The sequence below is a fragment of the Gossypium hirsutum genome, chromosome A11 (genome assembly GCF_007990345.1).
Source record: "Gossypium hirsutum isolate 1008001.06 chromosome A11, Gossypium_hirsutum_v2.1, whole genome shotgun sequence".
Lineage (NCBI taxonomy): Eukaryota > Viridiplantae > Streptophyta > Magnoliopsida > Malvales > Malvaceae > Gossypium > Gossypium hirsutum.
The window spans coordinates 60,909,632-60,981,720 of record NC_053434.1 but is presented as its reverse complement, the minus strand read 5'-3'; the positions used below and the strand labels follow the sequence as shown (position 1 = coordinate 60,981,720).

The window sequence follows — 72,089 nt, the reverse complement described above, 5'->3', positions numbered from 1 at the left end:
AAATTCTTTTTAGAACAATGTAACGGCCCAAATTTCAGTGGTGTTGGAATAAGTGATTTGAGATCACTAAATTCGACAAATGAGTATAAAATATTATTAATTTAATGAAAATAATTTAGATGTGAAGTTAGGAAAATGATTGAAATAGTGAATAGTATTTTATAATAAGAGGTATCGAGACCTCAGAATATTAAATCGAGCCATAAATATTTTTATAAATATTTATAGAGTGTTAGTAAGTTAGTATTAAAGTTTCGTCAAGAAATTTTAAGGTTTCAGTAGTCAATTGGGAAAAAGGACTAAATTGAATAAGTTGTAAAACTGTAGGAAATGATGAAATAGCATAAGTAAAAAATAAGAAGGATTTGAGGCATAAATATGCCTAAAATAAATGCATGAAGAGGCATAGAAGAAGAAAAATCTGAAATTAGGTGTAAACTAAGGGTAAATTGGTAATTTAGTTAAAATTTAATAGTTAAAAATTTGATTAAATTAAAATATCTAGAGTTTTCTTCATTTTCTCCATCCTCTCCAGCAAAAACACCATTGAAGGGTTCTTGTAAGCTGGTTTCTCATATTTTTATTACATGTAAGCTGAATTCTTGATTATTTCTTGTAATTTTTGTGTTTTTTAGACTTTTACAACTAGGTCCACTTATCTAATTCATTAGTTTTTTATTTCATGGATAATTCTGAAAGTTTCCATGAATAAGTGCTGAAAGTTTATGATGATTTTTCATGGAATTGAGGTTTTAATTTTATTATATGATGATTTTATGAAGAGATTTTTATAGAAATCAATTTTTAGGATCTGATTGTGAAAGTTGTTGAAATTAGGGTTTTGTGATAAAATTTTGAGTGTTAAAGGATTTGAAGTAGTTTATAATGTCTTGTTAAAGTGTTATTTGAGAAAAATTAGTTCAATTGATGAATAATTTGAGTAGGGACTAAATTGTAAAAATTGAAAAGTTTGGGGTAATAGTGTAATTTCAAAATTAAAGGGCATAAATTGTGAAGTAGAATAGAATTGAAATATATGCTAATGAAGGAATGATTTATAATTATAGATCAAGAAAATGAAGTGAATCGTGGAGAGAAGAAATTACAAGAATAGTCCCTGAATTTCTACGACTTTTGCAAATTAGCCCAGGTAAGTTCATATAGCAAAGTTCAATGTTTTATTATGAAAATCTTATGATTGCTAAGGTATCTTATTGTAGATGGATACTATCAAATTGTATTAATTACTAAATAATGTTTAACTAAAAGTACAAATTAGTTGGAACAATGGTTTTGAGTGCTTTCATTTTATAACCATGATGAAGTGACGGAAAAGATGTGATATGTGTGCCCGTATAAGACCATAGCTGGGCTATGGCATCGGTGCAATGTGATATGTGTTCCCGTATAAGACCATAACTGGGCTATGGCATCGGTGTGATGTGATAATGTGATTCTGTATAAGACCATATCTGGGATATGATATCGGTATTATATGTGATCCGTGTAAGACCATTGTAAGCACTAAATTTTTGTCCGACTAGATTTTGTGTTTAATTTTCAAAATTTCAAAAAAAAATTTAAAAAATAAAAATTGCATTTTGACCCCTAAACTTTTCTTAAATTTTATTTTGACCCTTAAACTTTCTTTAAATTTCACTTAGACCCTTAAACTTTCATTAAATTGCATTTTAACCCTAAATTTTCTAAAAATTACATTTAGCCCCAGAAGTTTTACTGCATTTGTGATTTGGTCCTTCAGACAGATTACATGATTTGGGGCACTCACTTCCCAGATTTTCAGGCCACAAACATGGGTGGCTGCTCCTTCTTCACCCACTACCTGCAAATAGCATAAAAAACAAGCAAAATGGTAGAAATAAAAGGAGAAAAAAAAACTACACCATAGGGGAGGTTTTTTTGGCTAAAAAAAATAGGAGGATTCCCCCCATTTGATAGGGGTGAAGAGCAAAAAAAAATCCAGCAAAAAAAAGGAAAAAAAAAAGAGGAACACTCAGCAATCTAAGTAAGAAAAAAACTCCAATATCCGGCAAGCAATCAAGCAACCAAGGATTAACCACCATTAACACCACAACCAAGCTCCCAAACCGAAACCCACTTTAAATACTCGAGCCAAACGATTATCAGCCACCCTAAAAACCAAACCTCAACTACCCGTAGCTTGATTTCACACGGCGCATACGATGGCTATTGGTGGCGCACACGTTGGAAGGAGAAAGAGGGGTTCGGCGGCTTGAAGCTTGGATCTCTTCTTTCTTTCTTTGTTTGCTGCTGGAGACTTGTTTGTTTGGGGGGGTTTAGCATTAAAAAAAAGAAATATTTTAGTTAATGGGTTGGTTTATGTAAGGTTTGATGGGTTAAATTTAGTTTGGGTTAATTAGTGGGTTGGGTGATATGTTAAGTTAGTGGGTTGGGTTGGTTGTGTTGGGTTTATTAAGTAGTGACTTGGGCTGGTTTGTATTATTATTATTATTTTTTTAAATTAGTGAGTTGGGTTTAGTTTGGTTTGAAATATTAAGTTAGTTGGGTTGGGATTATTTTGTAATAAGTTGAAATGATTTGAATCTTTTGTCCTTATGTGGATTTTATTTGGGCCATGTAAAAATTTGGTCTTAAAAAAATAAATTTTTAAATAGTCTGGTCAACCCGACTCTGTTTGCGGCAATCTGATCCAGTGACGATCACCAACAAAGACCCATTTCAGCAACCCGAGGAGAAAATAGATTAATTTCAGTAACCAATAATATTGGACTTCGGTATATTCTTACCCTTTTTATTATTATTTACTCATTCCGAATTTAATATATATTTTAGATCACATATTATTACAACATTATTATTAGTTTTCTTTTTATTATTTTAGAAATATTTTTATTTTCTTCTAATTAATTTCAATAAATAAGGCAACGTATCGATTTAACATAAGCTCGTTGATTTCATCGCTATGTTGGGTGAATATCATTGGCTCGTGTTAAAAATGGGACGTCTTTTTAAAAAAAATCGAAAAATTTAAAATTCTCGTGTTTTGAAATAGGATATTTATTTTTGTGATTATTGGTAAGTGATCAAATTTTATTTTTAAAATGCAGATGAGGATATGTAATTTGTCAAAATTCTAGTGTTGTAATCTTTTCGTGTTTCCAAAATTTTTCGTGTTTTTCTAAAAAAAAAATTTAGGTTTCAAAAATTTTCGTGTTTTAAAAATTCTCATTTTTCAATTGGATCATGATTAAATATTAAATTGAATTCGTTCTTTGAAATTACAGACAACGCGTGTTTAACAAGATACCAATTTTGGGCGTCGCAAGGGTGCTAATACCTTCCTCGTGCGTAACCGACTCCCGAACCCTATTTTTCTCTAGATTTTTGCGTAGACCCAAATTTGGCCTTCATTTTTGTTCAAATAAATTTTCTTTTCAAAAAAGATGATTTTTTAGGTGTCCGATCACACCTAGAAAAAAGGATTGGTGGCGATTCCCCTTTTTAATAAAATCGAAAGTCGGTTTTTTAAATTTCCAATAAATCACCTCAATTAGCGACCAATGCAAAATTTTTACGTCGCTACAGCTGGCGACTCCACTGGGGACTAAATTTTTGAGAGTCGAGTCGAATTAAATGCGTGTTGTCAAAATTTTCAAATTTCCTTGTTCAAATTAATATTTAGTTGTGATCCTCAAATTTTGTTTTCAAAAAAAAAATCATGCATTTGAATCATGTTGTAAATATTTTTCTAACTTGTTTTATCTTTTGCTTTTCAGCTCTAAGTTTTTATAGTTTTAGTTCCGTAGTTTTAAAATAAGATGAAAGGTTTGTGAGTTTCTCCCCACACACTGTGCACTTGCATTTTGCGTAACATAAGCTCTCTACTGGGCTTCGTCCGTTTAAGTGAAAGTAAATGCTATGCCTTCGTGAGTTAACTCGTCCCTCCACATAGGCTAGTGAATACTTTCGGGTTACATATGACTTATGCTTTCGTGAGTTAACTTGTCCCTCCGCATAGGCATAAGTAAATGTGATCCCTCAAATTGAACTCGCAAGCCTGTGATAGGCAATGACCGAGGCTTCGTACTAATCTTAGCAGATGACAGTACGGACAATTCGAGTACCTATCTAGAACCAAAACCGCATATACTGAACCGTATGAGCCACTTGACTAGAGCCATGCGGAACCTCCGCCCGTTTAGTAGTCACCAAAATAAGTACACGGGAAAAACACCTCTCACCTTCTGTTTCTTTTACATTTATGCTTGTTATGCAAAGGAATCTGGTCCATTGGACCAAGTAGCTTAATTTGTTAGATTTTCCAAAGTTTTTCTCTATTCATAAGTTTTGTGCTAACCAAGGATGTTTGTCTGTATTTCTATTTTTCATCATACATCGTAGGCATCTTGTTAGGAAGGTGTTGATTAGAGATTGGTTCCAAAAAATAGGTCTCTGATGGATGAGTCAATTACACGAGTGACCGAAACGTTGTGTAATAGACTCTTTTGATTAAGGAAATGCCTAAATAAGGGCTATCTTGAAATTAACACCAAATTTTTGCCTATTCATTCATGACTGACATTCATTTGACATTTATTCATTCATCCATTCATTGCATGTACATGTCCCTTAATCATTCACTGAGGTTGAAATAGTATGATCTGTAGTTGTGACACTACGAGTCTGGAATCACGCCATTCGTATAAGACGTGGCTAAGAGATAGAACTATGGAGGCCGAATTCAATGAGAGAATTGAAATAATGGAAAGGGCCCAAAGAGAATTGCAAGAACAGTTGGCTAAATCACAGCAGGAAACGAGAGATCTGATGGTAAGATCTCGAGAGAAATCACTCGAGCAAAGGGATCAAATGGCCAAAATGATGGAGATGATGTCAGCTTTAGTTAAAGGGAAGGGACTTATGCAAAGCCCTGACGTTATGGAACCTCAGTCGAGAGTTAACCTCGATCAGGATCCGCCCCATCCTCCAGGATTTACTCCACCGCATGCCCATGCAACACAAAGAGGGTACGCTCAATGGGAACCTACAGGCCTGGAGCAACGACCTGCACCACCTGCCAATTTGGGGCAAAGGATATTCGTATCAAACCCGGGAGCTAGTCCTGTTGATCCACTCGTTCCATATTTGGACGATCCAGCAAAAATAGCCAAGTTGAAAATCGATGATCACGAGGCTCAAGAGAAGTATAGGAGCTTAGAGGAAAGACTCAAAGCGATAGAAGGCACTGAAGTCTTCTCCGCACTAGGTGCTAAAGAACTCAGTTTGGTGCCCGATCTAATTCTGCCTCCGAAGTTCAAGGTACCGGATTTTGAAAAGTACGATGGGACAAGATACCCAAAAGCGCATCTCATCATGTTTTGCCGAAAGATGACCGGTTATGTGAACGAAGATAAGCTGCTCATACACTGCTTTCAAGACAGCCTTGTCAGATCAGCTTTTCGATGGTATAATCAGCTTAGGAGAGAAAGGATCAGATCATGGAAGGACCTAGCGTTCGCATTTTGCGAACAGTATAAACACGTGTCTGATATCTTGCCTGGCCGGATGACTTTGCAAATGATGGAGAAAAGGCCTTCAGAAACCTTTAGACAGTATGCGCAAAGGTGGAGAGATATCTCAGCCCAAGTGGAACCTCCACTGACTAAGACTGAGATAACGGTTCTTTTTATCAACACGTTGAAAGCATCACTCTATGAAAAACTAGTGGGAAATGCCACGAAAGACTTTGCGGACATCGTAATATCAGGAGAACTTATTGAGAATGCCATCAAAAATGGAAGAATGGAAGGCCCCGAGAGCTCAAAAGGGCAGCACCTATGAAGAAAAAAAGAGCCAGAAACCCATGTGGTGGGAACAAGAAGCCACTATACTTTTAATTCGTACCCAACTCAACCACCACCTCGATATCACCCACCTCCGAACTTCACATACTTGGGAGTGTTTTGAACAATGGGACAGTGGAAGAGATTCGTGTACTTTTAAAGCTAATCTAGAGCAATATTCGAAACATACTTATTGCCTTAAGACCTAGAGGTGATAAGATTTCTTTTGAGAAATAGGTTTCGGTCCAAGATTTTTATTTCAATGAAATGCATCTTTTTGAGTAAATTTTCTTCTATTTATAGATTCTTTTATTATTTGGACTTTCATTCTTTTATTTTACATTCATGATCATCCTATACAAATAATCATCCTTAGAATCATTTATTCTTTGGAATTTGCCTTTGTATCCACAGTAGGTCCCCAGATATCAATGTCACGAGCGACGCTGTTACTTACTCCCTTTGAAGCAAGATATGTGTCTAGAGGGATCTCAGGACTTCGAAGATGGCAGAGATTGTGTCATCTTCTATTCGTAAAAGATGACAGAATGAGATAAAAGACAGACCCTAGCTTACAAAGGGTCAGCTGACATTGTGAGCTTGGGAAAGAGATGAAGATCGAAACCTAGCTCACCACAGAAATAAGGCAAGACTGTTGAGTTATTTCCAAGAATTCAAGGATGTTTTCGCACGAGCATATTAAGACACACTTAGGAACATCTTGAAAGAGGTCCATAAGGGTGTCTAAAGAACACATGACAATGGTTCTGCAATAGCCAGGCTAATCAATGAGGATCGGATATTGTTGGTCCACCATGGGAAGGGAATGGCATCAGTTATTTCGTCAAGACTCACGTGCTTCTTCCATCTCTTCACAAAATTTTCAATACATGGGGCATAGATGTTCTAGGGATGATCTCGTCAAAAGATTCTAGTCGACATCATCGTCGTGGCTGTCAATTGCTTCACTAAAAAGGTGAATGTTACTTCATATGCCAATATCAAAAATGTTGACAGTCATAAAAAGAAAAAAACACAAAAAAACAAAAAAAGAGAGATCAAATGCCAGAAAGAATCATGTTTTAATGCATAACTGTACAATGTCATATCATAATGCAACAAAGGCTGACAAAAGAAAAATACAAAAATAAAGAAAAGTTATGAAAGGTGACCGAGACTTGTAAGTATTGGCATAAGAAGCTACCTTTTCCTCTTTGTGCTTATTAAAGTTGATCAGGACCTTCACATTGGGCATTAGAGGTGGTTCTGTCCATGGAAACTAAGATTCTTTTTCTTCAAGCTTTGATTGAATCAAGAATTGGATGAAGTAAAATGTTTTTAGTAAACTTGACTGCAGAAAAGGGTTTAAAAGTCAAACGTGTATGATGCTGAGTTATGACGGAAATGGTTCAGCCAAAGGAATTTCATAGTAGGAATTTGGTATTGCAGAAGATCCTTTCTATACAAAAGATTTCAAAGGAAAATGAATGTTTAAGAACTTTATGAGGTAAAAGAGGCTTTCCCCGTAGGAACACTGATCCAATCCTAAATTCAGAGGAGAGGCCAAGGTGAAAACCCGCAAAGGGCGCTTTGTGACCTTCATTCATTCAAAAGCAAAAAGAAAGAAAGAAAAAGAAAGAAAAGAAAATGGAGAGGTCAAGGTGAAAACCTGCAAAAGGCGCCTTGAGACCAAAGGCGTTTTGAGTTGAAAACCTGAAAAAGGCGGCTCAAATTTTGATCAAAGGTGGGGCGTATAGTAGTCTTGCTATACTTGAATTGACAATGAAGAAGTATGCTACATCTTAGGGGATCGACAAAGTACTCTGAATCCCCTAAACACATGTTGAACTCAAAATTGTCTCAAAGAAGTTTGTACAGAGAAGCTCAGGCTGCGATATTTGGGGCACTTAGCTTTCCATTTTACCCATTTCTAAATTTATCTTTGATTATCTTATTCTTTTCAAAATAGGCTTCCAATAAACTTGCATTTACTCTCATTGTTCAACTTGTTTGTTTCGAGCTATGCTCTTAACCAATTTTCTTCTTGTCCATCAGTTCGATCCTTTTCAAGCATTTCGCATTGAAATAATGATTAATGGACTAATCATACTTTTATAAAAGGATTTTTGCACATTACTCTAAAAGCTTTTAAATAGTACAGGAACCTGAAACCAATCGGTTGTTCAAGAGCTTACCAAGTGTAAGGATTGGAAATATTTGAGCTCAAATTGAGTTTATCTCCTCAGATTTTCTGTCAAAAAATATCAGTCGATGGAACAAGTTACAGATCATACACCCTTGAGTTAAAGTAGGATACAGATCCTATAGCCAGGAATTGCAGTGGAATGGTTTAAGGATAGTGCCAACCTTGTATCCCCAAATTACAGTGGAATGAACCCTGAAGTTACGGTGGGGCAAGCTGGTTGAGCAAAACGCGATTATTTCTTCGGATTTTGGGTTGAAATACCAACTGAGCAATAGGGCAGCGTACTACGTCAGTAATAGAGCCCTGATGGGCAATGAGTGATGACGCCTTAAAAAAAGAAAAAGATCGAGATGAAAACCTAAAAAGGGTGTCTTGATAAACAAAAATTAGGATGAAAACCCGAAAGGGCGTCCTAATAAAATAGGTTTGGGCCCAAGGAGTAAAAAGATTCAAGAAGTGAGTCAAGCAGCAAGACTACAGTATTTGAAGCATTTTCAGCAGCTCAAAAATTTATACGCAAGAAGACATACTCAAAAAGATTCTTGATTAGGAAACGTGGAAGAGTTCATGCGTTGAAGATCTAGAGTATTTTGAAATGACATACTCCAAACAAAAGAAATGTTGAGGATTACCCGGATGAGAATTTGATAAGTACAAGAGCCTCAACACAAGGACAAAGTTCAACCAGGGGCAAAAAGAGTGATATCTGAAAAACATAGATTACTCGTGAAGCTAGAGGACGGGTACAGAGCCTGAAGAGAAAGTCAAGAGTCGAAGCAATGAACACAGATCATCAAAAATCATGACGGAAAGGGACATACGACAAACATGCCTAAGGTGCATAGCATAATCATGTAGGCATAAAGGCATTTAAGACAAACATGTGCACACCATGATAACATCATGCATGACATATACAGTTACTCCAGTAGAGCAAGAGTATGTGATGATAGCTGTACTGAATCAAAGGAAAAGACACCTGAGTTCTACCAGATGACAGGTTTTGGTATTTTGATGTTTCAATTTCTGTTTGTCAAAAATCAACTCATATTGCAAGAGGTGAGTTGAGCCTCAGGGCACGCTGAGGTATTTTCAATTTATTTTTCAAAAATCAACTCATATTGCGAGAGGTGAGTTGAGCCTCAAGACACGTTGAGCTATTTTCAATTTCTGTCTTTCAAAAAAAAATTAAAAAAATCAACTCATATTGCGAGAGGTGAGTTGAGCCTCAAGATGCTGAGCTATTTTCAATTTTCGTTTGTCAATTTATTTGTCAAAAATAAACTCATATTGCGAGAGGTGAGTTGAGCCTCAGGACACGCTGGGGTAATTTTAATTTCTGTTTTTCAAAAAAAATCAACTCATATTGCGAGAGGTGAGTTGAGCCTCAAGACACGTTGAGGTATTTTCAATTTCTATCTTTCAAAAAAAATCAACTCATATTGCGAGAGGTGAGTTGAGCCTCAGGACACGCTGAGGTAATTTCAATTTTTGTTTGTCAAAAATCAACTCATATTGTGAGAGGTGAGTTGAGCCTCAAGACACGTTGAGGTGTTTTCAATTTCTGTTTTTCAAACAAATCAACTCATATTGCGAGAGGTGAGTTGAGCCTCAGGGCACGCTGAGGTATTTTCAATTTATTTTTCAAAAATCAACTCATATTGCGAGAGGTGAGTTGAGCCTCAAGACACGTTGAGGTATTTTCAATTTCTGCCTTTCAAAAAAAAATCAAAAAAATCAACTCATATTGCGAGAGGTCAGTTGAGCCTCAAGTCACATTGAGGTATTTTCAATTTATCATCAACAAATCAACTCATATTGCGAGAGGTGAGTTGAGCCTCAAGACACGTTGAGGTATTTTCAATTTCTGTTCAATTTATGTTTTTTAAAAATCAACTCATATTGCGAGAGGTGAGTTGAGCCTTGGGGCACGCTGAGGTATTGTCAATTTTTGTGTTTTAATTTATTTTTCAAAAATCAACTCAGATTGCGAGAGGTGAGTTGAGCCTCAAGTCACATTGAGGTATTTTCAATTTATCATAAAAAAAATCAACTCATATTGCGAGATGTGAGTTGAGCCTCATTTCACACGTTGAGGTGTTTTCAATTTCTGTTTTTCAAAAAAATCAACTCATATTGCGAGAAGTGAGTTGAGCCTCAGGACATGCAGAGGTAATTTCAATTTTTGTTTGTCAAAAACCAACTCATATTGCGAGAGGTGAGTTGAGCCTCAAGACACGTTGAGGTATTTTCAGTTTCTGTTTTTCAAAAAAATCAACTCATATTGCGAGAGGTGAGTTGAGCCTCAGGGCAAGCTGAGGTATTTTCAATTTATTTTTCAAAAATCAACTCATATTGCGAGAGGTGAGTTGAGCCTCAAGACACGTTGAGCTATTTTTAATTTCTGCCTTTCAAAAAAAATCAAAAAAATCAACTCATATTGCGAGAGGTGAGTTGAGCCTCAAGTCACATTGAGGTATTTTCAATTTATAATAAAAAAAATCAACTCATATTGCGAGAGGTGAGTTGAGCCTCGTTTCACACGTTGAGGTGTTTTCAATTTCTGTTTTTCAAAAAAATCAACTCATATTGCGAGAGGTGAGTTGAGCCTCAGGACACGCTGAGGTAATTTCAATTTTTGTTTGTCAAAAATCAACTCATATTGCGAGAGGTAAGTTGAGCCTCAAGACACGTTGAGATATTTTCAATTTCTGTTTTTCAAAAAAATCAACTCATATTGCGAGAGGTGAGTTGAGCCTCAGGGCACGCTGAGGTATTTTCAATTTATTTTTCAAAAATCAACTCATATTGCGAGAGTGAGTTGAGCCTCAAGACACGTTGAGGTATTTTCAATTTCTATCTTTCAAAAAAATCAACTCATATTGCGAGAAGTGAGTTGAACCTCAAGACGCTGAGGTGTTTTCCATTTCTGTTCTTCAATTTCTGTTTTTCAAAAAAATCAACTCATATTGCGAGAGGTGAGTTGAGCCTCGGGGCACACTGAGGTATTTTCAATTTCTGTTTCTCAATTTATGTTTGTCAAAAATCAACTCATACTGCGAAGGTGAGTTGAGCTTCGGCTCACATGCTGAGGTATTTTCAATTTATGTTTTTTTCAATCTATGTTTTTCAAAAATCAACTCATATTGCGAGAGGTGAGTTGAGCCTCAAGGCACGCTGAGGTATTTTCAATTTCTGCTTTACTAATTCTGCTTTTCAAATCAACTCATATTGCGAGAGATGAGTTGAGTCTCGGGCCACACGCTGAGGTCTTTTCAAATTTTGTTTTTAATTTCTGTTTTTTTAATTTCTGTGTTTCAAAAAAAATCAGCTCATATTGCAAGAGGTAAGTTGAGCCTCAGGGCACGTTGAGGTATTTTCAATTTCTACTTTTCAATTTCTGTTTTTCAAAAATCAACTCATATTGTGAGAGGTGAGTTGAGCCTTTTAATTTCTGTTTTTCAAAAATCAACTCATATTGCGAGAGGTGAGTTGAGCCTTTTAGTTTCTGTTTTTCAAAAAAACCAACTCATATTGCGAGAGGTGAGTTGAGCCTTTTAATTTCTGTTTTTCAAAAATCAACTCATATTGCGAGAGGTGAGTTGAGCCTTTTAATTTCTGTTTTTCAAAAACCAACTCATATTGCGAGAGGTGAGTTGAGCCTTTTGCAAATTCTATTTTCAAAAATCAACTCATATTGTGAGAAGTGAGTTGAGCCTTGGCTCACGTGCTGAGCTATTTTCAATTTCTATTTTTAATGTCTAGTTTTAAAGAGTCAATTCATATTGCGAGAAATGAGTTGAGCTCAGGATCACATGTCAAGTAAAGAATAAAGATTGGACAATTGAACAAAATTTAGTGCTTTTAAGTCTTTGCACTATCCTTGCTTCACAATGATGAGCAAAGAGGGGCAGCTGTAAGCACTAAATTTTTGTCCGACTGGAGTTTGTGTTTAATTTTCAAAATTTCAAAAAAAAAATTAAAAATAAAAATTACATTTTGACCCCTAACTTTTCCTAAATTTCATTTTGACCCTTAAACTTTCTTTAAATTTCACTTAGACCCTAAACTTTCATTAAATTGTATTTTAACCCTAAATTTTCTAAAAATTACATTTAGCCCCAGAAGTTTTGTTGCATTTGTGATTGGTCCTTCAGACAGATTACGTGATTTGGGGCACCCACTTCCCAGATTTTCAGGCCAAAAACATGGGTGGCTACTCCTTCTTCACCCACTACCTGCAAATAGCATAAAAAACAAGCAAAATGGTAGAAATAAAAGGAGAAAAAAAAACTACACCATAGGGGAGGTTTTTTTGGCTAAAAAAAAGAGGAGGATTCCCCCCATTTGATAGGGGTGAAGAGCAAAAAAAAATCCAGCAAAAAAAAGAAAAAAAAAAGAGGAACACTCAGCAATCTAAGCAAGAAAAAAACTCCAATATCCGGCAAGCAATCAAGCAACCAAGGATTAACCACCATTAACACCACAACCAAGCTCCCAAACCAAAACCCACTCTAAATACCTGAGCCAGACGATTATCAGCCACCCCAAAAACCAAACCTCAACTACCCGTAGCTTGATTTCACACGGCGCATACGATGGCTGTTGGTGGCGCACACGTTGGAAGGAGAAAGAGGGGTTCAGCGGCTTGAAGCTTGGATCTCTTCTTTCTTTCTTTGTTTGCTACTGGAGACTTGTTTGTTTTGGGGGTTTAGTATTAAAAAAAAGAAATATTTTAGTTAATGGGTTGGTTTATGTAAGGTTTGATGGGTTAAATTTAGTTTGGGTTAATTAGTGGGTTGGGTGATATGTTAAGTTAGTGGGTTGGGTTGGTTGTGTTGGGTGTATTAAGTTAGTGAGTTGGGTTGGTTTGTATTATTATTATTATTTTAAATTAGTGAGTTGGGTTTAGTTTGGTTTGAAATATTAAGTTAGTTGAGTTGGGATTATTTTGTAATAGGTTGAAATGATTTGAATCTTTTGTCCTTATGTGAATTTTATTTGGTCCATGTAAAAATTTGGTCTTAAAAAATTAAATTTTTAAATAGCCGGGTCAACCCGACTTTATTTGCGACAATCTGATCCAGTGACGATCACCAACAAAGACCCATTTCAGCAACCCGAGGAGAAAATAGATTAATTTCAGTAACCCATAATATTGGACTTCGGTATATTCTTACCCTTTTTATTATTATTTACTCATTCTGAATTTAATATATATTTTAGATCAGATATTATTACAACATTATTATTAGTTTTCTTTTTATTATTTTAGAAATATTTTTATTTTCTTCTAATTAATTTCAATAAATAAGGCAACATATCGATTTAACATAAGTTCGTTGATTTCATCGCTATGTTGGGTAAATATCATTGGCTCGTTTTAAAAATGGGATGTCCTTTTTAAAAAAAATCAAAAAATTTAAAAATTCTCGTGTTTTGAAATAGGATATTTATTTTTGTGATTATTGGTAAGTGATCAAATTTTATTTTTAAAATGCAGATGAGGATATGTAATTTGTCAAAATTCTAGTGTTGTAATCTTTTCGTGTTTCCAAAATTTTTCGTGTTTTTTAAAAAAAATTCAGGTTTCAAAAATTTTCGTGTTTTCAAAATTTTCGTGTTTTAAAAATTCTCATTTTTCAATTGGATCATGATTAAATATTAAATTGAATTCGTTTTTTAAAATTAAAGACAACGCGTGTTTAACAAGATACCAATTTTGGGCATCGCGAGGGTGCTAATACCTTCCTCGTGCGTAACCGACTCCCGAACCCTATTTTTCTCTGGATTTTTGCGTAGACCCAAATTTGGCCTTCATTTTTGTTCAAATAAATTTTCTTTTCAAAAAAGATGATTTATTAGGTGTCCGATCACACCTAGAAAAAAGGATCGGTGGCGACTCCCCTTTTTAATAAAATCGAAAGTCAGTTTTTCAAATTTCCAATAAATCACCTCAATTAGCGACCAATGCAAAATTTTTACGTCGCTACAACCATGACAGGGCTATGGCTTTGGTGTATGATATGTGACTATGTGCAAGTCCATGGTTTTATCATGGCAATGTGATTGTGAAGCACTCAATTCCATTATTGCTCCCTAATTTGACAATGGAAGTGAATGAGAAATAGGCCCAAATGAGTTAAATTTGTGAATAGCAACATGGAAATTATTCAAATGAGCTTATTAATGAATTTGTCATTTACATGATGAATTAGTTAACTTAAAAGATATATGTTTGTGTACCATGTTCGGTAAGATTTATATTTTATGCCTATGAGCTTACTAAGCTTTTATAAGCTTACTTGTGTATGTTATTTGTTTTGTAGATTGACTTATATACGAACGGATGATCGGATCTATATCAAGGATCACATTATCCAGATTTAATCCGGTAGATTTTGATGAAAACTTTTTGATTTATATAGCATGCATAGGGGTTGATTTGATAATGTAATTGTAGGAACGATTTAGTATGCAAAGTAAGTTGAATGCGATGTTTTGTGTTTGAGAATGAAATATACATGTTTTGGCTTGAAATGATTGATTGGTTGGATTCTATTACTGTATAATTGTGTTTAAGTGCAGGAAATGGGAGAAAGGGTGAGAAAAGTGGTCTAAAACGGCCTATTTTCGTCCACACGGGTAGACACACGGGCGTGTGTCTAGGCCGTGTGTAACACACGGTAAGCCCACGAGCGTGTGATATGACCGTGTATCCCCTGCATCCTTAAATATGAAGTCAGGATAGTACACGGCCAAAGACACATGTGTCTTGGTTGTGTGAAGGACACGGGTTTCAAGCACGGTTGTGTGTCAAAATCGTGTAAAAATGGCTTAAAAATGGTGAAAAATCAATGTACCACACAACCTAGCTACATGGGCATGTGCCCAGGCTGTGTGCCCCTTTGATACCTATGAAATTGCAAGTCAGAATTCCACACGGGCTAGCCACACGGCCATGGGATCCCTACGGGCTGGCCACACGGCCATGTCCCAGGCCACACGGGCGTGTGCCCCTATCTTCAAGGAAATATTTCTAAAGTTGCCAATTTAGTCCCGAACCACTTCCAAAACTTATATTGGGCCCCGTAGGCCCATATGAGGGACTTTAAGTTGAAATTTGAAAAGAATTGATTTGAAATGCATATTTATAACTCGGTTTTGTATTAATGTTACTGTATAAATTTGATAATGCCTCGTAACCCTATTTTGGTGACAGATACGGATTAGGGGTGTTACAAACAAGGTCAATAAGATTACTCGTCTGAGCTAAATCTCATCTGAAACAAATGCAAGACCTCATCCATTTCGAGAAAGCACATATATTCATCGGAATTCAATATTCAATCGAGACTTAAACCCATTTCAAACATGTATTAAATTTTCCATTATAGCATTTAAGTAATGCATTTCAATATAAGTCACATTACATACAAACACAACATTCAATTAAACATATTTACATGCTCGATTAAGTTACACGAACTTACTTCGACACTTATTCGCGTAAATAATCTACTAATCCGAAATATTTTCTTTTCCTCGATCTAGCCTCGAATTTGTGTTATCCGGATCTATATAAATGAATTTAATCATCAATTTATCTCATTTCATATTTATTTAGACTCAATTTACGTCCTGGCAAAATTACCATTTTGCCCCTAACTTTTCTATAAATTCCAATTTCATCCCTAGGCTTGGAAAGTGAAACTTGTGCAATTTACTCCCTATTTCAAGCCTAACCAAAATCCCATTACAAAATTTACAGCACATGTATTCGTAAAAATTTAGAATTTTTCATCAAATTTCACAACTTTACATTTTAGTCCCTAAATCATGTTTTCATCAAAATCACTTTGTAAAAGTTGTTTATCTATCAACAACCTTTCATTTTCTACCATAAATTTCAAATTTTAAGCATATACATCCATGACCCATTTTCTATACTTTGATAACTTTTCAAATCAATCCCCCAAATAGATAGATTAGACTATCTCAGTTTTAAAAATATCAAAATTACTAAAAATGGGACAAAAAAAACTTACCCAATTAAGCCTTGAAAGTTTCTTCTCTCTCTCCTAGGGTTTCCATATAATTTTGGGGTTGAAAATGACAAAAATAAGATGATATTTCTTTTATCATCTCTTTAATTAATTAATTATTTCAATTTCCAATTTAGTCCCTACTCTTTTCTAATTTTTCCATGGATGAGTCACCAAAAATCTACATACTTTTCTTTAATGGTCTAATTACCATATAGGGACCTTTAGTTTTGAATTCCATAGCTATTTAATCCTTATAGCTACTAGAATTCAACTTTTTCATTTTATGCGATTTAGTCCTTCTCGTAATTAAACACTTAATCGATAAAATTTTCGTATCAAATTTTTTACACTACATATCTGTCATAATACGGACCAAAAATAAATTTTATTTTTGGTTGGATTTGTGGTCCCGAAACCACTGCTCCGATTTCACTAAAAAATAGGTTGTTATACACTCTCTGTGTTCGTCCATCAATCTTTATTTTTGACAACAAAGGCTTTTTGAGGTCTACACAAATGGCCATATGGGCAAATCGCCCTATTTTAAGCATGGACTGTGTTTCTATTAATTTTGATCATCGAACCAATCACTTGCCTAATAACCTTTAAAATAAAACTTGTGTAGTATCCCTTTAATAACCCAGGTAGCTGAACCCATACAACTTAGGTATCAATCTCATTCTGCTCAGCCAAAAATCGTAGTGACCATGGTCTCACCGTCAAATACTGTCTAAAAATCACCCATAGTCCATTGGTTAGGATGTCATTATAGTCATCCTCATCATTGAAACAATTAGATAATAGTCATTCTCAAGATCCATAATTTGGAAGGATTTCGTAGTCTTCCATGGTAGAGTGACTTTATTCAACAGAGCATTGAAATTAATTCTCCGACCTAAGAGCTTGACAATGACTGTCTTCGCCATTCTCCTTGTAATAAATTCCTAAGGCTCTATCAAAGAAAGATTCAACTAACATTTTAAAATTTATATTTGAAAACAGATTCCCAAAAATGCATTGTTTATTTGCAAAGCTTAAATACTCATTTAGCCTTTGCAATTGTCACTTTCTTTTAAATTGGTACTTACAATTTTTTTTTTGTCTAAAGTTGGTACCCAAATTTTCGTTCTATCAAAGCTTTCAATACTTTTTTGTAACAATGTTAAGTTTGGGGCACGTGGCGTATTGGTATTAAGCCACATGTCAATGATGACATTATAATAATGTCATAATTTGATTTTTTTAATAAAATAAAAAAACTAAAAATATATATTAAAAATTATAAATATTTTATAAATAAAAATATATTATTTTAAAAAAATTACAAAAACTGAATCCACTTATCAATTTTTCTATCTTGTTATCTTTTCTTTTCTTTTAAATCTGACTTCCATTAAAACAAAATTAATCCCAAATTAATTCATTGCAAGTCGTTGACCGGAAAATTTCTTGTTGCATTCGAAAATCTAACAAATCTTAAATGCATGGCAGTTTCATTCATTACTTCCCATATCTAAGTTTGATTTATGTTGAAAAAATCCATTTGCCATGAAGCACTTTGTGACTAGATGAAGACAACCTTTTTTTATTTTGTTTAATTGCATGCTTTTATTCATTAATATAATAAGACTGATGATTCCTTAAATAATTTGTAAGGAAATAATGGTTTTAAACAATTATTTTTCTACCACCAAATTTTGGTGTTTTACTTACAAAGGTAACTTACCACATGTCTAATATTTGAATACAATTATGCCACACGCGAATTATTTTTATAACTGCAACCTTATATTACTTTAATATATATGATTATAAATATTTAAAATAAAAACTTAATTTCATTTTTTTATCACAAAATTTCGTTGATCAATGTAATTTAATGATGGTGTTTACTGTATAAAAATATTTTTCATAATTACAACCTCATATTACTTTATTATATATCAGAAAAGGCTATTATTTTTTAAAATAACGGAAATATGTCACTTTTGTTAAAATTGACAAATGAGTCGATTTTATTAAAATGCGATCAACTGGTGATGTTTTCAAGAGAAACTAGAAGTGATTTTTCACATCAGTACTAAAATTGGCAACACTATTGTTTTTAAATTTTTGATGCCACCTATTAATGTGAAAATAAAACTTACAAAAAACGTTGTCTAGGAATAAGCTGTAAACATATTCATGAGTCTATATTTCACAATTTAATGAAGCAATTCCATATTATCTAGGAACAATAAGAAAATAAGGGAAATGAGACTTTGGGTCTATATAAAGGCCTATTTTATAAGTTTTATTTTCACATTAATAGGTAGCACCGAAAATTAAAAAAAAATTGGTGTTGTCATTTTTAGTTCTAATTTGGCAAAAACGCTTCTAGATTATTGGTTAGAGAGGAAAAGCGCTTTTCGCTAAACATATTTTTCTGAATTTTTAAAAAAAAAAAAGACACCAACTAGACGCATTTTAATAAAATTCTATTTCTATTATTTTAAAAAAAATGAGATTTTTTATAATTCAGTCATATTTATTCTACACTTAAAGAAAACATTTTTATTAAACTTAAATCCTGATGATTGGAACAATTAATGATCATTAAATAAATGTAAATTTTCTATCAATGTATGACATACAAAATTCCTAAGCTGGAAACCATGCAATGGAGTTAAATTAGTGGGATCGATAATTGTCCTTTTCAATATCATTTTAATTGCTAATAAGTCGATGTGTCTCACACCTTGCTTTATGAGGGCAAAACAAAAAGAGAATACTACAAAATAATCCATATTTCCAGGACCCTTGTTGTAGGAGACATGAATTCAAAAAGCTACTCTTGCATCAAAGGTGGGTTTTAAGAGTTTGGATTCTTTTGTGAAACCAACCCTCTCACCATACACCTTTTGCATCATTTCAGGATTAGTTTAGTTCACGTTGTTATTATAGAATCATATGGTATATGATTATTTTATTTATTTAGGATTGTTGCATCTAATTACTGATAAATATTACAAGTAGTGGTTAAATACATGACACTTTTAATGGAAGAATTTAGATTCAAACACTATATACAAATATTACTGAGAGTGACAATTATAACCCAAAAAAGATTAATCATTATATAATTCATAAAAAAAATATTTATTTGCATATAAAAAACTCTTTTTATGACCAATGAGATTTTGGCTTATTGGTTAAGGTCCAAGTTAAGAGTCCCTAAGTATCAAATGTAATTGTAATGGATGGATCTTCGTTCCACCATATGCATATGTCATGTGTGAATTCAAAATTATTCTTTGTTTTATTTTTTTTATTGATTTGATTATATATTATAATCGATTGGGTATATATATATTTATATTTATATTTATATTTTAAGGTAAATATATTATATTACATTAAAAAAATATATGCACTCTCATTGAGAATTATAGAGGTCTTAGGAATGTGGGTATTTTATGGTGATGAGTGCTTTATTATTACGACTTTAACAAGACAACAGAGTTTGGCTATGCTTTGTTTGTATATACCTAGAGAGCTTTCTCTATCTGTAGTAAATCACTCCTTTTTACCTTGTAAGCAGGGCTACAAACACCTCTAGTGTTTAGGGTAGTCTAGTGGCAGCCTATATAAAACACCATCTGAGTTATCAGAGACCAGCAAATTACTAAATAAGATCTTTTCATAAATTTGAACACAGAAGGAGATGGTTTACTTGTCCATGTGTTTGCAGACTTGCAGTGACCAAAAAAAAGTAGGCCTAGAGAAAGAATCTAATGTCTGAATGTGACATTACCAGTTAGCCTTTAGACAAATGACATCTCAATGAAGAAGAAACAGAGAGAGAGAAGAGATATAATATAAAAGCAAAGTTAAAAGAGAGTAATGAGGTTAGGAAGTTGCAGGCGGATTGGTTAATTGAAGGGAGGGGGGCAAACTTTATTGGGGAGAAGAGAGACCTCTCTCTGTGTCTCCATATCTCTCTTAAATCACAGTACTTACACACCCTCTAAAAGGAAAATGAGCCAATCACCTTTTAGTCCCTTTAGCAATACAATATTCCACAAAAATATTAACGTGCGATAGAATCTTCGAATCTGAGTAAATAAATTTTAAATTAATCAAGTTGATTAGTTTAATTTTATTATTTTAACTCGATTTTAAAAAAAAATTCTAATCAAGTCGAGTAAAGTTAAATTTGAGTCGAGTTAAATCGAATGAAATTGTGTGAGTTAAACTAAAAAAAATTTAAACATGTCAAATTAAAATCTTGTTAAATATAACTAATTTCATATTAGAGCACATAAATTTAAAACCATATAAATTTTAAAACTCTTTGAAAGCAAAATTAGGAAAAAAAATATTTTAGTATGATAAACTTTAATCATTAATTTATTTATTTAGATCCTAAAAATTATTATTCTAGAAAATTTTTTAAAATTTTTTTTGTATATACTTTAGATTTTTTAATTTTTTAATTTTTTTTAAAATACAAGTTTTAGAATTTTTATAAATATTTTAATTTTTTATAATTTTTGTTGAGAGAGTCTAATTTTTTCATTTTCAAAATTGACAAGGACTAAGAGTATATTTATTTTAATCTGTTATTTAAATTATTTTAATCCAAATAACTTGAAATAACTGGATTCGATTAATTTAAATTTTTTAAAATTTTTTAAAAGTCCATTCGAATTTTGCATAACCTAATGCTGAGAGCTCCGGTCACTCTCAGATTGGTCGCTAGCCATGGCATTACGTGCTTTATCTGTGACCCTTTGCTTTGCATTTGCATGCTAGACATTTTTCAGTGATCCCATATGGATTTTGATTAGATTTATCTTTTGGACTCCCCAGAATTACCATAAATAATCTCCTCATATCTTGTTTCTTTCATGGTTTTTAATTGGTTTCAACTCTAATATTCTCATGGTTTATCTCTTCCTCTTTTCGCAACAATGAAAACGACCACCACTCCCTGCTTTCCTGGGAAAGTAAAGCTTCTCTAACACCCACAACATAAATAAATAAATAAATGCTTTCTTCTAGGAAAATTAGAGGGTCAGCTAAGAGATAAGCACTATAACTTTGTCGTACAGGATGCAAAAGAGTAATTGTGGTTTATTAATGATTAATTTAAAATACAATCAAAATACTCTACCCCTGGTTTTATTTTTGTTTTTTTAATTCACTGTAAGCAACATATTGTTTTGCTTTGCGGCTGTTAATGAAAAAACATGCTTTCTTAAATAGAGTTTAATTTTAAGTTGACAGTTTCAGAAAAGTAGAAGTGTGATTTCAAAACCTGACAACTCTTTCTTTTGTTTGGGGTTCTTTATAAATGGCATGCCAAGTGATCAGACCGCTTTTTCCTTTTCTTTTTCTTTACAAGATTGTTGATGTTGCATTTGTTGAAATATGTGGAGTTGTGTGAAGCTGTTGATAAGTGTAACCCAGTCATCTTAGATTCCAAACGGATAACATCAATCACTCGGCCATTGTTTAAAGAAACCAGTACTTTATCTATTTTTTACTAATTCACTTCATCTTCTGCTAACAAGCTCCCACCTGGTTCCTGCTAATTTTAGATGCTATCAATATTTTTATTTACACTAGTTCTACAAATTACAGTTCCTTCCAAGCTGACTTGTTGGTCATAGCATTTCTCTATAACATGAGATGCTTCTTGGTATGCATGTAGTGTTCCAGATTACTTAAAACTGGAGATACTGAAAAACATGCAATTATGCAAAGGTTGTGGAGTTAATCATGAAAGGTTAACAGGATTATTGGGTTGCTTTACTGTTGGAATATCTTAAAGAACGTAACTTGAAGGTTTAAAACACAAGTTACTAACCTGAGAATAATCGAGTGTTATATTACAGCTAATGTTTTGATTTGAATCAAAGTCTTTGTAGGACAATCTATTAGAATGATTAAAAGTAATGCATGCTTGAAGTATAGTATACCTATTAGTTTTAAATACGAAAATTCTTTAAAAAAATAGTAAATCAAGATTGTAATATAGTGAAGGTGAGTGCTCCTAGAAAAAAACCAAGACATAATTAATTATTCAAACTCTAGAAGATATTCAAGTATCTGAATGTGAAGAATGATGAAAATAAAAATAAAAAAATCTCAATAAGTTATGTCAATACAATAAAATATGGAAATGTAGAAAATAGAAAGTAGTCGCAACAGTTTTGCATACAATGTTATTGTTGAGATAATGAAAGAAAATGAGAATATTGAATAAATTTATCAAAAAAATATAGACATGGAATATATTGGCCGAAAATAAAAATATGCAATTCAAGTAGGATTACAATTGTGAAGTTTGTGGATCAATAGTCCAAGCATCTAAAGGTGTAAAGCTAGTGAGGTACAAATTATGAAAAGGTAGAATATTTTTTTGTGGTGGATACAATAACCTTTGCTATATTATTAAGTTTGGTAGTTTATGAAACCTTTGACGTGTGTCTTATTATTGTTGTTACAATTTTTATGTGAACCACTATATAGTGGAAGTTTATATTAAAATCCTTGAAGGATTTAGAATGTTGGAAGCATATAGAAATTCTCAAGAAATTATTCGATATGTTTGAATAAAAATTTATATGAATTAAATTGATTTGAACATATGTGGTAAATTTGACTTAGTGAATAATAGTTGAAAGAATATTATAAAATGATCCAACATGCTCAATATATAAAAGGATCATGATCAAAATTTGCTCTAATTGTTGTTGGAACTCCAAAAAAAAATCAAAATATATTTTCCCAAAAGTCTTCCTCACTCATGACTACCAAAGAATAATGATATAAATGTTTAGCGAATTTGCTCAAGTGATCATTTGAAAAGCTAGCATGCAATACGTAGAATTTGAGGTATCATGTGATGTTGTCATGATGGGGAGTAAATATGCATTTTCACTTAACTAAGGTTTGTCCCACTGAGTTTTTCTGATAAGGTTTTTAATGAGACGCCATGTTATACGTGTTATGATAAGTGTACTATTTTTTCTTCACTGAGATTTATTTTTTTCCACAGGATTTTTATTTTAGTAAGATTTTATCGAAGCTTATCATCTACCAATGAACGTCTAAAGGGAAGTGTTATAAATATTTTATTATTAAATAGATGTCCATCAAGATAAGTTTAATGTAGTTTAGAACTATAATAGTCATTAGAAGTAGAGTATTTTTTTCATTTATACTTCCTATGTCTATAAATATAGACTTTGGAGAAATATTATAAATATCCCTATTGACCAATAAAAATTTGTTCTCTTTTGCTCTCTTATTTCTTATTCTTTACTCTCTTTTTTATTTATTTCATAACAATGCGAAAACTACTAAAAAATATCAATAAATTCAAAATAATACATTAAAAAAAACTAATATTAATACATACCAATACCAAAATAAAAACGATACATACTAACTGCCTTATTCTAGGCCTCTACACTAATATTTATAAGGAATTTATGGGTGCCACCGTTGAGCGAGCCAGAGATCGCCAAAGCTAATGGATAACATGATGTTGGCAAGATGATTTCTGAGTCTTAAAACTCTACTACCAAAAATCGTTATTTTTTCTACTATGAGATTAATTAAGGTCAATTTTACTATTAGATGTTATACTTGGTATAAGTTATAGATTTAGGGTTTATATTTTAATTTGATTATTTTTAGTTTTTGTACTTTTAAATATTTAAAATCTTAATCTTCATTAAATGGTAACTATTTAATTCATTATGTTATTTTTAAAAATTTGATGTATCAAATATATTATCGCATATGTAAAGTTATGTTAACTAATTATTTTCACATATTACTTATAAAAAACTTTAGTTAATAGATTTAATATTTATCATTTATATTTGATTGAAATTTTAGAATTAAAAATCTAACTCTAATTAAAATTGACCGATTTAAAAATATATATAAATTAAAATTGATGAAATTAAAGTAAGTATAGTAAATCTATAACTTACATAGAAGATTTGACTATTAATCAATCACGCGATGTCCCCGTTGAGAGGGCAAAATGGTCCATATAGGGTGAGAAGTAGGGGGGGTGGAGTTGATCGAGACATTAAGAGGTAGGTAATTAAGAAGCCAAATACTTCCTAATGTAATAATGAAAAGGTTAATGTGATGAGAAGCCAATTAGAAGCAGACAAAGAAAAGAAAAGAAAAGAAAGGGGCTTCCTTTCCTTCCTGGTTGCTACCCAAAAGCCAAAATGGGGTCAATTCAATTTATGACAAATTACTTGGTCACAGACAGTGAAAGGAAAAGCAAAATCTGGTGATCGCAGCTCAACACCAGAGGGCATCATCATCTTTGTTTAGTCAGTCCATGCAAATTGCAAAATGCCAATCCACTATTTCTACTAAAACTTTTAACTTAATTTGGTCTCTCTTAGTGCTTTTGTTTTTTTTTTTTTGGGTGGATTTTCTCATCATTGCTACAATCAATAAAGATGGGAGATGGGGCATCTCTCCATCTCCAAACAAAATACTCTCCCACTCTCTTTTCAAACCAAATCATTCTCTCTGGAAATTCTGTCTCCATTAACTTCACTATTCCCATGCAATTTTTTATTTCATGCAAAATTATGTCTATAATATTATACCATGAAATTATTCAGGGCATGTCAAATCAGTATGAATAGAATTCCTTTTTTTAAATTTTATCTAATGAAAATAACACTTTAAAAATTTCCACCAAAAAAACTTTTGTTTTTATTTTTTAATCCCTTAACAAGTATTTATCTTATTAAATATTTATTTAATATCATCAATTTAATCGGTGGGAAGTCTCACTGATTTGATCGATAAGGCCAACCAAACTCCTTAAATAAATCCATTTTTTTCTTTGAAAACCTTACCAAGCTTTTAGCATGATTCATGAATTCATTGTGAAACAAATGTCCTGGCACCGGTGCCGCCGACCACCACACTTACTAGTACCACTCTACCTACTACAGTTTTCATATTTTAAGAGGAATTAGGACCCTCTTAGAAAATTATAAAAATACACTAATAAAAACTTATCCTAACTATAAAGTGTTGCGTGATAGCTGTTGACCTTCATCCCTTAATTATATGGTTGGGGGTTCAATTTTTGCTTATAGAAATTGAACATATTTTATGACCAATCGTTTACCCCTTCAAATAACACTTACAACAAAGAGATTATGTTAAGTATGACTCATGTTTTAGTCAAAATTGAGAAATAATCTTCTAATTAAACTCTGTTTATTTGTTTCAATCAAACATTGATTAGTTTAGATTATTTTATTATTATTTGACTTATGAATTTAGCCTATAAATAGGTTCTTTTACAACCTTAGAAAAGACACCCATTAGATATTATAACTCATAACACATTTACAGAATTTTGTGTTTACGTTTTGAAGGTTCTTTATTTTAGGGTTTTCGGGGTTTAGTTTTTATCTCCATTTTTTGTACTCTTCATTCTTTTGTCATTATAGTAAAATTATCTTTGTCCGTGATTTTTTATCCTCTTGGGAGGAGTTTTTCCACATTAAATTTGTGTGTTCAATTTCTCAATTTATTCCGCTATTTTTTTACTTGTTGCTTAATCGGGTCGATCCTAACAAGTGGTATCAGAGCTAGTTTAATTTTCATAGATTAGTCCATTCAGATATGGCAGCAACAAGGTTTGAAATTGATAAATTCAATGGTAAGACAAATTTCAGTTTGTGGCAAGTTCGGATGATGGCAATTCTAGTTCAAACCGGCTTGAAAAATGTTGTTACCGGGAAAAAGCTTGAGAATCTAAATCAAACAGAATGGGATGAGCTTGATAAAAAGGCCTTGTCTGCAATCCAGTTGTGCCTCACGAATATGGTAATGCAGGAGGTATTGATGGAGAAAACCTCATCCGCCTTGTGGAAAAAGTCAGAAACTCTTTATGCAACTAAGTCTCTGGCTAACCGTTTAGTGTTGAAACAACATCTATTTACGTTTCGCATGAATGAAGGTGAGCTTCTTAGAGATCACATCAGTCAATTCATTACTCTTTTAAAAGATTTAAAGAATGTTGAGGTTCATATTGACAATGAAGATCAGGCTATGCTATTATTGTGCTCTTTACCCTCTTCATACAAGTTGTCGAAACCATTTTTTTGAAAAAATTGGTCGACTTTGATTTTGAAAATGAAAAGGAAAGACGGGAGTCGCCGCCAATCTTTTTTGTTTAGGTTTGATCGGATCACCTCGTAATTTGATTATTTTAATAAAATGTTTTGTTTTATTAAAACAGTGATTTTGGTCTACGAAATTTGAAAAAATGAGTTCGGGAGTCGGTTACGTACGAGGAAGAGATAGCACCCTCATAACGCCCAAAATTGGTACCTAATTGATTAATTGATGTCTTAATGTCGAAATTTGAAAAAAAATCGAAAAGAATTAAAAATACGATCCTCTCTTTTTTTATGTTGATTTTTGTACGAAGAGTTTGCTTGAGTAAATCGAAACGAATGTTAAAAACCTTCTTGTCCCGAAGTAATAAAATGTCACATCCAACACGTTAAGACACAACATTTTAAAACCTTTAGAATGAACTTGTCTTTTCCAAAACTCATGCGTTTTAATTTTAAAAGGTTATTCGGTCTTTTGAATCAAACGAGACAAATCGAAATCCAGTACGTTAGAGCACGATCTCTCGAATTTTCAAAACACAGAATATTGTCTTTATTAAAGAATTCTTTTTTTATGAATTTTGGTGAAACTTGGTGAAATATTTAAAAACGATGTATGTGTAGTTTTATCCGAGTATGGTTAAAGTGTAAAAATCTCATATTGGACAAACGATAATGCGACATAAATTCAACAAATTAGTAAAGCATGGAAATAATGATAATAAAACATAACAACAATACGCATAATTTAACAACATTAATAATAAATAATAATAATGATGAAAATAATAATAATGATACAAATACAAAATAATAATAATAATAATAATAATAACGACGTGAGTAAATACGAAAAGGAAATATATAATGTAATATAAAATTAATATGATGATAATAATAGTGATAATACAATAATAATAAAGTGGAAGACAATAGTGATAATACATTAATAAGAATAATAATAATATACTAATAATAACAATAATAGAAAATAATAATAATAATAATAAAATAAAGAATAATGACAACAATAATATAAATAGTAATAGAAAAATAATAATAGAAATAGTAACAATAATAATAAATAATAAAAGTAATAGTAATAATAATAAATAATAATAATAATATTAGTAATATTAAAGAATAACATAGTAAGGACAAGAACAAAAAGAATGGTGATAATAATACTACTACTAAAAATAATAATGATAGTAATAGTAATAAAAGTAAATAATAATAATAATAATTAGTGATAATAATCAAAATAAAATTAACTGATTTAATAACAAAGTAACTAAATAACTAAAAAAGGACTAAATTGGACTTAAAATAGGAGTTAAGGGGTAAATTCGAAACAAAAAGGGGGGGACCGGATTGCAACATGCGCACAACGTGGAGGGACGAAAATAGGAATTATCCCTTCCCTTCAAAACGGTGTCGTTCAGATGCAGGCTAAAATGAAATTGAGATAAAACACGGGATATAAATTAAAATTATAAAAAACTTGATTGCATACTGGCTAAAAAGCAAAGAGACTAAAGGGATAAATATCCCAAAATAGCAAAACGTACGGATCCCCCCTGGAGCGGGTCGGGTCTCACGCGGGCATGCCAAAAAACAACGCCATTTTGGCGTTGGTACCCTTGGTGCAAAACAGCACCGTTTTGTGCCTTTATAAAAACCCATTTTTTCTTAAAAATCATTCTGTTACCCTTTTCTTAAAAAAAAGCTTCCAAAACCCTTTCCCCTCTTCTCTGCTAGGGTTTCAATCTAAGCTTGGGGCACCGTCATCGGCCTGTCGTGGCTCCGCCGTTGTCGACCGCCATGTACGACAGTCGAAGCTCGAAAAGAAGCCCATTTTTCGGTCGATCGAAGAATAGGTAAAATAATCCCTTTTTTGTTATATATTTTGATATATATATATGTATATAAAATAGTTTCAGGAAAAATAAGAAGAAGAAAATAAAAACGAAATAAAGAGATACCCTTTTTTTAACTTGATTGTTTTTGTTCGATTTCTCTCTATTTTTGTATATTTTTTGTATTTGAATGCTTCTTGATTTTGCTTGAATCTCTGCTCCTTTATTTTATATTTAAAAGTCTCATTTTTTTGTATTGATTGTCTCCATTAAAGTTACATCCATTAGGGCTTTTATAGCCGAATACATATTTGCTTTTCTACTGTTGATTACTGTTCTTGTACATGGTCTCTGTCTTCTTTCTTTTCCTTCTTTGCAGATGGTGTGGAGGTCAGTGGGGTGGTTAAGAAGTGTCAGACGGCACATGGCAAAGGCAGACCTAGGTGTGGCGCACCTAGGGTTTTCCTTTGTTTTCTGAGTTGAAAATGTTGTGGGCTTAGGGTTTTGGTTTTAGGTTTGGGCTTAGTTGGGTTTAAGTTATTTGGGTTAGGTTTAGATTGGGTTTGTTGGGCTTCTAAACTTTGTAAATGGACTTTGGAAAATTTGTATATAATTTTGGTTATTATTTATTAGTCTTTAGGTTACTATGGGCCGGGCAAATTTGGCCCATTACACAAGTCTTTTAGGGAGACCCTGATTTATGGTAGAGACAAACTCTCGTTCGAAAATGTGAAGGGTCATTTGTTGAGTAGAGAAAAACTCGACAATGAATTTGGTTTAGATAGCAAGGCAGATAAACAAGCTTTCATTTTGGTAGCATCAAAGAAACGAGACAAAAGGTGTCGTTATTGTAAAAAGCTAAGTCACGCTAAAGCAGATTGTTATAAACTGCGAAATAAAAAAGCTACTGAGAGTAACAAGGAAGATGTAACTGGTGCTAATTTGGCGATGAAAGCGATGATGATTTCTTATTAGTGTCAACGAGTGATAACTCTAAGCTCACGTCCGAGTAGAACCTAGATTCGGGATGTTCTTTCACATGTGTCCCAATAGAGAATGGTTTTCGACATACAGTTTGCTTAAAGGTGGAGTTGTGCGCATGGGAAACGATTTATCTAGTAAGGTAATTGGCATTGGTACTGTTAAAATTAGGATACACGATTGGACAATTAGGACACTCTCAGATGTCAGCTATGTACCTGATTTACGAAAGAATCTCATCTCATTGAGTATTTTAGACTTGAAAGGATGCAGAATCCACATCGAGTCAAGCGGCATTAAAGTATCTCGTGGAGCTCTCGTTTTGTTAAAAGGTAAAAGGTCTAGAATTCTTTATATTCTGGAAGGTTCTACAGTGACTAGTGAAACCAGACACTCCTCGTCTGTTACAGAGTCGAAGTCAACTCGTTTAGAGCGGAGGCAACTTGGTCATAGGAGGGAAAAATGTATGGCCATTTTGTTTAAGAGAGGTTCTCTTTTGAATGTAGGTTTTGAAAAGTTAAGGTACTGTGTTCGTGAAAATCAAACCCGGGTTAGTTTTGATTTGGCAGTGTACAAGTCGAAGGCTAGAAGTCTTCCAGTTTCTAAGCACAGATTCGACTCAGTTAATTCCATGCATGGTTCAAGATAGGCTCGTGGCGGGCTTTGGCAAAGATGGCGTTGTGGAAATATGAGTCAAGGTGGAGATTTGTTAAATATGACTCCTATTTTAGTCAAATTTGAGAAATAATCTTCTAGTTAAACTCTGTTTATTTTTTTCAATCAAACACTGATTAGTTTAGATTATTTTATAATTATTTGACCTATGAATTTAGTCAATAAATAGGCTTTACAACTTTAGAAAAGACACCCATTAGATATTAGAACTCATAACACATTTAGAGAATTTTGTGTTTACATTTTGAGGGTTCTTTATTTGGGATTTTCAGGGTTTAGTTTTTATCTTTATCTTTTGTACTCTTAATTCTTATCTTTTGTACTCTTAATTCTTTTGCCATTATAGTTAAATTATCTTTGCCCGTGATTTTTTATCCTCTTTAGAGGGGTTTTTCCACATTAAATTTGTGTGTTCAATTTCTCAATTTATTCCGCTATTTTTTTTACTTGTTGCTTAATCTGGTCGATCCTAACAGATTAATTACAATTGCACATGATGGATACCCTGACTACGACAAAAAAAGAAAAAAAAACAACTTATCCTAACCTATACTCAAAAAATATTATTTTTTAACTTTTATACAATATATTTTAATATTATTTACTATATGTTACAATATTGTTTTTTAACTTCTATATAGTATATTTTAATATTTAGTAGAATATGTGGAAGATTATCTCAACACTCACAAGATTAAGTTTGGTGTATACGTTAAATCATTACACTAATCCATGTCATGCATGTCAAGAAGTAGTACTATAAAATACATGTACAATACCTTGACATTCATGGAAGTCGAGTTTAAGATTAAGAGGTTTGACTATGATATTTATCTGGTTGTTGGCTCAACTCAATTAATTATAGTGAAAGTTAACTCGCATGGCTGTTAACTTCCTATCTATAAATACCTACTCGTTCTTCCTTTCTTCCTACCCGAAGTCTTCCTAAACCCTCCAACTCTTTCAAGTTCTTGATCTCTAAAAAAAGCTTATTATTTTTCACTTATTTTCAGGAAAAAAATGGTGGAACATGTATGTTTAATAATACTGATTTTTGAAAATGGACCAAATTTATTATTTTTCAACTCAATTCTTTCTAATTTAATTTTTTAGAAATATTTTTATAATTTTTGAATTTTAATAATAATTTTTTGTGATTGTTTAATAGTTGGTAGATCAAATTCTTTAGATCTGGCATAATTTACATTTCTCAAAGCTCAATCATTCTACCGTATGTGACATTTACAATGACAAAGTTGAAAAGTATTCTAGATTTGGTTGTCACCTCGATGGAAAGATGAAGGCTAGAAACGTTTTACATTTCATTTTCCATGCGAGGAAACAACCAGTATGCTTGAAAATGTCATTTTAAAATCAACCTTTCACCTTTCACTTAACGAGGAGGTGGAAACCACAACTAGTAGCATCGATCTCGAGTACAAATGCAGTTAATTGTTGGGTGTCATGCCATCAAGGGAGAAACCAAATAATGATTTAGATGGGTACTAAGTGGAGTGCACATGGTTGGACAAACTTGTCAAACCAACCCTTTCAATATACACAATCTTGAAGGAGATGGATTGATACACTAGAGCTTAGATACTTTGAATGGTTGGAGGAATGTTGTTGCCAAAGCATACCATTTTTCTTCCTCTATTCGAAGATATTGAGGTGATCGATTGATTCAGCTTAGGTTCTTCTAATTTGACATATTTGTATAGGGTAATTTGTAGGGTGATTAGTGAATCGATTGGCAAAGTGAACATTTGTTGCTTTCTCTTGCAAACTTAGGCATGAATACACATACTGTGGTTAGTGCTCATCGTTTCCTAACCGTAAGATTTCCCTCTTACTAGAAGGTAATAAATAATATCACATATTTAATTTCTTAGTATGTATTTTAGTACAAATACTTAATCTCTCCTATTACACTTGAATATGGAACAAATTTAGGGGTTGTATGAACCGTATGTGTTATAGGAGGGACTTGACATGGTTGCATCAAGAAATCAATAGATGAGATAGTGAAAAAATATGTTGATGTTGTATTTGCATTCAATGAAATCCAGTGTTCCAATTAATGAATATAAATGTATTTGTATATTTTTGCAATTTTGGTGGATGTCATACCTAGACAGCACAATATTTGCCAACATAACAGAGACTATTCTTGAGTAGTATGCGTCATTCAGAGAGTGAGTGCTCATAAATTGTTTTCACATCGTGGACAACATTGCCCTGATTGGGTGAAATGTAAGTTTGAGTTCATCTAAAAAAAATTCAAGGATCCCCAAAATGATAAAGGGCTTCGGATAATATATATGGAAAGGCAAGATTAATATTGGTCGAGAGATCATCCAAAGTGGGTCTAGCTTTGGGGGCCAGTGAGCTAAGTTAAGCATATTTGGGAAATTATCTTGGGTGGTAATTTTCGAGCCTCTAAGGTATATACATATACAATGGTTTAGGCAAGTCGATCACAAACAATTTTATCCGATGAAAGAGTATCAAGTTGTACGGAAACGATGTGTACCATCAAGTTGTTAATGAGCACATTAGCAAAATCGTTCTTGAGTATCGTAGCCTCCCCACTTGGACTTGGAGCCACCAATGCAATATTTTGTCCATTTTGCCTCTTTGACCTATTAACCTAGTGGGTCTTTGTACCACGTCGACCAAAGGTTTAGTCATGGCGGTATCTTTTTATGACTATTTTTTTACTAAAGTGATGAAAGTAAACTATAATATTAAATGATTTTATTAAAACAATAAATTATATTAATCATATTAATAATGATTAATAATTTATTATATATTATTAAATATAAACATGTATGTTTAATAATATTAAAAAATATAATATTAAGAATCAATATTTTAGATATTTTTAAAATTAAATATAAAAAAACATGTTATTTGTAAAGGCTTTATATGTATATATATATATTGACTTACACTTTTTAAAAGATAAATCAATTTTCATAAGAAAAAAAAAGGCTTATTTTTCATTGACGAATAAGTCATTTTCAATTAGTTAATCTATTTTCTAGTAAAATAAATAAAATAAAATGCATAAAACATTTTCATTACATATGTCACTTTTTTGCTAAACAAAAACATTCTTAATATGTAATGTGATACAGAACATAGATTTAGTATAATTATATACATAAAATTTTGATTGAAATTCGACTGTACTAAAATTGCCAAATCATAGATCCTTATGTTATGTTTTTTTTCTTCTGAATGTTTGTTTTCAATATTTAGAGAAACTTTTTCCTTAGTTTTATAAAATACTTTAATATATTTTCTTTAAATATGATGTTTTAGAAAGTAAACCAAGTAAAATTATTGAAAGAATTAATGATGATAAATGAAAACAAGAGTCATTGTACATATCTCTTCTATATAAATTGACCTTTAAAAATAAGTAAATATAATTAGGCTAAAATGGAGGTATAGAAAAGGTAAGCGGGGAAAAGGAGTTTGAAGGACGGTTGCAAATTAATGCAGCAATTAAAGAGAAAAAGAAAGCATGCAAATGGCCAAAGAAGTCTTTACACCCAAAATTGGCTTATAAAATATTCTCCCACTGTGAGGGTTAACTCAGATCTGAGACAATCAGATAAACAAAAGTGTTAATCCCACAAAAAGCATGTTCTTTTAAGGGCCCCATCATCTCAGGAATTTCAAACTTTTGCCTTACATCTTCCTTTCTACTTTCATCACACCATTAAATTAAACCAAATATTACCATTGTCTTCATCTTCTTTTTCTTTCATGTTCAAATCAATCACGACTTATTTCCTTAAAATCGCTATTTATATTTGTAAAAATACTTACTTCATTAACTCAAATTGTGATTAAAATGATACTTGGAACTATGATCACAGTTTTAATCACGAAGAAAAAAAAAGTGTGAAAATAATTAAAAGAATATCGAGATTATTTATACAGTTCGACCTTAGTCTATGTTTACTAAACCTTACTTAAAGCAATGATCCATTATCTTTCTCATAGTACAACTAATGATTAAGTCCTAACACTAGTCTAATACTCACCAATTTAGCAACTTCATTGTTATACAAAGACTATATTACTCTCCCACTAAGCTTTCCCCTGGGAAGCTTAACTTTGCAACTCAAGAGGCTCTCCTTATTGCTTATAGATATTGTTATACTATATGTCGATAATGGCAGTAGGAATGATCGCAAAATAATAAGAAAGAAAAATAAGAACACACAAATTTGATGTGGAAAGCCCTTATCGAGAAAAATTACGAGCAGAGAAAGAGAAATTTACTAATGTTGAAAAAACACAATATGAGAGGTTTTTGACTACACATTTTAAGGGTTAAACAACCTTGTTATAATCAATATCTAATAGAAGAAGTATAGTTCTATACAAATTCAACTTGTGTAACATGGCCCTCGGTCTTTCGTCCCCATAAATCCCCCTATTTTGCCTTTCTATTTTATTTCTTTAACAAGTTATGGGATTCGAATCACACAACTTTAACAAAAATAATGTACACATACACGTTCCTAACTTGAACAGATTTGTGCTCTATCAAATTCTCAAAGTTTTAGTTTCTTTTTATAACCTAGACAAAACTTAAGTTTATATACTACTTAAGTTTAAACTAAACTTTTGTTTGCATAATAATTAAAATCTAATCACTACTCTATAAAGAAGGCTAAAAATCAGTACAAAGTACTACTTCCATAAGAGTTCCAATTTAATCTAATGCCTTCAAAGATAAAAAATGATTTTACGTGTTTCGCAAATAATCTATTTACAGCAAGAATATCTTCAATTTTAACTCAAGTAATATTCATGTTATGAGTTTTACTCATCTAAATATCTTTGAAATAAATAGCCCAATAATATCGTTTGAACCAAAAATATCACATTGCCTCCAATTTGTCAACAATATTTATGTATTTTTTCCATTAATTCTCTAAAAATTATAGATAAACAAATGAAATGAAAGAACAAGTATTGAATAATTTAAAATTTGAATAATTTAAAACTTAAGATAATATTATTAAGAGGAGTTGGTCACAAATCTCAAGAAATTAATGTTGATAGACAATAAAGATATATTAATGATAAAAAACAAAATTGAAAGGACTGGTCTTGCTATACTTTCATAATAGAGCTTCCCTCCATGTTTCATCACAGTGACCCACTCACTTTTTGTCATGTAAGAGAGGTGTTGAGTGTTGACTACATCCAACGACTAATATAAATCATTAAATAAATAAATAAATAAAAAGGATCTTCTACTGTATCTGCTGCCACGTCAATAATTCTGAAAGTTTTTATTCTGTTAGCCCGACATGGACTTTCGACATTGATGGCCTTGCTTTCTTTAGTCAATTTTTATTTCCTACAACTTATTTCTTTTTATTTATACAAATGATTTTTAATAAATTTAAAATTTATTTTAAATTAATTATACTGTTAATCATTCAAATATGAAAAATTATAAAACAATAGTTCAACTTTTTTTTTATCATCAACTATTAAATTGTAAAGAAAAATATAATTTAGTAATTTTTAAATTTAATATAATAGTAATTTTAACCCTCAAATAGTTATGTTTTATGTCAATTTAGTTTTTGTTCTAAAAAATTTAACCTTTAATATTTATACATTGTGTATTTTTTTTACAAATTTGCCTCTTCGCTCCTCCTAACCCATAAATAGGAAGATAATATGTTTTAACGCACTCGAACCCACATCCTCCTACATTGACAACAATACCTATGTCAATCGAGCTACATTGAGGTTTAATTTTAAAATAATAAAAAAAATGAAAATTGTTATATTAGATTTTTAGTATTTCCATTTTTTTTCATATTTTCAATCAAAATTTGTTGATAATTCTTTTTTCCAGCTTTTAAGGTGAAAAAGGTCAAAAAAAAAAAGAAAGAAAGAAAGAAAGCAAAACTACAAAATAGATCAAATTATATAATGTGTAAATATTAAGGGTTAAAATTTTTTAATATCAAGACTAAATTGACACAATATATAAATGTTGAGTGTTAAAATTATTATTATGCTAATTTCAAAAGCTACTACGTCATCTTCCCATTAGTCATCTAATAACTAGTAATAAAAAAAGATAAAATTTAATAATTAAGTGATTATTTTATAATTTTTCATAATTGATGTATAAAAAAATTATCAATAGTTATTACTACTAGTGTAGTTTAACCTTTAAATTTTAGCATTTGAAGCATTTTCTTTTTATGTAATTTCATTTTTTTTCTCTTCTATTTATCATCATCATCATCATGGTTGTTTAAACTTAAGGATTGTACGCCCAAAAGGTACATGCATTAATTCGTTGAGTTAAAGTTTTGATATGGGCACATAAGGTTGATATTTAAGACTACCCAAAAGAGAAAAGAAAAGAAAAAGCAGGCTAAGACAAGGTGGGGTTGATTTTCTAACCCTTCTTTAAGGCTTGTCATTTTGTATTATGCTTGATTTGATTTCTTTTAGCAAGTGCTTTCTTTTTTTCAATTTTAAAGCAAGCCATTTTTTAAATTTATAATATATTTAGTAAAATATTTGTTAAAAATATATATAAAACTTAAATGAGTTTTTACTTATATAAAATAAAATGTTTAAAATTCATTATAATACACATTCAAATTTTACCATTATTGATTTTAAATAAAAATATAAAAATAATATAATGTAATTTGTATATATAAACTAATTAACTCGTGATATTAATTCAATAAAAAATATTATATATAGTACAAATATAGTCCTCTTTCTTTTAACATTAAAAAAAATAAAAATAAAAACCCTCTTTTTTTTTTAATCTCAAAGTCTATCACAACCTCAATAGTAAATGAGTATTTGGCAGATCTGCTAATAATATTAAAGCAACATGAAATCGATGTCTTAAAATTTGTATAAATTATTTTAAATACAACCATAAAAGGACAAAATAAATAAATAAATAAACAAAGGATTTATGGGACATTGGTTTTTTCACTTCAACCCTATGAATTATGTATGGCAGCTCATTTAAGAAGCTATTTTTGTCATTCATTTTTGGTGTTTATAACCTTGTACACATGCTTCTTACATCTCTTGTAAAGTGATCAAAAAGGCTAGTCCTTTAGGAGACACCATTACTTTCCCATTATGAAGGTTTTTAAATTTTAATGTAATATACTGAGGTGTACCAAATAAAAATACTACTATTGTACTTAGAGCTTAATTTTATGTCATGTAATCGATAAGGTTAAATTGGAATTTTAATATTTGTAAAAAGGAATTTCTGTCCTAAAATTATGGTCTTTTTTGTATTATAAAGACAAGAGATGCTCACTTATTTAGTTTTTCAAGTTAAGTGGTACATGAAATCAGTGTATTTAATGTGTCGATGGATACATCCTTTTCGCCTTTTAAAAATATTGGAATAATAAAAAATAAATAATTTTGATCATAAATCCTATAAGGAAGCTTGAAAGACCAAAAACATACATTCCCTAAACCATCTTTGCTTAATGGGGGAAATAACATTTAATGTTATGTAAGTGGAAGATTCTAACCTTTTAAGACTAATGCTTAATCGCGGCAAGTATTTAAGTAGATATTAAACCGACATGAAAGAAAAGAGACGGTGTTGATATTTTAATTGGAGAACAGGAAACTGTGGTATATCCACATGGAAAAATAAGGATCCATTGGCTCGTAAGTAGCGCTACTACTGCTACAAGCATCTTGTCTTTGGGTGCGGCAGCTTCTGGTTGGGGCTAGTCTTTTCCCAATCTTTCTAAATGAATCTTTGAATTTTCAATGTGTGTTGGGGGAGGGGTCTTTAAAAAGAAAAAGGGTAAGTGGAAGCAAGAAGGAGCGTAGGGTAAAGCAAAAGAAGAGGTCTTTCTCATACACAGATCCCTATGGAATGCAGGAAGGATGCCCAGCATAGCTTGCTAGAACTCATTCTTTTTGTTTAGTTTAAAGGAACTTACTAGCTTTGTTTCTCTTTAGAAATCCTTTTTCTGTGAGAAAGAGAGAGAGTCATGCATAGAAATAGAATTGATTCAGTTGCAGGAGCTTTGGATTTGTTTTAGATAAGTTGCTAGATTTGATCCATCACTTCTGCAGCTAAAAGCCAAAAATCCCTCTTGTTTGTGTGTGTCTGTTTTTTCTTCTTCTTTTTTTCTTTTGCAAAAATGGAGTGAAGCATTGAGATGTTTGGTTTATGATTAGTTCGTTTGTTTCCCAATGATTGAGTTGCCCTGCGCCAAGATAAACTTGCCTAGAATCTTTACTAGGTTTGAAAGAAGCATCATAGTTAATAGATGAAGTCCATGAGCAATGATGATAACAACAACAACAACAATAACTGTAGTAACTGGTTAGGTTTTTCACTATCTTCTCACATGAAAATGGAGGTTAGCAATCAAGGCCATAATAGTAATCACAAAACACTGTTAGCTGCTTCTGGTGTTACAACAGCAGTTCCATCAAGCTTTTTCCCATCTCCACCATCTCATCTTAGTTATGGACTTTATTATGAAGGAGAAAATGGGGGCTTGTATTCTCACTTTCCTGTGATGCCACTAAAGTCTGATGGTTCTCTTTGTTTAATGGAAGCTCTTGGCAGGTCCCAGTCACAAGGTTAGGCTCAAACTTCTACTTGTATATTCTTTTCTTTTGGAGTTTGTTTTATGCTTTGGGGGAAATAGTTGTTTATATTTTTTCTGGACTTTTCTGTCTTTGACTTTTGGTGTGAAGCAATGGTTCCTACTTCAACTCCTAAACTGGAGGATTTCTTTGGGGGTGCAACCATGGGGACCCATCACTATGAAAGCAGTGACAGAGAAACTATGGCTCTTAGCTTAGACAGCATGTATTACCATCAAAATCCCAATCAAGATCACAACTCTCAGAACTGCCTAGACCACCTGCAACACTCCTCGAGGCAGCAGCACCACCAACACCAACTTCAGGTCCAACAATACCAATACTACTCAGGATACAGAAACCAAGAAATGTTGCTAGCAGAAGAAGCTGATCAAGAAACCCATGTTACTGATTGCAATCTTCAGCTCCCAACAATGGCAGATGATGGAAGCGCTGCTATGAAGCACTGGGCTTCAAGAAACTACTCCACTGAGCATTCTGCGATGAATCAGAAGATGATAGGGTGCATGGGTGATAATGGAGCTGACTCTGGCTCTATTGGTGCCATGGCATATGGAGATTTACAGTCTTTGAGCTTGTCCATGAGCCCTGGCTCACAATCAAGCAGTGTTGCTGGTTCACAGCAAATCTCACCTTCTGCAACTGACTATGCAGCAATGGAAACCAAGAAAAGAGGGCCTGAGAAAGTAGATCAGAAGCAAATTGCCCACAGGAAATCCATTGATACTTTCGGGCAAAGAACTTCTCAATATAGAGGCGTTACAAGGTTAAAAGTTTTTCCCTGCATCTTAAATATCTTCTTATTCAACATTCTTCTGTCTTCTATGCTTTCCTACAAAACCCTTTTTCTTTCTTTACATATTAAAGTTTCTATTTGGCTCTTTCTTGTAATCTATTCCTTTAATCCTGTTTTTATTAGTTCTCTAAAGCATTTCCCTTTTATGTTACTTAGACATAGATGGACGGGAAGATATGAAGCTCATCTATGGGACAATAGTTGCAAGAAGGAAGGGCAAAGCAGGAAAGGAAGACAAGGTTAGTGTGGAACAATAATATACCCTCTAATTTTGGTATTTTTTGTTCTTGACCGGACTCATTTTTGTTCTCTTTTTCATGCATGACTTGGGGATTCCGATTCTAATCAAATGATTATTTTCAGTTTATTTGGGTAAGCCCTTCTGGCATTATTAATCATTAATTATTATCTTATGTTTATTCTTGTAATGTGTTGAATAACAAATCATTTCCAAAATCTTTGTTTTAGGGGGTTATGATATGGAAGAGAAAGCTGCAAGAGCTTATGATTTAGCTGCACTCAAGTATTGGGGACCCTCCACTCACATCAACTTCCCAGTAATTAGCTAATTTTCTAGTTACTCTTTTTTTTCTCTTCTTTTTCAAATAGGGAATGTGAACTCTTTTTTGGTACTGAAATGTAATTATGATACTTTGTTTGGTAGTTGGAAAATTACCAAAAAGAACTTGAGGAAATGAAGAACATGACTAGACAGGAGTATGTTGCTCATTTGAGAAGGTAGTTGATCTTTGTCCCCTTCTTCTTTCACTGCAGTGCATGGATCACCATGATCTATGATTTTTTTTAATGATTATAAAATTATACAATATGCAGGAAAAGCAGTGGATTCTCAAGGGGAGCTTCAATGTACAGAGGAGTGACAAGGTCTTCTTATGTACTTCAGTTATAGAAGCTGTTGAGCTTCAGCTCCACATCATTTCAGCTCCTTTTATCTTATTATTTTTTTTTTTCTGTTCTGAAATTTTAAGCAGACATCATCAGCATGGAAGATGGCAAGCTCGGATAGGCAGAGTTGCTGGGAACAAGGACCTTTATCTTGGAACATTTAGTGAGTTTATTTCGGCCATTTTCATTTAATCATATATCATTGAATTTTAGAGTGTGTTTTTATTGACTTTAGAAACGCCAATTCGTTGGCTCTTTCGGCTCTTTTCCTAAAACAAAAAGCAAAAGCAAAGTGAAAAGAATAAGGCTGTTTTGTCCACAATCATGCACGAGAAGAAAGCTGATTATATTTCTAGATTGTCTTCTTTTGTACTATACGTAACAAGGTTAATTCAAGCTTTTTTTTCCCTCCATTTCAGGCACTCAGGAAGAAGCAGCCGAGGCTTATGACATAGCGGCTATCAAATTCCGTGGTGCGAATGCCGTGACAAATTTCGACATAACGAGGTACGATGTGGAACGAATCATGGCAAGCAGCACCCTCCTTGCTGGAGACCTGGCACGGCGAAACAAAGACATAGGACCTGCAAATGAGACTATCAACCACAATCTTTTAGTTCATAATAGCTACGGTGAAACCAACATATCACCAAAGAACAACGGGTCTCAACCAGACTGGAAAATCGTCCTTCACCAGTCCCCTGAACAGCAGATGGAGATGAAACAGGCAAATATGATTGAGAACTATAAGAGACAGGATTTCTCATTGGCCCCAGACAATCTGGTTGGGACGGACACAATCAACTCAGGCCAGAGGGAAGTGGATGATTCGAACAAAATGGGGACTCACTTTTCCAATGCTTCTTCACTGTTGACTAGTTTGAGCAGCTCAACACAAGGTAGCAGCGGCAGCCTAGATAGAAATAGCCTACCATTGCCGTTTGCCATGCCTGCTCCACCGACCAAGTTGTTCACTAGTTCAACAAACTCTCTGAATTCTTGGATTCCTTCAGCTCAGCTAAGGCCTGCACTCGCTGTGCCAACTGTGCCAGTATTTACTGCCTGGACAGATGCTTAGATTAGACGTTTTGGTATAGTAGCCATTTTTTTTTTGCATGAAAAAAAATCAGGAAAAAAAGGCTGTTTGTTCTTTTGTGAGTTTTTTTCCCTTGGTGAAAGCAATTAAGAACTTAATGGAGAGGTTTATGTGATAACTGTTGTGAAAAAAGAACAAAGTTTTAAACTTAAATCATATCCTCTTTAACCTTTCTTAGTATCTTGAAATGAAAATTGATTGAAGGAAAATACTTTAAAGACAATATGATTGAAGTCTATGAAATGATTTTTGCAATATTGGGGGGTGAACTGATGACCATATAGTCATAATTAGATTCACCTTTTACTGGTCTTCTTTAAGTACAAAAACAGCTCAGTATTTGTCCCAATAATGCAAAGCTGGTCTTCAGCTTTGGGGCCTTTGACCATAATATCTCTCATCTCAAAACACCCTTAAGTTCTCCATATCCATAACACCATCATTGCCAGTACCCCTTTTTTTTGTAAATCTCAGCTTTCTCCAAAGGCAAAAGAAGAAAAAGAAGGGTCCAAGGGAAATGGATTCCCCGCCCTTGTATGATTCAAGGGCACATAATTATTTCAAATTTTATCTGTTATTTTGGTGGAAAGTGAATGAATTAACCTTTTTTAATGGTCTTCCTTTAGAATCCCACTAACTGTAAGGCCTAATGATGCAGGGGAAGAAGGGAGGGTGTTTTTTAAAAGACATTCCATGTCCAATTGTGGGTTTCCCATGACCAGTCTAAGGTTAGGTTGAATCAATCATGGTTTTTTTTTTTTTTTTGGTTTGCAACTCGTGGGATATGATTTCTTCCCTTCATGCACATGTGCATAATCAAAGCACTTCCATGCAAAGACAATAATGATATATTTCTAATCAAAAAACAATAGAAGGTTTCAATTTCATACCACCAGAGTTAATGGTTCAGCTCAAAGTTATCAAAGTGCAGTAGCTTAAGAAGTTTGCATTTGTTAAAATCTACTGACAAGTAGTAGCAGCATTAAACGAAACAGTGGCTAAAACCCGGAAAGGACAGTGACCATTAATTTTTGGTGCTGACCAACAGTGCAAAAAGCATTGTAGATGATTGAACAGTGCTTTTCTGCTAACAATGAGCCTTGTAATTCAATTTCATGAATGATTGCAAGAGCTTACATTCTGGGTTTTCTCTGTGTTTAGGATAATAAAATGCTTTTTATACAACCATAAGAGCCAGAGATGTGTGTTAACTAAGCAACTTGGCGCCTTCAAACATGGAGCTTAAGAGACTAAGAATAGTATAACTTTTTTTCTTTTTTACAACTCAGCAGGAGTAAATCAGTAACATGAATATGTATGACCAATAAAACAAACATTTGGGTTCAAATAGCATAAAGAACTTGTTTGACATTGGAAATCCATTGTTTTCATTGATAAACTGCATACGACAGGCATATCTTTCGATAATGAAAAGCTTGATTGGAGAAGATTGATTTTGATTCTAAGTAGCTTTGTCCAAAGTATAGGATTACAGTGAAAATACACACCCTCCCTTGGTGTGGATAACAGTGTTTTCCTTGTTTTGGATTTTAATGCTTTAATTAATGAAAATAATAAAACATAGATCGGATATGAGTGGCCTATCTCGCAACCTCTTCCATGAAAGAGAGCACATGGATATCTCTTCTTTTTTTAATTTCTTAACTCTAAATTCGGAGAAAATAGTCAGAATTATACAATTTGTGTAAAATGTTTCATGTTTCATTTTTAAAAAGATTTATAATGGTAAAAGAAAATACTTTTTGTAAAGAAAAATCAACTTTATAAGATGTCAAACGATTGATATAACTTGTTCATCTTTCTTACAAAAGAAATCAATTATTTATCCCCATCTTTCAATTCCACCGAATACTCAAAGCTGGAAACAAACAAAATTATTGACAATTTTTATTTTTTATTTTTTTTTGGTTTGGACAATAAAATCTTTTTGAGAAAAGTGGTGGTAGCAAAATTGCAGAAGAAATAATGACACATCACTTTATTCATCATCAAATGTAAGGGTGGGTGGACTTGAAATTTTTGCTTTCAACCTCAAATTCGTGTGGAAATTATGCTGCATATAGACAAAAATCTTTTGACTAAACTTCTCCCTTGTTTCTTTACAAAATACAAATTCAATTATCTAAACTTTAATTCATTTAAATTATATAATCATCTTTAAAAAACGATATTAGATTTAGTATCATTATTATTCAACTATATAGAAGAATATGAGTTTGAGTGTACTTAAGAATATATCATTTTTTGTAAATTTTATATACTTTTATTTAGGGGTAATATAATTTTTGACTTTTAAACTTAGCAGTAAAAATCAATTGAATCAGAAGCTACTCAAAATCAATAAAAATCGAAAACCAAGACAAAATCCAATAGTTGAATAAGTTGTACCTGTTAAATATTATATAATTATTCTTGGTTTAACAATTGAACCAATCAAACCGATTGAATTGGAAACCAGTGATCTAATTGGTTCAACCACTGGCCTGAATATTAGAACACTCTATTTGACACTCTAAGATTGTACCACATTACCACCTAAAAATTTATACATTTTTTTTAATTTTCAATTGATGATGTGACACAATCTCAAAGTGTTACGTCATCAAGCTTTTATATTTCTTAAGTTTTAAGACTAAAATGAATCTAATTGCCAAGTTCAGATACTAAATTAGATAAAGAAAGTATAAGTACCAAAATAGACTTAATTACCAAATTTAAGGACCAAAAATTATATTATCCCTTTTACATATAATCATTTCTTTGTTTATATATATATTATCTTTTTTTGGTTTCTCAAAAAGATATTTTAACTGGAGCGAGCTCGGTGACTCCAATTGATTAATTTTCTCCGTTTTGTAGGTCCATCAAAAGGGTAAATAGTGACAACAAGTTTTAAAGCTACTCGATAACCAAAATAAAAATTGCCTTCAACCATTAATAAAGGTAGAAAAAACTTTTATCATTTTATATATAACCTCGTGATTTGTTTATAAAACTTTAGAAAGGTTACAATTGTTTAACAATCTCAATTTTTTTAAAGAAAAAAAAGTTAAATTAGAATTTTCATATAATTGTCATAACATAAAAAAATATTTTATTCATTAAAAAACTAATTCATAAGTTTGTTTTTTTAAAACCAACATAAAGTTGAAGGCAACATTTTTCAAAATATATGATATTTATATTTTTCTATTGAAAGTTATTTCAAAGTATATAACATGATATATTTTAATTTGAAATTGTTATATTTTAAATATTAAAATGTAATTTATATATTCAAATAAATTTTATAAATAATTTATATTAATTACTTTAAAATATTTCAAAATAATATTTCATATTTCAAAATAATAATAAATTGTAATAAAATATTTTTTAGTAGTTTATTAAAATATCATAATATTAATAAATTTAAATCTATTACCATATTTAAGATTTTTATTGAATTAGTGTCACCCTCAACATAGTCATTAACTCTCAAGAATTTACCAAAATTCCCTCATTTTCAATAAGTGAAAGATATTATCTTCAGATAATTTTCTTCTCATATAAAATCTAGAAAAGTACTTCAGCATAATGAATTCGAACCCATAACATTGTGATTTGTAGTTTTTTTAAGATTAAATCATTTCAACCAAAGATATTTTTTTTATTATCATTTATATATTAGTATATTTGAGTGCTTTACTGAGTTGGTGTCACTCTCAACTAGGTCACCAACTCAGTAATGAATTTACCAAAAGTCCCCCATCTTTAATGAGTAATAGATATTATCTTGAGAGTAATTTTATCTTTTCATATAAAATCTAGAAAAAGAATTTTTGCATATAATGGGATTTGAATCCAAAACATTATGATTTTTATTTTTTATTTTTTTAATTTGCTACATACATTTATTTTCACTTTCATTGTGGATATGATAAAATTTAGTATCATTTAAATGTATATATTTTACTTTACAACATCACGTTTAAAATAAACATTTTATTTTCTCTAAAGCAATAATGTTAAATATTTAAATTTTAAATCAAAGTTTTCAAAAGTAATTTTTTACCACAGTTTTCAAGTTAAATTAGCCCTAAATCTATCAATTACAAAGAAAAACCACACGCACACAAATTCAAAACTTACGATGGAAAATGAATTAGGAATGTCATGCTGTCCAACAATTATGAAATTTTGTTTATTCTCACTGTTAGATTAGGCCTTTTCAACCAACGAATTGGAAGGAATGGCTTCAAGATAATGTTACTTCAAATGAGTGAGCCCACCATCTACTGATGCTCTGGTTCATTGTTTTTGTTTTCGCCCTATGGGAAATCTGGTTGTGTCATAATGCATTAGTGTTTTTTTTTCAAAACCTAGACTTTTATAGGAGTTTGTGCAATGAGTGATCCTTGGTGCGGGGGAATTTTCTACTCTCTCCCCCTTTCAAAGAAGCTTAGCCTATCAGGTTTTGTTCTAATGCTATGGAAACCCCTTCTATTGAGGTGTTTCAAATTAAATTCGGATGAACCATCTTTGCGGAACTTGAGGAAAACAAGTGCAGGCACGTTTACTCATGATCATCAAGTATGGTGATTGGTTCTTTCTGTCATATCCCTAATGTGACTAGTGTAGAACCAGTACTTTGGGCACTACGAGATGGACTATTATTACCTAAAGACCATAACATTGAAAATCTTGAGATTGAAGTTGACACTACATCTATGTTACATTTCATGAAAGCCCCTTCACACTCTAACTTATTATTATCTCATTTAATTGTTAAGTGCAGGATGCCCGTCCATTCTATGAGTTCTAGCTCTATGATGCACATTTTTCAAGGAAGGGAACAAATGTGCAGATGCGTTGACCCGTTTGAGAAATAGTTATCAACCTTATGTTTCTTATAGTGTAGCCTCATTTAATGAGTTATTATGTATGTGTTCTAATCTACCTAGTTGTATTTATCACTTATTGTTAGAAGACTCAAGGGCATCTTATGTATTGCACTTTAATCTAAGGATAAAGTACACCAACAGTCACTCAACTAGATCTCAATGACAAAACAGCCACTCAACTTTCAACTCAATCACTAAAATTTTAAAAAATAACAAATTAGTCACTACTAAATATTTTCTCGTTACAGACATAAAAAATATGCTATTTTCCGTTACAGACATAATGGAGCTGCCATTTTACATCTTTCTCTACCCCTCCCTTCCCATCTCACTCCCCCTACCACTATTCTCCCATCCCTTTCCTTCTTCCCCACCATTCCTCCCCTACTTCGATTCTCTCCTTTCCACAGTCCCTCCCCCTACTCCGACTCTCTCCCTCTTTCCCACCATCCCTCACCTTACTCCTCTTCTCTACCTCTCTCCCACCGTCCCTTTCCCTCTAACCCTCTCATAAATCAACAATAGTTTACAGTCCCTTTCCTTCTGCTTTATAATTGTTTACAGCCTCTTCTCCATGCTCAATCCTGGAAAATAAACTTTTTTAGCAACAAATGAAGCCTTGAATCCCATTACATTCACAAAAAAATCCATAAATGTTTTAATTCTACCCTCAGAAGCTGCCATTATTGAGGGATGATTCTTAAAAGCATATAAAACCTCTTCCTCAAACCAACCATATTTCTTATAAACATCAATCTTTGTCTCCCAAGTGGATTTTCTCATTGAACCCAAAACAATAACAGTTAAACTAAAAGTAAACCTTTCAGGACTGAACCCCATTTGCTTTACTTTCTCTACGATCCCTTTGAATTGAATTGGAGAATAAAATAATATCTTAGAAACCTGACAAAATCCTCTAACTATGTTAAGCTCAGGAATTCCATTTTGTCTCAAAACAAAAAAAGGGTTAACTTTACCATATTTGTCAAAATTTGAAGAAAGCTATGGTTTTCAAATTTTCATGTGAAAGAAAGGCCTTTTTTTTCAGTTTTTAAAATGGATTTTTGTTTACCTGCGTGGCTGTGGAGGTCACTTCTGTCATTGTTTTTTCTGCCAAATTTGTTAAAGCTATCATTTTGATAAGCAAAAAAATAATATAATGAGAGAAGGAGAGAAACTTACTAGTAGTGGCGCGAGAAGAGGAATAGAGCAAAGGCAATTGTGGCTACCACAATCTAGGCTTTGCTTGCTGAAACTACTCTACTGCTCATTCTTCAAAAATGGGTCTTTGATGGGATTTTGCTTGGAGGTTGAGATTGAGATTTTTGGTTGGGAAGAAAATGACCCATGATTTTGGGAGATAAAATCAAGGGGCTTGAAGGGTGGGTGGGTTAGTAGAGGGAAAAGGACAATGAGGAAGAAGGAGAGAATCAGAGTACGGGGAGGGATGACGAAAGGGATAGGGGAGAGAAGGATGTAAATTGGCAACTTCGTTATGTCAGTAATGGAAAATGATATCTCCGTTACGTCTGTAAAGAAAATGGTTAGTGTTGATTGATTTGTATTTTTTGAAAGTTTAACAACTGAGTTAAAAGTTAAGTGACTGTTGATATACTTTACCTTAATCTAATAGTTGAATAATAATCGTTACTTTTCTAGCTAAAAAGAAAAAATTGGGACAAAAAAGTAAGTAAAAAGCTTTGGGCCATAACTTATTTACAGATATACAATAAGGTAAACGAATGCATGGTTATTTGGTGTTCGTTAATATAAAAATTTAACACTTTTAAAAACTGTAATTATCTTTAGTAAATTATATGGGCTTCCATCGAAGATACGTATGGGATGGTTTCTTTTGGGGTTTTTTTTTCTAAATCTCAAAGTTATATATTAATTTTGATTTAAAGTGAAATTTTGTATTTAAATTTTGATTTTGTGTAAATTTATATATATAATTTTGATTTAATGCAATTCTCATAAAATATTATTTTATGTTTATATACTGTATACACAAATAATTATATTTAATCAATATAAAATAAATTAGTGTATTTATTTCTTTAAATATATACGATTGAATCAAAATTAAAGTTTCATGTATGCATTTGAGCCACAATCAAAATTTCATGTGTAATTGCATCAAATCAAAGTTGTAACACCTCAGTCCCAGCCTAGACGTTACGGTCAGATTGTGAGGGATATTTCGTACGTGAAAACAATAATGCTTATCTTTGGTGAAAAACTCTTTCCAACTTAAGAAAAAACAGAATTGATTAACATATTGAAAACATTTCTATTCTGAAAAACTTGTAAGTACTATGATGAAAACCCCGTTTTATTAGCTTTATTAAAATAAATCCATTTTACTTAAATTTTTTGTGTGATAACATGTCGTAACGACTTAGTTAAAAACTTTGCAGTGGAAAAACATTATAGCAATTTGGTCTTATACAACCTTAGTTTATTTTTGGTGATGTTGTCTTGATTAAAATACCGCTTAAAATTAAGATATTTTTCAAAACAAATACCAAAATAATTTTTAAAGTCCCAAACAGAATTAAATTTCCAAAAGCCCGAAAAGCCCATAAAAAGTCCAAAACATACTTAACCACAATGTGCAAACCAAGCTCCAGAGTCGCCGTCCAAACCTAAGCTTGAGGATCACCTAAAATGGAACTAGACAAATGAGTGAACTAGAAGCCTAGTATGTGACTTGGCCCACAAACATAGTTTACATATGGGATTTGCATATACAAATAATCAGATCAAAATTTTTTATTATATAACATATCAGAGAATGTTATATAACATATTGGAGCATATCATATAACATATCGGAGCATATCATATAACATATCAGAACATATCCTACTATCATCAGCTACACACCATCTCCGTCCAACCAATCACACCAATTAGGACAATAAGAGTCAATCCATCCAATCACAATGATATATGGCAATATGCCACTTATAAATATGCAGCTGAGCTGCGAAACTAAAATTTACAGTCTAGTTGCCATAATTGCAGTAATAACAACCATATTACACTTCTTTCATCATATCATAACCTACCCCTAATGCAACTGCACAACATAATAGCATACATACATATATCATATATTGCATGAGATGCATACCTACACATATATTTTACGGAACATAATTCAGCACAAGATTTTTACAAAAAAAAACTTACTTATCATGCACCCTAAGCTTACCTATGTGTATGCACTAAAACTTATGATTTTCTGGGCCTGTATTATGCTCACGGACCGAATGTATCGTGTCCCTTAATCGGGATTTAAAATTGGTCCTGTAATCACACATAGTCGTATGCTCCACACGGCCTACCACATGGTCGTGTGGCATACACAGCCTGTCACACAGCCGTGTGATGCTAGGCAGCTTTGAAAACAACCCTAGTTTTTTAATTTTTTCAAGTTTCAGACTAAGTTTCAGATTTGTTTCACACACACTGTTGCTTATTTGATTGACCACACAACTAAGAACTCACAATACATATATTCAACCATCAAATCATACCAACTAATCATAAAATAACCTATTCAACATAGCTTCTTTTTATCAAAATTTTAGCCCCTCAATGCGAGACTCGAGTACTTACCATTCAAAAAATAGTGTCCAAAACGAGAATCACTTCACTGGTGGAACTTGATTTTCGCATCTTTCGCCTAACCATAACACAAGAACATTTAATGCCTTTGAGAATAAAGATTTAACATTAACATAACCCTATATTGTTCCAAAGAACGAACTAAGAATAGAGCTTCAGAAAAAGTAATTAAAGGGAAAATTACACTGCAAACAACTTGCAATCCAATAGCAACAATATGCACGAAATAAAAGGCAATACTCAAGAGTTATCAAAAAGAAGAAAAAGAATTCAAGGAAGAAGAGAGAAAATAAAAGAAAATCAATCAGATAAGATAAAGAAAGAAAAACAACGTGCAAAAGGGGGTGAGGGTTGGATGGTTGCAAGTGGAGAAAAATTAAGAATTTTGATCATTTTTGAAAAATAAAATAAAATAAAATATTCTAATAATAACCCCACCCACCAGATTTTGTAGAATTTGAATTGAACTCTACAACCCACAATAACAAGGAGCAAAAATATTCCATATTTGTAGAATATAAGATTTGAACACAAGACTTAGAGGTAAGCTAAAACCATTGAACCAACAGACTCATTCTTACCATAATATTGCGAAAACAAAAGATATGCCCTAAGGCTCAAGTTGAGCGTACTTCAAAAATAAATAAGAAAATCTCACAACATCAGGATCAAACTCAAGACCTAAGCAAACATCCAAGGCACTTAACCAACACACCAAATCAAATTATTTAACAAATTTGCACAATTTAAATCTAATAAATTTGGGGCGTTACAAAAGTTCATGTATCAAATTGCACATTGAATCAAAGTTAATGTAAAATTTTGAGATTTGTGTTTTTTGTTTTTGAAAGTGAGATGGTTGGTCTTAGCTTTACAAATTACAACGAAATTATTGAATAATGTTTCAAAATATAGGTCCGATTGTTAACATGTTTAATTTTTTTGTTAAATTTATTGGTGTGATATTTTAAAATAAAAAAGTATTCATTCGGTAGTAATGTAACTAAAAAGATGATGTAATGAATCTAAATTTAGTAAAATAGTTTTAACAATGTTAATAGTTGAAATTAAATTTTAAAATCTAAAGGTAGACGAACTAAATTCCTAAAAATGAAAGTAAAAGGAAAAATTTTCAAAATTACCAAAAGTAAAGGGACTTATGGCATATTTTAACGTAAATTTAGAAATGAATCAAGAATGGGATAGGCGAGAACGTAAGGAAAATTTTTCATGGTGTGAAAGTGAGCAAAGAAATAGACAAATCTATTTTAGTTTGGAACCAATTTTAGGAAACCCAACCCAACCATGCATGTATAGTTGCAATCAAGTTGATTGGGCCTCTCCTTTGATTTCCACTAAATGTAATTTTAGACCATTGGGGTCCCTTCAAGTAGCTAACTTATTTCACCTCCAATCTAACACTTCTTTTTTAATAATGGAATTAGATAAATTCTTTCATCACTTCACTCTGACAGCTAACCTTCTCTTTCTTTTTCTCCTCCTTTTATTTTTTTTTTCAAGTATGTGAGTAACTGGTTTCAAACATCAATCTTTAATAATTGTAATAAGGAATAAGATTACTAGAGAATCAACCTTTTACAATTAAAATTGATATAACCACTCACGTTGTTTATGAACATATATTTACTTTTGAGCTTACCTTAAAGAGGTCTATTAGCATATGTCTAACATGATTGCACAAAATATGGTCAGGAGTTATGTATTATTTTTATATTTACATTAAATAAATTATGTTGAAACATCAACATTGAGAGGAGAATAATTCTCGAGTTCCTTGGAGCCCGAAGCATTGGACTAGAACCTGAAATAACCTTTGATTCCACAAATAGTTTCCTCATTAGGCTTTAAAACAGAGAAATTATCTAAAGACACGCGAATATCCCCTTTTTTTTTTTTAAATATCTACAGCAGTGAGCCTAATAATTAATCTTTCATATCTTGTGATCCTGTTAAGGGTAGGGATGGATCCAAGGGGCGCGAGGGCAGTCGCCCCCTTGAAATTTCCAGATTTCTGAATTTTATATATAAATTATCATGTATTCTAGATTTAGTGTTCACATTGTATAAAATTTTCCCCCTTGACCAAATTGTATTTCATATAATTCGCCCCTTTAAGTCTTAAAGTTATACTTTATATTAACAAAGTATTTTTCAGCCATGAAAATTGTGAAGGCAAGCTTCACGATAGAATGGAGGATGATTTTCTTTCAACTTACTTGGTGGCATACATCGAAAAAGAGATAGCTCGAGAATTTTCTACAGTTTCTATCATTGATGAGTTTGATCTTATGAAAAACAGAGGGTGCAATTTAGGATGCCTAGTATTAAGAAATAGAACTAAGTCCAATTTTTTTTATTTAATTTTTGGAATTATAATGATATTTATGAAATTTTTAGTATAATATTAATTATTCTATTTTGCATATTGGAAAGAAATATTTAATTTTACATAGTGTTATTTTTCTCTTTTAATTTTTTACAGTTAAATAGTTCATACTTTTTTAAAAAATATTAAATTGATTTATTTGATAAGAAAAAAAATCTAAGAAGAATTGTCACTTTTTATGTTAAAAAAAAGGTCGTTCAAAGTTAAAAGTTCTGACTCTTTAGAGTAAAATCCTGAATTCATCCATGATTAATGGGTAGATGTTGACCATTCATTATCACCCTAAACCTATAGGCTAAAGTTTAAAGAAGTGTCACATTTTGTCTCCTTGTACCCAAGCAAGTCACAAATGTCAAGATATGCTCTTACTTAACGAGACCCCCTTTCACACCACGAAAAGAAATAAAACGTGATAGCGATTTGGGGACAGAAAGTTCTACTCTGATCCATACAACTCTAACTCTTCAAGGTTTAAATCAAACTTAATACAAAAAACCAATAGATTCAGTCGTGCTTACAACCATCAACTTTGGAGGTAAACCATAAACTGTTGTTGAACGAATAGTCAGAGGGGGCATTGTAAAGTTGAAACAAATGTGCATGTGAGCACCCTCAAGCATTCAATTCATATCTCTTATTTATCCGAATTTGATAAGACTAATGTTATTATCTGAATTTGATAGTTGTTGGATGTCCTCCACATCAAGGTTTGTCAACAAGAAACTTGTCCAACCTTGAACCAAATCATCCACAACAAAAAAACACCTCAAACAGCAAAAAGAATAAACACAAAATATTATCAAGTGAACCATGGGAAAACGCTTGCACTAAAGGCAACACAACTAAACTGCTATTGCTTCCTTGGAGAAAATCAAGGAGACAAAAATGTTTTATGATGATTAAATAATTAAATTGCAGTAATTTAGGTATTTTAAGTCATTAATTAGTAATTTACTTTTATAAATTTTAAATCGTCATTGAATTATGTCTTGTAATTAAATTAAATTAATCATCTAATTCTTATTAAGATTATTTGGAGCATTGAGATTTCTTGTTTCCTTGTTTGCTATTTCATGGCGGGAAAAACCTCTTTATGTTCTTGTGTTTTTGTTTTAGTCCTGCATGTAGTTTTGCTTATTTCTAATAATTTATGTTCTACTGTGGAAAAGAAAATAAAAGAAGATTAAAACTGTTGACTATAGAATAAATGGAAAACAAAAGAAAAAAAGAAAAATTTTAAATTTATCATTTTTATAATTTTATAATTTCTCAACGTTGAATTCCATATCAAATATGCAATATAAATCATTTTTAATTCTAATTAAAAATGGTTTTCACTAAAACAAATTAAATTGTTTTTATTTTGTATAATATATTGTTCAAATAAATTCACTTTTTTTGGTGAATTACAATATCAGGGCAAAGCCTGAACAACAATCGTGACTAAAGCGACTCGAATCCAGGCTACACTTAGGACAATGAACACCCTTGATCAATAGACCATCACATGGGGTCCAAATAAATTCACTTTGATCCAATGGGTCAAATTATTTTGATTCTTACACTTGTCACCCATAAATATAAATAATAACATTCAAATTTTTTTTTAAAAAAAAAAGTCATTTTAGTCTAATTAAAAGTCATTTTGTATAATATATTTTTCAAATAAATTCATTTTTTTGGTGAATTACAATAACAAGACAAAGCCTGAACAACAATCGTGACTAGAGCGACTCGAATCCAAGCTACACTTAGGAAAATGAACACTTTTGATCAATAGGCCATCACATGGGGTCCAAATAAATTCACTTTGATCCAGTGGGTCAAATTATTTTGATTCTTACACTTGTCACCCATAAATATAAATAGTAATATTCAAATTTTTTTTAAAAAAAAGTCATTTTAGTCTAATTAAAAAATTGTCCGCTCTTAATAGCACGTCTTTTTGTTTTCTTTTTTGCATTTTTTGTTATTCTAGTTCTTTTAGGGTGTGCTTTTTCATCTTGGGTACAATCTCTGTTCTTCGGTGTTGCATGAGTATGGAAAAGGAAATGGTAGATCTACATCTGAAGGATGAGGAAGATGAGATTATGGATTTACCGGTTAATCTGGAGACAAATAATAATGGAATTGTGATAGAGTTCAGCTGGAATCTAGATTTGAAGGCTCAATCAAGAAGAGTGGTGGTTGCTAACAGTGTTTGGCTTTGTGAGGAAGGGGATGAATAATTTATGGCAACTAATCTGTCAAATCAAAATGAAGGGAGTAAATTACAGGATAATGGGATGAGAACTTCATGGAGAAATTTAAATCCAATTTTGGGATTTAATTTGGAGGGCTTTCCTAATATCGATAAATCAACTATGGCTGAACAATCAAGTGAGCTGTGTCACACTATGATGGAACATGAGTTTGAAGATTCACCGAGTAGCTGTGCTGATAAAAAGAAAAGGCCTAGAATTGTTCATTTTGACTCTAATGTTTTTGAATTTAGTGATTCATTGAGGGCACCAAATAAGCAGATCAATGTTTATCAAAATCAGATATCGGCAGTTACCAGAAGGCAAGTCGATCTGATGCAATAAAGATATTGTATTGGAATGTCTGCGGATTGAGGAGTAAATGGGCTATTCGTAGGCTTCAGCACACGCTGAAGTGTCATAATCCCCAAATTATCTTTTTAATAGAGGCTAAATTGAATGGGATTTGCATGGAAAGAGTAAAGAGATGATGTGGTTTTAACGCTGATGGATCCCGATGGGGCTTTAGCTTAAAATGAATGGAGGAGATATTAAATGGAGATTTATTGATTTTTATGGTGCCCCAGATTCGAGACATATTGAGGAATGTTGGGACTTACTCAAAAGTCTTGGAAGGGATCAAAGTCTCCCTTAGTTAGTGTGTGGGGATTTCAATAAAATATTGTACTCTTTTGAGAAAGTTGGTGGTTTGCCACAAGATGAACATAAAATTAAAAGTTGGTGGTTTGCCACAAGATGAACATAAAATTAAGTGTTTTAGGAAGATTTTTGAAGAATGTCGTCTAGTTAATGTAGGGTATTCTAGATCTCCTTACACTTGGGTGAAAGGGAATCTTCGAGAGACAAACATTCATGAGAGGTTGGACAGGGGAGTGGCTAGTACTGCATGGTTGAGTTTATTCTTGGAGTTTTCCTTATGTCATCTCTCACACCCCATTTCGGACTATTGTCTTATCCTAATTAAAACTGATTAGGATGAATCATGGTGGTTAATGGAAGAATCTTGTGCAAGGGAAGTAAAATATATTTGGGAGTCAAATACATGCTCAGTTTTGGAAAAATTAGAAGATGTAAAATTGGGTTTGAAATTGTGGGCAAGAGGGATCAAAGAAAAACGAGAAGAATCTTCCAAGCAGTTACATATCGAGTTGAGCAAATTGGTGGAACACGATATGGATGGTGAGAATTTCGCTCAATTAATTGATGTTAAACTTTACTTGAATTTGGAAATTGACAAAGAAGAAGCTTACTGGGAACAACGTGCTCGAGCAAATTGGCTGAGGTTGGGCGATAAAAACACCAAGTATTTCCACAATTTTACTTCTTATAGAAAGAGGCAAAATAGTATTCGAAAATTGGTGAAGGAAGATAGTAATTGAGCAACAAATGAGAGGGAAGTGGAGGAAATGGTGCGTGATTATTTTGTTAACATTTTTTATTCAAAAAGTGTTGGTTGCATGGAACGTATCTTGTCAATAGTGAATAAATGCATCACAGATGGTATGAACCAAATGCTTTTATCCAAGTACACAAATAAGGAAATATTTGCTGCGTTAATAAGCATGGACTTAACTAAAGCTGCTTGTTGTGATGGTTTTCCAGCGGCATTTTTTCAAAATTTTTAAAGTACTATACGGGATGATGTAAGTGCTTTTTGTCTTGCAATTTTGAATGATGGTTTATCCATGGAACCTCTAAATGCTACTAATATAGTACTGATTCCAAAAATTGCTCAAGCTTTAAAGGAGGAAAATTATAGGCCTATTAGTTTATGTATGGTCTTATATAAAATAATCTCGAAAACTGTTGCAAACCGTTTTCAGCAAGTTTTAGATTATTGCATAGATGAGGCCCAAAATGCTTTTATTCCAAAACGTATGATTACAAATAATGTTCTTTTAGCTTTTGAAATTCTTAATTCGTTCAAGCACAGAAGAACAGGCAGAAAAGGTTCACTTACACTAAAGTTGGACATGAGAAAAGCCTATGATTGAGTGGAATGGGCATTTTTACAAAAAATGATGTTGAAGATGGGTTTCGACTAGACTTACGTAGACTTTATTATGCAGTGTATTAGCACTGTCTCGTACTCTATGGTGATTAATGGTATAGAAGGCCAAAGTTTTAAACCTACCTAAGGCTTACGACAAAGAGACCCTTTAAGCCCCTATTTATTTTTAATATGCAGTGAAGGTCTCTTTTCTTTGATGAGATTGGCTATAAGAGAATGTGTTTTGGGGGAGAAAAATTTAGTCGACATGGTCCAAAGATCTCTTATTTATTGTTCGCAGATGATTGTATCCTATTTGGAGAGGCTTTAGCTAGGGGGTGAATTTGTTGAAAGGTATCTTTAACGAATATGAGGAAGTTTCGGGTCAGTATGTGAATTATGGAAAATCTATTGCTTTTATAGCTCTAATACTTCTGATCAATCCAGGGAGATTGTTTCATAGATTGTAAAGGTTTGTAATTCAACAAATACCGAAAAGTACTTGAGCCTCCCTAACATGGTGGGTCAGAGAAAAAAGGAGGCCTTTCAATTACTTAAAGATCGATTGAGACGCAAGATCGATAGTTGGAGTACAAGACTCTTATCTCAAGGAGGGTAAGAAATATTTATAAAATTAGTCTTACAAATAGTCCCAACCTATAATATGGCTTACTTTCTACTTCCTAATTCTCTTTGCAAAGAAATGGAGAGCATTCTTGCGAAGTACTAGTGGCAAAAAGGATATGGCAAAAAAGGTATCCATTGGTGTTAATGGATAAAACTTTGTAATTTAAAAGAGAACTGAGGTATTGGCTTTCATTGCTTAACAAAATTCAATTTATCTTTATTAGCAAAATAAGGTTGGTGATTAATTTGTTATCTGAATTATTTGCTTGCACGTGTCTTGAAAGCTAAGCATTATCCCGAAATAGATTTCATAAATGCAAAGTTAGAGAGTCTAACTTCCTATACTTGAAAGAGTATTTAGGATACCAAAGGGATACACCAAGATGGGATGTGCTGGAGAGTTGGGAACGGGGAAAGAATTCTAGTTTTTTGAGCTGCATTGGTGCCTAGATCAGAGAGTTGCAAAATTGAAACTGTTAGTGGTATTCCAGATTCAATGATAGTAGTTGATTTTATTCTTAAGGAATCTAAGCATTGTAATAAAGAACTTATCAGAAATACATTCAATATGACTAATGCAGAATGTATTTGAAGCATTTCGTTGGCTCGTACTCCTCAGGATGATTTTTTTGTGTGGAAAGGGGAGGCATCTGGTGAGTATTCTATCCGCAGTGCTTACAAAATGCTTTTATAATTATCGGATGATCCTAATCATTTACAGCAACAAACAAAATACATGCCTTTTTACAAGAAACTATGAGGGCTTAATCTACCCTCTAAACTGAAGATTACAATCTAGAAATGCTGTAAAAACTACATCCCTACTTTGTATAATCTACAGTATAGAAGGCTAATAACCGAGGTTGTGTGTACAAAGTGTGCAGCGTTAGTGGAAACTTGCGAACATGTGTTTAAGGAGTGTTCTGTTACAAGTAAAGCTAAGCATGGGCCGGGTCAAGGGCCCGTACGAAAAATGGGAGGGTTCGAGAAAAAATATAAGCCCGAAAAATGAGCTTGGACTAAAAACGAGGCCCGTTTAGAAAACAGGCCGGGCCTTGAGTAAGATTTTTGGCCCAGGCATTAAATATTTTATTTTATTTTTAATCATTTTTAATTTTTACTTTGGCCCAGGCATTAAATATTTTATTTTATTTTTAATCATTTTTAATTTTTAACTTTACCCTTTTTTAGTTTCACTTTCATTTCGTATCCTCCTCTTCCTCCCCTTTATTCTCATTTCCAAAATCAAAATCCCTAACTCACCACCACCTCCACCGATCCACCGATCCAGTAGTGCTATCTGTCGGCCAAACTTCCCAAATACCCATTCATCTCTAGTCTCCACCTCCCACCTGCTTATATCAAACAACCTACTAGCCTCAAGCTCAGCTCAGCTCAACTCATTGTCTTTAGCTTCTTTATTTGTGGTCTCGAAGCTCCCCACAAGTTGTAAGCTTCTTCTTCATTTACCACTTAGGTCTAATTTTTGCTTTAGTTATTATTTAAGTTTGGCTATATAAATTAAGCCTCTTTGGTCCTTAGGTTCCTCATACTGCTACTGTGCCTTACTTTATCTCAGAAAGCCTCTACTTCTTCCTCATACTACCCACAGCCACAACACAGTAAGCTTCTTCTTCTTCTTTTTAAAATATTTTTAATTGTAGCTATTGGCATTTTGTTTTTCAATTATTTTGGTTAGTAATGTTGGTTGTTGGATCTATGACAGAGCTTCTTTTTTCTATTCTTTTTGAATACTTGTTCTTTTTCTTCTTTTTTTTTAACTTTATCAAAGCTTGGTTTTGTGTTTTATTTTAGTAATTGAGAATTATTTTTTTAAGGAATAGCATAAATGTTCCAATGTATCAAATTGCTATTTAGGTTTTAGAATCCTCTATTTGGCCATTTAATAATATTTTAAATAATAAGCATTAATATATTAGAATTAGGAAGAATAATGTGGGTTCTATTTCGGATAAAGAATAATGTCTATGATCACGTAAATACCATGCTCCATTTAATAAAATGTTTCTGCCACTTAATCATAGTTTCACTCCATTTGTAGTCTTTGATCAATGTCCTTTTGGTTATACTTTTTTTTCTTTCTTAAATATCATCCTATAAGTTTTGTGATCCTCCTGAGTATATCCATAGATCATTTTATTATTCAAGGGAAGGAAAAAAAACTTGATTATTAGTTGAGTACCAAAGGTTTCTAAGGTCATTGTCGTTAAATGCAGTCAAGCAAAATACTCAAATTTTGGCCTACTAAGATATTAATCCATTTACTAATAACATGTTATTCACTAAAGATACATATATGTCTTAACTGCTAATAGGAAACATCAAAAACTTCTAGAGACATTCACCTTCTTGTTGATTGCTGTGGTGTGTGTTTTTAGCCCATTTCATCCTAAGATTTACTCATTGCTACATTTGTCCTAACTTAGTATGGATAAAGGTACAGATAAAAGATACAAATAAAAGACCTTAGTGGCTCTGTGATAATTTATTTAGTGCATATTCACTTTAATAACATCTATGTCTTTAGTTTCATATTTCATGAACGAGTACTACGAAGACAATAAGAAACTCAGATAGTCTAAATGTTTTTTTTTTGTATGTGTGCATGGTACATGAGAATGTCTAACAATTTGCTGTATAGAATGTTGCAAGGCCTTTTTCAGGTGCTTATTATTAAGGTGGAAATTGCTATAAGTGCCCTTTAATCTGTACCCATGGAATTAATTGTTGAAAATATCTCAAAATGGAAAATAGTGACAAGCTGCAGGATCCTGCACTCAAGTTTGATGAATTCTCTATGTAGAACTTTTGTTTTATTATTAATTTGGTTATTATTTTAGTTCTAACTTGTTTCAATTTGAACATAACCACTTTTTATTATATTTTCAATTTATGTATTGTTTTAAAAATTATTTTAGTATCATTTTTTATTTTTTTCTTGTTTTAATATTTGTTTTTATGTTTTTAAATGTATTTGATTTATTATATTTTAAAATTTTTTATTTAATAAAATAAGCTAAAAAAATTAATATGGATCGAACCGGGGTCGAGCTTGGGCTTAGCAATTGTATTTTAGGTCAGGCTTGGACAATTTTTTAGGCCCATGTTTGGGCTGGGCCAGGCCCCGACCTGGAAAACGGGCCTTCTGTTTGGGCCCGGCTTGGCCCATGCTCAACTCTAGTTACAAGGGATACATAGAGATCTTTAAATCTATGTTGGCCTGAGATAGGGGGTGAAATAAGTTTCATGGATTGGGTTACCTGGTACTTTGCATCTAATACCATAGGCTAATGTAGAATCTTTACATGTGCAATATAGGTTTTATGGACAGAGAGAAACAAATGGATTTATGAGTGGTAAAAAAGATCTGGTTCAGAAATTGCTAATTTTGTAAAAAATTACATTGCTGAATTAGATAGGTTGGAAAAAACTGTACCCATGATTATGATGGGAAATAAAATCTGGAGGCCACCGCGAACCCACTTTGTCAGAATCAACTTTAATGCGGCTTTCAACCAAACCAATAACAGTTCTTGCTCGGGGCTTGTAGTAAGGGATTCTAATGGGGGATTTTAGGAGTCAAATCTGTTTTAAATCGAAATATACCTTCTGCATTTGCAGTCGAGGCTCTCGCGTGTCCAGGGACTCCAGTTGAGTGTAACAATGGGATTTAGGGAAGTGAAGGTTGAAGGTGATGTGAGATATATAATTAAAAATTACAGAGTAGATGGGCATATAAATCAGAAATACAAGATTATATTACCGATTGTCAAAATCTGAGTGATTGCTTTCAAACCTGTGTTTTTCTATTTGGGCATCGATCAAAAAATGAGATTGCTCATTTACTTGCAACTAAAGGTTTGCATAAGGAGGAATAATGGAATTTGGATCGGGGGGTTCCTGTTTCTGCACGAATAGCAACAGAGCGTGATTGACTAAGATATTCATCTATTGGGAATGGGATGAGTTTCCTAGAAAATCAGAGGATGTAAAAAAGAAGGGGGAAAAGTAGAAGTGTAGGGTGCGTTGAAAGGATAATGAATTATGTTTTGTTTTTTTTCCAATGTGTATCAAGAGTTGTGTTTAATTAATGCTACTGTTAAAGTTGCAGATATGCTTCTAGAGCAATTCTTGAGTTCAGTTAGGTTGGGCCATGCTTCTTGGTCCTTTTTTTCTTCTTTTTTTTGTTGTATTGGGTTGTGTTAATTTAATAAATAATCCAGCAAATTTATTCAAAAATAATAATAACATTCAATAATATTAAAATTCATTAATAATATTATGACTTCCTAAAAAAATAATAACAATATAATATTAATGTAGATTTTAACATCCATAAATGCACATATTATTAAGGTTAAATAGATAAAAAGGATGATTTTAAAAGTTGATTATAGATTTAGATTTTTTTCCAAATTTAGCGAAATGGGCTAATTTTGAAAAGAGAAAGAGAAAATGCATCTTGCATGATGTGCTTTCAGTCCCCTAGTTGTCACCTCAACAAAAAAACGCTTCCTGTAGGACACGTTTCCTATTTCTATTTTTTTTTGTGTGTTAGGTGCTGGAAATTTGAGGGGGAAAGATTTTATGTGTTTTTATTCGAGGTAGACATAGTGATAGTTTTAATGTATGTTTTCACTCACAGTAATGTGATGGCACTTGGAAACCCATACATTTCATCTGTCGTGTAGGGAAAGAACCATCACCTTATAAGCCCATCGCATTACAACTCAGGCTCCTAGTTCACAGTGGTTAGACAGTCATGAGTTGTAGTATAAGTAGGGCTCTTAGTTGACGGTGATTATACGGTCACGAGTTCAAGTTTCATGATACCAAAAAAAGATGATTTATAAACCCCATACATAAGTTTAAAACCATAATCATAAAGAAAAACAAACTGATTTTCCAATATAATCAACTTATTCTTTTTCTCCATCTCCACCAAAGTTGATACCCTTAACCTCATTGTCTTGTGACAAAGTTGGGGGCAAAAAGACTGAGTGACTGTAATAGTGGAGAAAAAACTAAAACTTGAGTCGAGGCGGTAGCAGTTGTAGTTATTAATAATTTTTTTAATCACAGCAATCGTTATCACCTTGAGTCGAGTTTCAGCTTTTCTCTATCGTCACAGTCACTCTTCCTTGAAATTCTTCTTACCTCCAACTCTATCATAGGTTATGGACAATGAGTTTAAGGATACTACCTTTGATGGAGATGAAGAAAAAGAATTTTTTTTTTGTGGAGATGAAGAAAAAGAATAAATTAATTATATAAGAAGGCCCTTTTTATGGTCTTAAACTTATGTATGGGGTTTATAAGCATCCTCTTCTAGTATCATGAAACTTGAACCTGTGACCGCATAATCACTATCAACTAGGTCCCTAGTTATACTTCAATCCGTGACCACATAACCATTTCTAATTGGGAGCCCTATTTATACTTCAACTCGTGACTGTATAACCACTGTGAACTGGGAGCCTAAGTTGCAATGGAATCGGCTTCTAAGGAGATGGTTTTATCCCCACATGACAGATGAAATGTATGGGTCTTTGAGCGCCATCACATCATCATGAACTTAAACATACCTTAAAACTACACAACGTCTACCTCGAAAACAAATATAAATAAATATTTCCCTCCAAAAATTTCGACACTAAAAAAACAATTTAAAAGAGAATTTTTAAATTTTTAAGGGACGGTGGGCAAGAGAGTTGATGGAGTAAGGAGGAGCAAAACCCCCTTTATATAGCCAATCGAGGGGAAATTTCTAAAACAAATTATGTAATAGCCCGGTTTAGACCTTAGTCAGAACAGTGGTTTCGGCACCACAAAGTCGAGTCAGAAAAATAATTTAATATTATTTTTTTCGTGTTTAAAATATGTGAATTGATATGTGTGAAATTTTCGTATGAAAATTTTATCATTTGGGTACTCGATTTAGAAAAAGGACTAAATCGCGTAAAACGCAAAAGTGACTTACTAATTGTTAAAGCACTAAATTGCTATGGTTTGTTAATTTCTAAGTCCTTATAATGGAATTATGTCACTATTATGGTTGATGGACGGTAATGGACATTAGTTATATGGTTTCATAATTGAATTACAAAAGTTAATTCTGTAATTAGTATAATAATTAGTAATGAATAAAACAAAGCCATAATAGTGTTCATCTATTTTCATTTTCTTCAACCGAAATAAAAATAAAGGAGAGAATGGAAGCTTGAGAGGAGGTCAGCTGCATGTAGTGGGAAACCATGAAATTGATTAATTTGAAGTTAAATATTTTGAAATGGAAGGGTAAGTCTTCTAAACTCTCCCTTGTCTATATCTTTTCATTGGTGAATTTTGGTTAAATTATTGATTCAAGTTTGACTGAATGTGAGAGTGAAGGAATAAAATTTGAATTGATAGAATCGGTGTTCGGAAATATTAGCAAGCTTTCTTTGAATTCTATCTTTTGTGTTTGATAATTGTTGGAACTGTTAAATTGCTGTCCAAAATTTACCTCATGGGAATTGTTAATTGCTACCCTATTTTTCCTATCCGATTGTGGTATTGATGTTGTTCGAATATTATGTTGTTAATGATGTTCAGAGAAGGGTGTCAATATGCTGTTAAAAGGACTGCTGTTTGGTGTATAAATGCAGCAGAAAATTCTTGTTTAGACGTTAATGAATATGGTCTGAGTGACTTTAAATTTATGTTAATAATAGTTGAAATTACAAATGAATAAATAGTGATGTATTTATTATGTCTGAAACTTGTGAATAAGAGTGTTTGATGTTGCCATTAATGTAAGTGGCAAGGTAATAAAAGATTAGTTTAATACTGTACATGTATGACCGAATGCCATCTAATGTGCTAAATTAAGGATATTTATTTAGTTGCAGTTTATAGTTTCAAAACCTGATTGTTAAAAGGGGTTAATGCAACCATTATAACTACGTTATTAAATGAGAATAAAGTTAAATAAATGCTACAGAATTTATGTCTAAGTGTTAGTTAATGAGCTGGTTAAATGGTGTTCAATAGTTGTATGTTTCCATTGTTGGGCGGTTAATGGACTATTAATTACAACCGAAGACATGGTGGTAATAATGTTAATTAATGATGCCTAAATTAATGTCAGATTAAGCTGTTGAAGAATGTAATTGGTAATTAATATGTACTGCATTAATAAGTTAATTGTTAATTATTATTTAAGTCTAATTTGGTGGGTCATTTGGGCTGCTAGATATGCAGAATTTGAATGTTGCCTGAATTGTTATTAAGTACCCTATTATATTGCCATATTTTATTTATTAAAAGTTGGAATTGAATTGGATAATGGCTTTGTTTGTGTTTACCAATTTGTGATGAACAAAGATGTTTTACTAGTTGTAATTAAATGATAGAATGGTTTATGCTTTAATAAGCATTGTTAAATTTATGGTTCTAATGCTTTAATATTGTATAAATTGTATATACGTGAATATTTTAATGTTTGACGACATATCGACTAAATGTGGCACTTAGTGTACGGGGCAATCAAATATGGCACTCAGTGTACAAAATATTGAGAATGGCACTTAGTGTGCGTGATATGATATTGAGAATGACACTTAATGTATGAAATATCGAATGATTCAAAGGGCAATTATAAATTGTGATTGAATGATTAAATCGAGCAAAGTGAACAAGTATACATGCCATATTATATGAATTGTTTATGAAACGACTTTATAATTGTGCTATTCGGGCTTTGAGCCTAGCAAGCCTTGTGCTGGTGAATTAAATCGGGCTTATGCCTAGCAGGCTTATTGCCGGTGTATAAAATTAGACTTTGAGTCTAGCAGGCCTTGTGCCAGTGTGAGATACAGGCTTAGGCCTAGCAGGCTTTATACCGTTGAATCATTATAAGTTTATGCCTAAAAGATTTATTGCTAATGTGGTAGTTGAATACGTTAAACGAACTAAACGATCAAGTACGTGATAATTGATTACCTATTTGAAAATAAGGTAAGTATATGTGCAAAGAATGTATTGTGATGTATGTGGAAATGAAATATGATTATGTACAAATGAAACTTAAATGAATGAATAAGATTTGATTTGTAAAGTTGCATATGTGAAATTTGTTAGATGCTATATGAATGAAAAGTGAATTTGATTATAAATGATCATACGAGATTCAAATGAGAAAGATATATGATTAAATGTGTTATTTCCCATAATGTGTTCATTTGGCTATATTAAAGGGTGAAAGGGTGAAAGGGTTGATGTATGAAAATTGAATTGAATAAGTTTGTGAAAGTTAAAGTTGGTTAAGTGATTAAGTATAATATTGAATGAAGATAATTTGATATGCGAACATGTTATGAAATTTAGAAAGGTTGTGTGAGATAGCATATCATGTTTATGGCATTGTAATGAAAGTATTTGTTATGTTAAGTTTATTAAGATACGAGCTTACTAAGCTTAAAAGCTTACTCAGTGTTTTCTTTTTCCTATGTTTATAGATTTTTGGAGATCTGTTCGGGTTGGAAGTTGATGGAGACAACATCACACTATATATTCGGTTATCATTTCATTAAATAATGTTTTGAGACTCGGTTATGTGGCATGTATAAGCTAATATTGGAGTAATTATTTTGAATGAGTATGTATTTAAAGCCATGCGAAAATGGCTTGCTTATTATGCTTAAGTTTGGTTTTACATGTTCTTAATTAAAATGTTTAATGAGTTTGGTTTTGGTAGTCGTTTTTATAGTTAGCTCATTTTGGAAATATGAAATATGGTATAATTAGAGTGATGGATGATGGTATATTAACTTAACAGGTTCGGTTACTAAGTGGTAAGTAATGAATATGTTTTATGATTGTTTTGGTTGATTGTATTGGTATGGGTTCAAATGGTAAATGATGGTAATGATTAAGTATGTTTTGGGTTATTTTTAATGGACAGTTAAAAATGTCAAGTTGTTGTTAATATCAATATAGGTATACATTCACGTGAGGTTGTAAATCCGAATATGATATTTGAATTTGATAAGCTTTAAGTGTTTATTAATTCTTGGTGTATGAAAGGTGAGGAATGATTGTGCTGAACTGTGTTTTATACAGTAATGCCTCATAACCCTAATCCGATAATGGATACGGGTTAGGGGTGTTACAAATTATGTGGGAGCCCATGACCATTCGGGATTCTCAAGATAGGATGTCTAGAAAATATCTCAAGATTCTCAGGTTTTGAAATTTTTCACAGGTTAGGGTTAGTGTTAAAAATGCAATGAAAGAAAACACCTCTTGCATGACGTGTTTTCATCCCTGAAAGCACGTCCTACAATAGATATCGACGATTTACAAGTTGGAATAGAGTTTTCCTCGAAAGATGAGGTGGCTCCAAGTTCTTCGTTAAATGTCGATGATTTACAAGTTGGAATAAAGTATTCCTCAAAAGACATTTTTATTGCTGTAGTGAAGTGGTATAGCATAAAGCGTAGGGTCAACTTCTATGTTACAAAATCCTGATTAGAAAAATTTGAGGACAAGTGTGCAATGTGTGACGGCAGATATCCATATCTATGAGAAAGAATACGGGGTTTTGGACAATTAAGAAATATAATGCTCTACATACTTATGTTGTTGCAGGTACGTCACATGATCATCCGAGATTGGATTTTGGCCTAAATTTTGACATTGTCTTACTCATTTTGAAATACTAGTGTTGTCACAGGTATGTCACAGGATCATCTCAAATTGGATTCTAACATGATCTCTGACATTATCTTACCTATAGTGAAATCAAGTCCTAGGATTTAAGTATTGATTTTAATTAGAAATGTTCGTAGTCAATGCAATTACATCGTGTTGTACTATAAAGCATGAGCTGCAAAACAAAAGGCTATGGAAAAGATGTATAATGCGTGGGATAAATCATATAATAATTTGTGGTAATGGTGTCAAGTACTCATTCAGTACGTCCCAAGGATCGTTATTGATCTGCAAACAAAACATGTGTATTATGACGATTGATTGGTTTCCAGGAAAAGAGTTTTCCATTATCATATTTGGATATTCGAGCAATGCATCGCAGTGTTTCGGTATTGTAATCCATTAGTCCAAATTAATGGCACATTCATGTATGGGAGATATAAGCATAAGTTGTTGGTTGTTACACAGGATGATAATCGAAAAATCTTGTCAATAGCTTTTGCAATAACAGAAGGAGAACCCGCTGATGTTTGGGATTTCTTATTGACTAGCTTGAGAAGGCATGTTGTGTCATAACCCGATATATGCATCATTTCTGATAGAAGAATCAAAAGATAGGCTGCAATTGATCGACGTGGAAGCCTCTAGGACCGTGCAAACCATAGGTATTGTATACGTTATACATGGACAAATTATATGGGCCAATATCATAAGGATGTTGTGAGACAACATGTTATTAATGTGGGTATGTAATAGTCACTATTTTCTATATCATTCTTTAACATATACATTTTTCACATTTATGGATATACTTTTTATTTGCTTCGACAAGGTACGAGCTTATCCAACATCGTTTCCATTAAATGTTGGAGAACTTGTAGGTTAGAAACAAATACGGTGTAGAATAACATGATGGGATACCCAATAAGCAGTCGACTTAATCATATAATGGAGGTCTATGTTACTAACACATGACAACGAACCTAGCAGAATGCATAAACTCCATATTAAAGGGGATGCTCATTTACTGATAACCTCAGTGGTCAAATAAAACATATTTTCGTTTATCAGTCTTGTTTCCAAAATGAGCAAAAAAATATGTTGGATAGATAAAGGGAGATCACATTTGGTGCAATGAGGTAATGAAAGATATTAGAGAACATGCAAAAAGTACGAACTCTATGTTTATAGTATGACACTAGCATCCAAATCAAATATCTCAAGTTGCAAAGTCTCTTAGACCCGAAAAAGGTATCATCGGAGATCATACAATACATACCTGAGACGAAGGACCTGCAACTGTGAGAGATTTCGAGCATTTCATTTTTCATGTGCACATGCAATTAATGCATGTGTCTCAGTACGTCTGGATTGCATGATTTATGTTAATAAAGCTTACAAAATAAAACGTACATATAAAATATGGAAATCTAAATTCTCACTGTCCCAAATGAAAGTATGTGGCTATCTATCTCAAGCGTTCCATTCAAGTTGGTACCATATATTATGTTGCGTCGCAAGCCAAAAGGTTGGTCAAATTCTACTCAGATATGTGACAATATGGATATTTGGAAGAGAATAGACCAATCGAGGTTATGCAGTTATTGTAGGAACCAAGGGCATAGTAAGCCAATATGTTCACACTTGGGGCAACATTAAGGAGAAGACCTAACTAAAACATTTATTCAATATTTTATAGACATACAAAAAAGAAACAAACAATCAATTTATTCATTTTTTTTGATCTTTTCATTGCTTTTTATTTTTTGGTATATTGTAAGTATTGATATATTATTTACATAAAATACAGTAGAATACAATATAAACAATTTTTTTTAGATTGTAAATAAGTATATATTATTGACATGGAATACAATAGAATACAATACAAACAATTTTTTAAATTTTTTTCTTAGATTATAAATAAGTATATATTATTGATGTAAAATACAATAGAACAAATTTTTTATATAATTGGAATAAGTACATTATGGATGGAAAATTTTAATACAATACAAATTAGAAGTTAATAAAGTAAATGATAACTTACATGACAAAAATTTAAAATAAAATATTCATTGGCGTCATCGGCCCGAATGTGTATCACAACCCGATGTGTGTCGGTTACGAGAAAGATTTCTTCATAGTTCGGGTTCCGATTCTTCATCTTCCTTTTCACCTTGACCGCCATATTGATCTTCATCTTTATCCCATTCCTCCGTGCTAGAGTATTGTATCATCCTAGGTTCCCATTGTATATCTTCTGATGTATTAACATGTTATTGTGAAGATGACCCACCTCGATAGAACAATGATGTTAGGGGGTGTTTGTGACATTACCAACGGATAAGTGTATGATGTCCCATAACCCAGTTGTAGATAGAATGTTGGAATTGTCGGTGATGGCAAATACATCGATGTTGTTGTTGGCATTGGCGTGTAATATGGTCTTGAGGATGGATGTGGTGCAAAAAAATATACTTAGAGAATGTGTTGATGCATGTATGATGGTGTAGCACTTGTGTAAAAAAAATGGGGTTAATGAAAGCACTAGAAAAAACATGAATCATACTAACTAGGAGGTGGTGCACCTATCGGTACCCCATGTGGGGTTGGAGCTAATGATGATTCCATTGAAGCATGTACTCCTAACCTAGGATTCATGTGAGGTCGTCTTGGCCTCCTATAACGATGTTGCCTATTCATTTCCTCCTCCGATAGTAGATATGACTTACCATGAAGTCTAAACCATGTCATGTAATCTGGAGAGGTCGCCAAATCCGGTGGGAGAATTGGTTCACGCATAGGTATGAAATCGTACCAATTATCCCGAATGTAGATATATTTGGCATGGAATTTTGGCCAAACTTCATCGATTTTCCCCACAAGCTGATCGTATGCAGTTCATCGAGCTTCTGATGTGGCGGAGAAATACTTTTTCGAAACCCAAATTGGCACATCACGCAATCGGATTCGTACCTCTCTACCATTGCAAAAACTATTAATAACACTTTCATGTACTAGATATTGCAATTGACCAAAAATTCGGTCGGGATGCATTCTTGATTCTTAGATCAGCGTATGACATCCATTCAAACTATAGTACGAAATTATAAATTTTATTACATGCCTAATATTAAATTTCAAATCCTTATATAAATATTATATAATTTAAAATTTTAAAACTAATTTCGGCTTTCGATCGTTGATCTGACTAGTTGGATATCTTTGAGCTCGTCCGATATACCCACATCACTAGTGTCATTGTTCCACATATTCAAATAATATGTTATTTCAAAAATATAATAATAAAAATATTATGATAATTATATTACCAAATGAATTTTACCTTAGTACGAGTGGGAATACATAAAGGGCGTTTACTCGGGGACGTAAAAATAGCAGCCGATATCATGCCCATGGTTGAAAGAGTATGCAACCACCGATTTTAATTTTTTGTGGTTCCGTCACCCGAAACATCTCTCGATACAATGTTGCCAACACAGCTGATCCCCAACTAAGTTGTCCCACTTCTTTCAAGTCGACTAGTTGTAGTAGCCACCTCAAATGTACCAGATTTTGATATTTATTATAACACCCCTTAACCCCAAACTGTAGCCGAAATAGGGTTACGGAGCATTACCGAATCTATCAGACAATTTACATAAAATACCTATGTTCAACCATTCTAAACACATTTAAATATGCTCAAAACTTGTTAAATTTACACATTTTATATATTATCCAATACTCAATTCTAATTACTTATCAAATATTATCAAATAAATCAAATTCATACTAAATTAGTCAAGTCCTATTATATACCATTACCAAAATCTAAATCTACTTATTTCACTTTTACATTCATCATTCAAAATGACACACATAAGACACCCTAGGTACATGCTATTATCAACAATTAACACGCTTTACCTCGTTGAATTCGGGATCGACATGGGATGCTGATTCGATATTCTCACTTTAACTTAATCTGCGCACGGAAATAAACCGTACGCTGAGTATGGGTATACTCAGTGGTATTTCTATAATCCGAACACTTAATAAAATAAAAATATAACAAACACTTAAAATCATATAACAATCATAACTATTCAATTATTTAATTCACAGATAAATTTACTGTAACTTATTTCATTCTTTTCACTTACTAACCTATATAGCTTTCCACGATTTATTCAAAAGTCATTAAACAATTATAATATTTACTTTTATCCAATCTAGAGCTACATAATTCATTTGTCTCAATCATACTTTAATTGAATTTCTGCACTCATTATAACAAAAAATTGAATTTTCTGCACTCATTATAACAAATAATTGAATTTCTATTCAATTTACACCTTATTTTAAATTAGGTCCTAACTAATTCATTCACTTTACTAACTTAATTCAAACTCTATTTCTATTCAAGTTCCATCCAAACTCAAATTTAACTACTAAATTTTCAGCTTATTTCACTAGTTTCGAAATTTCCTCAAATTAGCCCTTCAACATAAAACTTATGAATTACTTTACAATTCAATCCTTATTTCATTTCTAACTTGAATTTCTATCAATTTAACTCTTATTTCATCATTTTACTCAACATGAACAGTATCTAGAAATCTAATAACTTTCAAAATATCAACTTGATTTCATCAAAATCTTGTTCCAAAGCTTCTAAAACATCAAAATTAAATAAAAAGGGCTAAATTAACTTACCTATTAAAGTTTAAAGCTTCAAAACTTCAATTCCTCCTTTTCTCTCTTTCTCTTTTTCCTTCTTTCTTTCCCTTCTCTGTTTTCGTTCTTCATTCTGTTTCTTTTTATTTTTTATTTTTTTACTTTCGTTATATATATAATATAATATAACAATAATAACTATAAAATATCTATTTAATATCCAAATCTATTTTATATTTGTATATATATATATTATTACACTTGTCTTCTTTTTTTTCTATTTATTATATAAATATCTTTTACTTAATAATAATATATATATTTTAATAATATACTTATATAATAAGTAAATATACATGTATTTTACAAATGTATGTATATTAGTATCACACATGTCACCACATGCACCATACATTTGTCTTACTTTTATTTATTTATCATATAAATATCTTATAATATAATTATTTAATTAATAAATATCTTTTTTAAATAATAAATATCTATTTAATATCAAATACATGTATTCCAAATGTATAAATTTTTATTAACACACTTATATCAAATCATTACCATACACATATCTTTATTTAATTCAATTAATAATAA

At 32.2% G+C, this 72,089-nt stretch overlaps 1 protein-coding gene and 3 long non-coding RNA genes across 4 annotated transcripts; 2 read left to right on the top strand and 2 right to left on the bottom strand.

Moving 5' to 3' along the window:
- Positions 1-37,318: 37,318 nt before the first annotated feature.
- Positions 37,319-41,441, top strand: LOC107899132 (AP2-like ethylene-responsive transcription factor ANT). Its single transcript, XM_016824757.2, has 9 exons — positions 37,319-38,436; positions 38,554-39,229; positions 39,416-39,498; positions 39,623-39,631; positions 39,728-39,816; positions 39,924-39,997; positions 40,094-40,144; positions 40,252-40,328; positions 40,585-41,441. Exons 1-9 carry the CDS (start codon positions 38,118-38,120, stop codon positions 41,241-41,243), a joined length of 2,037 nt encoding a protein of 678 aa, XP_016680246.1. The 5' UTR covers positions 37,319-38,117; the 3' UTR covers positions 41,244-41,441.
- Positions 41,442-46,325: 4,884 nt separating this feature from the next.
- On the bottom strand, positions 46,326-47,988 carry LOC107899142 (uncharacterized). The gene is made up of 3 exons (XR_001684585.2): positions 47,348-47,988; positions 47,238-47,275; positions 46,326-46,749 (listed from the first exon to the last, which is right to left on the bottom strand). It is a non-coding gene; the product is annotated as an uncharacterized lncRNA (long non-coding RNA).
- Positions 47,989-48,274: 286 nt separating this feature from the next.
- LOC107905727 (uncharacterized) lies at positions 48,275-50,149 on the bottom strand. Its single transcript, XR_001686593.2, has 3 exons — positions 49,986-50,149; positions 49,793-49,859; positions 48,275-48,830 (listed from the first exon to the last, which is right to left on the bottom strand). It is a non-coding gene; the product is annotated as an uncharacterized lncRNA (long non-coding RNA).
- An 8,123-nt stretch (positions 50,150-58,272) lies between these two features.
- Positions 58,273-60,030, top strand: LOC107899146 (uncharacterized). Its single transcript, XR_001684586.2, has 2 exons — positions 58,273-58,535; positions 58,629-60,030. It is a non-coding gene; the product is annotated as an uncharacterized lncRNA (long non-coding RNA).
- Positions 60,031-72,089: the final 12,059 nt, after the last annotated feature.

What these genes read in the sequence shown, in the direction of transcription:
- LOC107899132 (XM_016824757.2), top strand. Translation starts at nt 38,118, where the DNA reads ATGAAGTCCATGAGCAATGATGATAACAACAACAACAACAATAACTGT. An exon ending in CAATATAGAGGCGTTACAAG is followed by an intron (nt 39,230 to 39,415) that starts GTTAAAAGTTTT and finishes TATGTTACTTAG; the next exon opens with ACATAGATGGACGGGAAGAT. An exon ending in CCTTTATCTTGGAACATTTA is followed by an intron (nt 40,329 to 40,584) that starts GTGAGTTTATTT and finishes CCTCCATTTCAG; the next exon opens with GCACTCAGGAAGAAGCAGCC.